Source organism: Theropithecus gelada, chromosome 17, assembly GCF_003255815.1.
Source record: "Theropithecus gelada isolate Dixy chromosome 17, Tgel_1.0, whole genome shotgun sequence".
NCBI classification, from domain to species: Eukaryota; Metazoa; Chordata; class Mammalia; order Primates; family Cercopithecidae; genus Theropithecus; species Theropithecus gelada.
In genome coordinates, this window is record NC_037685.1 from 16,139,653 (window position 1) to 16,211,741 (window position 72,089).

General features: G+C 40.8%; 3 protein-coding genes and 1 pseudogene across 4 annotated transcripts in view; 1 reads left to right on the top strand and 3 right to left on the bottom strand.

Moving 5' to 3' along the window:
- Positions 1-13,182: 13,182 nt before the first annotated feature.
- Positions 13,183-13,928, bottom strand: LOC112611035 (annotated as a pseudogene).
- A 3,777-nt stretch (positions 13,929-17,705) lies between these two features.
- On the top strand, positions 17,706-29,525 carry CLN5 (CLN5, intracellular trafficking protein). Its single transcript, XM_025364086.1, has 4 exons — positions 17,706-19,328; positions 22,164-22,329; positions 22,989-23,214; positions 27,460-29,525. Exons 1-4 carry the CDS (start codon positions 19,096-19,098, stop codon positions 27,969-27,971), a joined length of 1,137 nt encoding a protein of 378 aa, XP_025219871.1. The 5' UTR covers positions 17,706-19,095; the 3' UTR covers positions 27,972-29,525.
- A 2,690-nt stretch (positions 29,526-32,215) lies between these two features.
- On the bottom strand, positions 32,216-54,455 carry FBXL3 (F-box and leucine rich repeat protein 3). 2 transcript variants are annotated; one of them, XM_025364083.1, is made up of 5 exons: positions 54,084-54,455; positions 48,708-49,056; positions 45,825-45,947; positions 42,364-42,535; positions 32,216-34,745 (listed from the first exon to the last, which is right to left on the bottom strand). In XM_025364083.1, the coding sequence occupies exons 2-5, from the start codon at positions 49,053-49,055 to the stop codon at positions 34,102-34,104; spliced, it is 1,287 nt and encodes a 428-aa protein (XP_025219868.1). In that variant the 5' UTR covers position 49,056; positions 54,084-54,455; the 3' UTR covers positions 32,216-34,101. The 2 variants fall into 2 exon arrangements, with proteins under 2 accessions (XP_025219868.1, XP_025219870.1); XM_025364085.1 differs by having other exon boundaries at positions 54,363-54,452.
- A 17,323-nt stretch (positions 54,456-71,778) lies between these two features.
- MYCBP2 (MYC binding protein 2, E3 ubiquitin protein ligase) overlaps positions 71,779-72,089 on the bottom strand; it is a 282,706-nt gene continuing 282,395 nt past the window's right edge. The window contains exon 83 of the mRNA XM_025364179.1: positions 71,779-72,089. This exon is cut by the window's right edge and continues 514 nt beyond it. The gene's annotated coding sequence lies outside the window, so the exon portion shown is untranslated.

Sequence of the window (72,089 nt, forward strand, 5' to 3'; positions counted from 1 at the left end):
CATGCCAGCCACCTAGTCAGTTCTGATAACAGAACCTGGACACCTCAGTTGCTGGCACAGGATTCGCACGCTGTTATGGTTTCTGGGTTTTTTTTTTTTTTAAATACATATTACATTCTTTTTTTTTTTTTATACTTTAAGTTCTAGGGTACATGTGCATAACGTGCAGGTTTGTTACATATGTATACCTGTGCCATGTTGGCGTGCTGCACCCATCAACTTGTCAGCACCCATCAAAGCGTCATTTACATCAGGTATAACTCCCAGTGCAATCCCTCCCCCCTCTCCCCTCCCCATGCTGTTATGGTTTTTGATGGGAGCCTCCGACCTCTGTTCCATAGTTTCACATGGCTGGGGAGGCCTCACAATCATGGCAGAAGATGAAGACCAAAGGGACGTTTTACATGGCGGCAGGCAAAAGAGCTCTCATTCTTTCCATGGCTGCACAGTACTCCATAGTATATATGTACGACATTTTCTTTATCCAGTGTATCATTGATGAGCATTTAGGTTGATTCCATGTCTTTGCTATTGTGAGTAGTATTTCAGTGAACATATATGTGCATATGTCTTTATAATAGAATGATTTCTATTCCTTTGGGTATATACCCAGTAATGAGATTGCTGAGTCAAATGGTGTTTCTGTCTTCAGGTCTTTGAGGAATCACCACACTCTCTTCCACAATGCTTGAACTAATTTATACTCCCACCAACAGTGTATAAGCGTTCCTTTTTCTCCACAACCTCGCTGGCATCTGTTATTTATTTTTTAGTAACAGCCATTCTGACTGGTGTGAGATGGTATCTCATTGTGGTTTTGATTTGCATTTCTCTAATGAAGATCTGTGATGATTTTAACCCAGCTACTTATAATAAGAACATGTGAGTTTTAAAGGAATGTTTATAAATCATATTTTATAATAACTTCACTTGGAAGGTTTTATCTAAAAAACATCCTAGATAACTCCTGTGTGATAGGCCCCAGGGACCACCGTAAGTACTGTGATAGCTTGTATAAAGGAAACTCTTTGGGGGATGCTGGGTAAATAACAGGCTTTCATTCAACTTAACATGGGTGTATTGAGGGCTTACTATCTGCCAGGGGATAATCTTAGTGCAGGTAATAGAGCAATGAACAAAATAGGCAAAACCTCCTGTTCTCATGAGCTTACGATCTATTACAGGTGGTGAGACAATAAGCAAAATAATTAAATAAGATGAAGAAAGTGCTCTGTGCCTGCTCTGGGCAGCCTCTGCTTGCTTTGTCCCTCCCCTGGTAGGAACGTAAGCTTCTGGTGCTGAGTTAGGTTCAGGGACCAGAAGAGTCCAAAGAATGTGAGCCTCACTTTAATGGAATTAAAAGCTTCCAGTTCTTTCTGGGCCATGATATAACCTATGACTGCAAAAGACCAGTGGCACCGTACAAAGGTAGCTTCCTTGTCGATTCTGGCAAGACTTCCCTGCACAGAACAAAGCTATAGGAAAACAAGGCAGGGGGCAAAGGGGCAAAGTCATGACAAAATGTGCTGCTTTTCATTCCAGCGGAGTTGTGCAAGTATGTACATGTGTGTGCAGTATCTTCTCCCAGTACAAAATCTACCTGCACTACTTCACTTATTTCAAAAAATTATTCATTAGTAAAATTACTCATCCTCTGTTCTGACCATAAAAAAAAAAAATAGCACAGTAATAGTTCACAGAAAGTAATAATTCAAGACATCCAAAGCAGGTGAATATGTCATAGGCAACTACTCAGGCTCTTGCTTAAACCCTGGGTGCCCAGTAGTTTGCAGCTGTACGGCACATCAAAAGAATTTATGATACATGGTAACTTTTTTAAAGTTTCATGGCTCAGCTGGGAATGGGGGCTCATGCCTGTAATCCCAGCACTTTGGGAGGCTGTGGCAGGAGGACTACTTGAGCCCAGGGGTTCAAAAACAGCTTAGGCAATATAGGAAGAAGCTGTTTCTACAAAAAAGTAAAAAACTAACCAAGCATGATGGTGTGCACCTGTAACCCCAGCTTACTTGGGAGGCTGAGGTGGGAGGATCATTACAGACTGGGAGGCAGAGGTTGCAGAGAGCTGAGATCTCACCACTGCGCTCCAGCCTGTGCAACACAGCAAGACCCTGTCTCAAAAAAAGGAGGTGGGGGGGGTGTGTCATAGTTTTATTGGAATCATAAAGAACAGAATAGGCCGGGCACAGTGGCTCACACCTGTAATCCCAGCACTTTGGGAGGCTGAGGCGGGTGGATCACCTGAGGTCGGGAGTTCGAGACCAGCCTGACCAACATGGAGAAACCTTGTCTCTACTACAAATACAAAAATTAGCTGGGCTTGGTGGCGCATGCCCATAATCCCAGCTACTCGGGAGGCTGAGGCAGGAGAATCACTTGAACCTGGGAGGTGGAGGTTGTGGTGAGCCAAGATCGCACCACTGCACTCCAGCCTGGGCAACAAGAGCAAAACTCAGTCTCAAAAAAATAAAAAATAAAAAGAACAAAATAAACACCTTCCAAGAAATAAGGTGTTTATAGTAATAATAAAATTAGTTTAGTCTTCCAGCACAGTTGTAAATGCGGAATTCAACATTCAGATATTTCCATCTCACTTAAAAAGTTATCCTGGCTTTTTGTGTGGTTATTACAAACAAGTCAACCAACGCCAGTTACAGTTGGCACCTTGAAGGAGCCAACCTGGATTCAATAAAAACTTTAAAACAGCCCAATGCCCATCTTTCAGAAGCATGGAATGATAGTGTTGCTTCTGACTCTAAAAAATAAAAGATGTGCTTTTTTAGAAACCATGTATGTCAGTATAATTGCTCCTCAGTTGTGAGTCAAGATCATAATTAAAGTACCTACCATCAAGTCAAAGAGTATGTAATTCATCTGGTAGGAGCTCAACTATTTTTAACTGAACAAGTTCTTCTAAATATTATAGGTCAAGCACTTTATCTCAAGCCTGCTGTAAAACATGTCCTACCAGTTTTACTATTCCACCAGAAACAGCATGCAAAGAGCCAGGTGCAGTGGTGCGTGGCTATAGTCCCAGCTACTCGGGAGGCTGAGGCAGGAGGCTGGCTTAAGCCCAAAAGTTCAAGACTGTAGTGCACAATGATCACATCAGTGAATAGGCACTGTATTTCAGGCTGGGCAACATAGTGAGACCCTATTCCTTAAAAAAAACATGCAGAAGGGCCATGCCATGAATGCACATGTCGGTGCCATTTTGTTGATAACATCCCCATAGGATTTACTCACATCCATGTTTACAGCTAGGGCCCTGTACAGCAGTGGCTCTGTCATCACCAGAAAACATATCGTGAAGAGAAGATATAACTGAGTGGGGAAAAAAATGTTCCTTAGGCACCTGGCAGCATGACTGTGAAGAAGGCTAAAATCACTAGCTCACACTGACTTCTCAAACACTGCAAAGTTCAGAACAAAAGCTCACAGATATTATGCACATAAGAAATCTGTCCCAACATCAGGCTTCACTTAAATACCCAGTTAGTAAGAAAAGGGAAGGGTAAATGTACTAGGATCAATAGGGAATAATTAAAGCAAGCGCCACTTGATTCTTACAGCTGAATGATAACAGAAATGCCACATTGAATTTCTTTTTCTTTCAGAGTAAGCCAATGTATTAATAGTTTGAAAGAATATATCTTCCATATGATTCAAGCCATCTAGTCTTATCACCTTAAACCACAGCCCCTTATCACCTCCACCTCCACCCTAGTGCCAATCACCAAATGCTGCAGCCCCGTAATGAATGATAATTTGTCTAGCACTCTGGGAGGCCAAGGCCGAGGGATCACTTGAGCCCAGGTGTTCAAGACCGGCCTGGGCAAGATGGCAAAACCCCATCTCTACAAAATATACAAAATTCGCCAGGTGTGGTGGTGCACACCTGTGGTCCCAGCTACTCGAGAGGCTAAGGCGGGAGGGTTGCTTGATCCTAGGAGGTCGAGGTTGCAGTGAGTCATGATAACACCACTGCAGTGCACTGCACTGCCAGCCTAGGTGACAGAGCAAATAATAATAATAATAATTTGTCAAGCTATTAGAAAAGTGGTCATGTCTATATTCATCTGCAGGAAGGAAAATAGGTAAGTGCTGTAGGACCTGCTTACTCGGCAGACAGCTTTCTATCCTTTTCTTTCCCTCTGTCTACATTATTATCCTGACCTGCTGTGACTTCACCAGCAGGAAGGTTTCAGCTGCCAACCCAGGGGAAATGCAGCAGCAGCAGCGATGGGCTTCCTCCCACAGGGGAAGGCTTGAAGGGTCCTTCACAGAACTGCCGACAGAGCAGTCTTTCCCATCCAGGACAGCTCTGAGTTATTCCAAAGCCACCAGCAAAGATGACGACCCAGGATTAAGGCAGCTGACAAGAAGAATGGATGAACAAATCTTGGGCAAGAATGAGGGTATAGAAGAGCAACACATACCACATGTGGTTAGGATGTAAAAATAGTATTTCTTTAATGTCTTCTAGAGTTGATAGTGACTTTGAATTAATTCATTAACTTTGTTTTTTTCTTTTGCATTAACTTTTTTTTAAAAGGTCAGTACCGCAGCTGGGCGTGGTCAACTCACGCCTATAATCCCAGCACTTTGGGAGGCCAAGGTGGGAAGATCACGAGGACAGAAATTCTAGACCAGCCTGACCAATATGGTGAAACCCCGTCTCTACTAAACATACAAAAATTAGCTGGGCATGGTGGCGTGGGCCCTACTCGGGAGGCTGAGGCAGGAGAATCACCTGAAACCAGGAGGCAGAGGTTGCAGTGAGCCGAGATCGCACCGCTGCACTCCAGCCTGGGTGACAACAGCGAGGGTCTTTTAAAAAAAAAAAAAAAAAACAGACTCTCTCAGTATCACAACCTATAATCGTCAAGATACCTCAGAGATCTTTTTGTAAAAAACTGATGACAAATTCTAATACACACACAATCATTAGAGATGTTACATAGCTTCAACGTAGCCTTATAGCAAGTGGACTCAATAGACATAAAGGGCTTGTATTAACCTAATAATAATAAATAACCATTTTGCATCAAGAGTTTGAAATTCTGAAGATACAATCTGGGACACCTATCATGATGCTAATTTTTGCTAAATATTTCAAGTTTGGTACAAAGTAGAACTATAACTTTTAAAAAGCTTTTGAGATAACTCCGTACATTTTAAAAACAAAAACCTATTCTTATGTGCTAAAAGATTTTTTTAAGTAGCAATAATTTTGACATTAATTTGCTAACAATATTGCCTTAAATGTGAAAACACTAATATTAGCACCAGACCTCAGGAGCAATAACCTTTACAAACATCTCTCAGGATAACCTTATTAGCAGTTGAAGAAAAGAGTGAATTCTCAAAACACAACTCAAAATGAATCTCCCTCGTCCTTTCTCTCTCTGGGGTTTTGTAGATAGATCTAAACTTACATTTTATTCATAATGTATAGCATGTCTCCAAAGACAGTTACCCAATATCCATGCATCCTGGTATTTATGCCCTTTTGGGGTCCCCTCTCCTTGAATCGAATCTCACTTCTGATCCACTGAAAGCTTCAGAAGTGATGCAGAGACACTTCTTGGCTAGATCGTAAGAGGAAAGCCCAAGTCTTTTGTGCTAAAATTCTTAATTGGGAGGACATTAGGTTGAGAGGGCTCAGCACTTTGGGTTCCTACAAAAGCAACCTGAAACCCAACTCAGAATGAACGGTCACGGTCATAGCCCAGGAAAATGACACTTAAGCTTAACTAATCAGAAACCACCAACCAACCTCTAACTAGAGACTTTACCAATCAGAAATTGCCAATGAACCTCTAACTAGTGACTTTTCACTTTAACAACTCAAATTTTTTTTGTGGGGTTGTTGGGTTTTTTTTTTTGCCTTGCTTCCAAGAACATCTAGAGCTGCCCAATTCATGAGCTGTCTATTCAAATAAACTGGTTAAAATTTGAATGTGCCTAAGTTTATCTTTTCACACTTAGAATTCTTGTTCTGGGGAATGCCAAACTCGCATGGAAGAAGCCCAACCACCCTGAGGCCTACAAGGTATGCGGAAGCCCAGGATTGCCACAGGGAATGGTCACGTGGCTGCATGGCCAGCCTTCAGCTCTTCAGCCATCCCAGCCCAGGCACCAGACATGAGAGTGAAGACACTGTTGTGGACGTCCAGCCAAGCCAAGCCTTCAGATAGCTGCAGCCCCAGCCTCTACCTCACTGCAACATCATTAGACATCCCAAGCAAAGTCCAGCTATCCCAGCTAGTGTCGGGGCTCCTTTTTCTGCCTAAGATCCAGACGCACCAAAAGATTTCCACCCCCTCTAAGACCAAGAATGTCACCATACCTGATCAGACTCTTTCACAAGATAACGTGCAAGTTAATCTGTTCCCTGATCCATTCATTCATTGTCCCTAGAAATCCTCTCAATGGAATTCTTCCACCCCTTCCTATAACCTGTTTTGCCAGGATGATGTATAAGCTTTTGAACTCCCTTGGGGGATGGGTAATCACTCTGTGATTCGCCTGGTGTACACATTAATTAAATTTGTATGCCTTTTCTCCAATTAATCTGCCTTATGTGGGCTGATTTTTCCGAGAATCTTCAGAGGGCAAAGAGGAAGCTTTCCTTTGACCTCTACATTACTCAACCCACAGAACCAAGAAAGATAATAAATTATTGATTAAGCCATGAAATGTAAGCAATAAATGTCTGGAACACTATATATGTAAAATAGCAGTTAGCGACCTATTTGGTAGATATGTATAGATAGCAACAAGCAACACACACTCCTGATTCAACACAGTGGTTCCCAGTTCTCACTGTGGGACGTCTCCAAAGTGTCTCCAAAAACTTTAGAAACATTGTGAATGAACTGATACAATCTGACAATAAAACTAACTTCATTTAGTCTGAAAAAGATATATATAGGGCATACTATTCCTTATGATGGGAATTAAAAAGAAGTCAAAGAAAAATATCTGAGAAAATTGTACTCATAAATGAATCTTTTATTTAAGTAAATAAATCTTTTTTTTTTTTTTTTTTTTTTTTTTTTGTGAGGCGGAGTCTCAATCTGTTGCCCAGGCTGGAGTGCAGTTGCACAATCTTGGCTCATTGCAACCTCTGCCTCCTGGGCTCAAGAGATTCTCCTGCCTCAGCCTCCTGAGTAGCTGGGATTACAAGCACATGCCACCACACCCAGATAATATTTTGTATTTTTAGTAGAGATGGGGTTCCACCATGTTGGCCAGGTTGACCTCAAACTCCTGACCTCAAGTGATCCGCCCACCTCAGCCTCCCAAAGTGCTGAGATTACAGGTGTGAGCCACCATGCCCAGCCTAGCCTAGTAAATCAGTCTTTTATTTCAATTTATTTCAATAAAAGATTGATTTATGGTTTTACTGATCATAAGTCAAATAAAAGTCTAATTTTAAATCTTTTATTTGAAAAGGGAGTGTTACCAATCTAAAACTGATTTCTGCCCTGAAAAGCTCCAGAAACGGGCAAAACCTCTACTATAATTTTCAAAGTCTGAAGGCCTCAAAGGGTGATCTGCCTGCAACACCCCACCTGTTGCCTGTAAGCCGAATCAGAATCTGCATTGTAACAAGATCTCCAGGTGAGTCACGCGTCCACTGAAGTTGAAGAAGTACTGGCATAGAGCAGTAGTTCCCAAACTTGTCTGCACATGAGAATCATCTGGGAATCTTTTTAAAATTCTGAAATCCAGGCCATACCCTAGACCAACGAAATCACCATCTCTGGATGTGGGACACAGGGATTGATGGTTTTGTAGCCTACCAGGTGATTCCAATGTGCAGCCAACTTTGAGACCCACTAATCACCCTAGATAGGGCACTGGGAAATCACTTGGGGAGCATAAACACTAATACTGGTTTCCACCCCCAGAGAGTCTCATGTCGCTGGTCTCAGGTATGACCCATGCAACTGGAGTTTTTAAAAGCTCTAGGTAATTCTCATGTACAGCAGTTTGAGAACCACAGACCTGGATCCAGGCACAGAAGATTTCAAAATGGCAGCTGAGCCGGCACCACTTCTTGGGAAAGAAGGTTTTAGAGTCGTGAGCCTTAATTAAAACGAACAGTTGCCCTCACAGTTTTCAGCTAACTCACCAGGTAGAATGACAGCATCAAGCTCGCTCAAGTTCAGGTCTGCCAAGTCTCGGACGTCCCTCCGGGCTCTCCTGGCACTTTCTGCCAGCACATTGCTCCTCTTTCTGTTGGGCTCTCTTTCAAGTGAGTAACGATGAGCATCTGCTCAACATTAGGCGCAAATACCTTCAAAAATAGAAATGAAAACACATGATGTCATTGCCTCTATGAAAACAATCAAGCAACTCTATCTCAGAATCTAAACCAGAAAGCCAAGACCGAAAGCCACGAAGTGATTCTGTATGCCTTCAGGGCCAACATCAGCTACAAATATTATAGCTCAACCACAAAGAAGAAAGTGCAGGGGCCTTCTAGAGGGGGAAAAAAAGAACTATAAATTAGCTTCCAAAAGGAAGGGAGATCACACAGATCACAAAGAGGTGGATTTTCAGATAAATATATATATATATATTTCAGATAAAAATATATATATATTTTCTTTACATAGATGAAAGGGAACGAGAGGACATAATTTTATAGATAAGAACATATAGGACTCAAAAACATTGGAGGATTAAATCAGCCCTTGAGATCCTTCAAAGCAGTGCTTCTCAAGCTGGCTGCACATTAGAATCACCTGGTGAGCTTGGGCACCAACGAGGCGACTTCAGTGGAAATCTCTGGGAGTGAAGAGGCAGCCTGAGCCTTGCTCCAGCTTAAAATCTCCCCAGGTGATTCTGTTTGTCAGGGCTGGCAACCACTAATGTAAAGCAAATGGGAGATAAAACTCAGGACTGTGAGTTAAAACCCCAGAGGCTTCAATGCCAAGACCCTGAAGCAGGGCATCTGGTAGCTCTCGCTTGATTCACCTCCATGTATCCAGCCCCACCAAGCTCTGGGTCACCCCCACTGTTCATCCTCAGAAACACTTGAGAGGGGAGGACATCACTCCAGTTTCCCTATCCCTAACCCTGGGATCCTGCAGGGGCCCTGATCTGGAGAAACATGAGGACTTGGAGGCAAAGGAGGAAGCTCAGGGGAGACACCTGTATATCAGGGGTTGCCTTTGAGCCACACCTTCTTCACTGGCTTCTATTCCAACCTAAAACTCACAGGTCAGCTTCCCCAGGAAGTGCACGAGGCTGGTCTGAATCAAATGTCCCTTGACTCTCTGAAAGGGTGGCATTAGGGCCGGGAGGCATAAAATCAAGAGTCTCAGCCTCTTGTTACTAAACTTTGTATTTCACTAAAGTATATGCTAAGATTCTAAACATTCTTCATAGACTGTTTTACAAAATTGAATAATAGCTCCTATCTGACATACCATATATACATACATATATGTGCTTGGAATCTCATATATATACACACACACATATATATACACGTATATATACACACACACACACACACACATATATATATGAAAAGACTTTGAATATTCTGAAGGGCAAGAAAGATGCAGATACAGGCTGGGCATGGTGGCTCATACCTGTAATAGCAGCAGTTTGGGAGGCCAAGGTGGGAGGACTGCTTGAGGCCAGGAATTTGAGATGAGCCTGGGCAACATGAATATGTTCTGGGATGGACAGTGGAGATGGCTCCACAGCATTGTGAATGCACTTAATGCCAGTCGCTTGCACATTACTTAAACATGGTTAAAATGGTAAAGTTCATGTTATGTATGTTTTACTCCCTCCCCCTCCCCTCCAAAAATTCAAACTAAAAAATTAGCCAGGAATGGAGGTGTGTGCTGCAGTCCTAGCTACTGAGGAGGCAGAGGTGAGAGAATTGCTCGAGCTCAAGAGTTTGAAGTTACAATGAGCTTTGATCGTGCTACTGCACTCCAGTTTGAGTGATAGAGCAAGACCCCGTTTGTTTTAAAAAAAAAAAAAAAAAAAAAAAAAAGCTAAAAACATGGATTTGATTTTAAACAATTCTCCAAACAAGTTGGCCTTCAGTTGTTTCATGGAATAATCATATCAACATGCTCAAAAAAAAAAAAAATTGCTAAGAACCATGGATTTGATTTTAAAGAACTCTCCAAACAAATTGGCCTTCAGTTGTTTAACAGAATAATGAGATCAGCATGCTCAAGGAGTGAAACATGTTTTCGACATGTGCATGTCCCTTGGAACTGATAAGAAAGCAGTGAGGCATTTACTGGGTTGTAATCTAGACACAGTAAGTCCATGTACCTCTCCTGGTCTTCACCTCAAGTACAGAGACCTGAGTTCATTAAATACTCACAAACCCCAGCGTGTAAGACATCGCTCTTCACCTATTAGGAAATCAATAACTACTCATTGAAAGGATGAATGAATAACACCCACATTAATCTTAATACCCCTCAAGTGAAACAGGTGCTAGATATCTCCTTTCCTAAGTTTTAGAGAAAAGAGAATTGACTTCTAGGACTGACTTTGTCACTACCTAGTGATGACCTTAAAGAAGTCATTTTTCCTTCCAGGGAAACTCAGCCAGGAAATTGAACAGAGATGCCCTCCAGCTTCAAACTTCAAGTCCTGTAGACAAATAAATTAATGAACTGTATATTTTAACTTATTAAAAAGAAGGGTGCAGCGGCTGTGGTGGTTCCTCATGAAGTTGAGTACTACCATGATTCCACTTCTAGGTATATACACAAAAGAATTAAAAACAGGGACTCAAACAGGTATTTGTACACCCATGTTCATAGCAGCATTATTCACGACAGGCAACAACCCAAATGTCCATCAACAGATGAATGGTACACAAAATGTGGTGTTATACATACAAGGGAATACTATTCCGCCTTAAAAAGGAAGGAAATTTTGACACACGCTACCACACGGATGAACCCTAAGGACACAGGTCAAGTGAAATAAGCCAGTCACAAAATGACAAAGAGTATATGATTCCACTTGTAAACACCTAGAGTAGACGAAGTCTTAGAGATAGAAAGTAGAATGTAATAGAGGCTACCTGGAGCTGGGAGAAAGGAGAATGAGGAGTGAGTGTTTCACGCTTGCAGTTGCAGTTTGGGATGATGAATATGTTCTGGGGATGGACAGTGGAGATGGCTCCACAGTACTGTGAATGCACTTAATGCCAGTCGCTCACACACTACTTAAAAATGGTTAAAATGGTAAAGTTCATGTTATATATGTTTTACTCCCTACCCCTCCCCTCCAAAAAACAAAACACTGTTGGCAAAGGGGCAGCCGGTGAGGGGCGGGCTGGTCTGGACTGCGAACATCCCTGCTGCCCGTTTTTTGTCTGAAGCCCAGCTGGGTAGCTGGAGATCCAGAGGATTGTGAGGAGGGAGGCGTGTTGGATATGGTTTAAAAAATGAGAAGCCCCAGGCTGGGCCGGTGACTCAGGACTGTAAGTCGCCGCCCAACCCTTTGGGAGGCCGAGGCGGGTGGATCACTTGAGGTCAGGAGTTCGAGACAAGCCTGTCCAAATTGGTGAACGCCTGTTCAAAAAAAAAAAAAAAAAAAAAAAAATTAGCAGGGCGTGGTGGCGGGCGCCTGTAATCCCAGCTACTCGGGAGGCTGAGGCAGAAGACTCTCTTGAACCAGGGAGGCGGAGGTTGCAGTGAGCCCAGATCGTTCCAATGCACTCCAGCCTGGACGACAAGAGCGAGACTCCGTTTAAAAAAAATAAATAAATTACAAGCCCCTGGGGAGGGAGAGCTTTAGGACAAATACCTAAGGCATGTGGGGCTTAAAACCCAGATGATGGGTTGATGGGTGCAGCAAACCACCAGGGCACATGTATACATATATAACAAACCTGCACGTTCTGCACATGTATCCTGGAACTTAAAGATAACATAGCATAGCATAACATAGCATAGCATAGCATAACATAACAACATAACATAACATAACATAACATAACATAACATAACATAACATAACATAACATAACATAACATAACATAAAAATTAGAAGACTGAGAGAGGGAAAACAGCTTAGGGATGGGTTGCCCCCGCCACTCCGCAGGCTTCAGAGGAAAGAGAAAGCGCCCCCGTGGCGCCCCCAGGCCCGTGCAGCGCGGACCTAGCCCCGCGCAGCCGGGACCTAGCCGCGCAGCCCCGTATTATCACAGCACTTCCGAAGCTGCGTGTAGAGCCGCCAGCTCCCACCTTCGGCTGCGCCCGCGCGCCCCCTTGCGGCGGATCCCGCTCTGGCGCATAGCCCCACTGGAGTGCTGGCGTGTTGGCTATGGGGTCCCAGGTGGGAGAGAGATCTGTCCGCTGAACCTGCGCCTCGCGGGTCCCGCGGAAGCTGCAGAGAATCTGTCCTTTTTGTTGGGAGGGCAGAGAGAGGGCGCCAGGAAGCCATAAGCTAGATTTTTATTAATAGATAACTTTTATTTGAAAATTATCTTTAAACGAAAGAGCAAGGGGGAAAAAATGGATTCTATCCTTTGCTGGACTACTAAAAAGTAACTTCCATTCAACTTATTTCAACAGAGAATGTCGATTTTGATATGCAATATTTTAATTGTTTTAAAATATTTAATTGTGTGCAATAATTTTTTTAACCGCTCAGTTCCAAAGCTGGAAGTTGAAGTGATGTTTTTGACAGGGAAGACTAAAGAAAAGACCCCATTGCATCTTCATCGGAGCTGGAGGGCAAAAAAAATTCTTAGGACACTTAACATGGAGAGTCTGAGATCAGGATACAGCTGTGGGCTGTAACTAAGGGCAGTGGAAGCAGGCAACTTGGCTAGGATGCCGCTGCTCCTCATGACATTTTGTCTCACAAACTTAGCAAGTTCTTAGAAAGTCCAAAACGCCGTATGTGTTGCCTAGTTTTCTTATCTGATCAGAGGAAATAAATAGGAAAAATGCAGATAATTTGCATTTTATTTGATAATTTTTAAATAAAAGTTACCTGTTAATAAAATTTCAGGTAGGATGCTCCCTGGGTTTCTTCTGTACAACATCATTCATTGACCAGATATTTGAAGAAAAGTTATTCTGTGTTTTTTTGAGAGCAGGTACTGTTTATTAACTGACCAACTTAGAAAAATAATCATGGTAGACACCTTAGTTCATTCTTCTAATAAGCCTGTTGATCTGGTCCTCCCTGTTGCCAGCACCTCCACCTTCTACAAAATGGGTGGTCTTTTTCTTTAGTCTGCCTCATGGAGAAGATAATCTGAAGGACCACAGGAAGTTATTTGCTTCTTTGAAGCATTTTCTAACAGTATAGATCTCATGAATCAGATCTTCCATGCAGATGATGCCATATTTACCAAGAGATGGAGCAATCAAAGCGTTATCTGTCAAAGCAGTTCACTTCTTACTGATTTTGCCATAACCACGCTTGTAGATTAGTTTATTTACTGACTTCAGATTAGGATACCCCCTGAAATATATGGTTCTACAATCCTCAGCATGTTAATCGAATCCTTGTTAAGCTTCACAAACGTTCCACTGAAGATTTGACGAAGGCGAAGAAGCTGCAACAGTTTTTGGACCTTTGGACTCACACCACTGATACCTCTGATCCTGATGACAAACGCCAATTTGGGTTCTGCAGGTACATAGAAGTTGCCAGCTTTTCTTGCCATCCTTGCCATTCAAATTTCAGTTCTGTATATCTGCCTATATTCCTTGTGGTAGTGCTTTGCTTTTTCATAGATAAGCTTCCTCCTTGCCTTTCGAAGCATCTTTTGGGCAAACTTCTTTCTCAGGCATCTGATCTTCAGCTCTGTGAAATTCCTTTGCTTTTTCTTGAGGGTTTCTGGTACAGTAGGAACCTTCTTCTTCTTCTCTTTGACACTCTCCATGGTTCCAGCGGGAAACGAGGAACTATTCTTTTATTATTAAAAAGATGAAATCTGCAATCTCCAGCAAACACTACTTTCCCTACTGGATCTTTAAATTATTAGTCCCACATTCCTCCAATAAAAATTCACTAATCCTGAGTGCTGAATAAACCCTGCATCTGCTTTCAAGAAGAAACCTACCTTTCTTAACCTGGAGGTAGATTGCTGCTCATAAGTGACAGGTGGAGTACTGTAAATCCCTGAGGGTGATTCTAGCCCTTGACCCAGTAGGGTATTTACTGTCAGTGACTGACGCCCAGATTTAGAAAGAGGACGTAAACATGGTGTCGACACCAGACAGGGCAAAGAGCAACTGCTTGTGGGAAACACACATGCATCCATCATCACTGCGGATGAGGAGGAAAAGGAGGACAAGGTGTGAATTTGAAAAGCAGGATAACTTAGTGAGGGTCTGAGTGCTCAAGATCAAATCTCACTCCACCCTCACTGTCTTATGTGATCCCGAGAAGTTACTCAAAATATCTGTACCAACATTTCCTCAGTCTGAAGGTAGGAAGTAGCACCTTTTCATAGGGTTGTTGGAAAGATTAAAAATAGTATATGTCATCTGTGTCAAAACCTTGATACTAGTGTATTTCTGTTCACTGTTTGCACCACGTTAGTTTCCTTGATATACGTTGATTAAAAAAACAAAAACAAAATTTGACTTGGCCCCGTGGCTCACGCCTGTAATCCCAGCCCTTTGGGAGGCAGAGACAGGCAGATCACCTGAGGCCAGGCGTTTCAGACCAGCCTGGCTAACGTGGCGAAACCCCATCTCTACTAAAACTACAAAAATTATGTGGGCCTGGTGGCACATGCCTGTAATCCCAGCTACTCCGGAAGCTGAGGCAGGAGAATCACTTGGACCCGGGAGACAGAGGTTGCAGTGAGCTGAGATTGCACCACTGCACTCCAGCCTGGCCTACAGAGCAAGACTCTGTCTCAAAAAAAGAAAAAAAAAATTAATTAAAATGTCAAATTGGCTTTTATTAGTGACTCATAAAACAGGCAGTTGCTATTCAAAATAGAGGGAGCTTCAATGAGCCTGGCAGACCAGTTGGTTCTCCTAAGGTTACTTGAACAGAAATAGGGAAACCGAAATACAAAAAGTGAATTGGTTAACATCAGGTTACTTCAGGTTACTTTCCTTATAAAGGGTTACAGCAGAGGACTTCCTTATCATGCTGACTCAGGCTGACTGGGCCTTTTCTGATTGCTTGCTGTAAATCTCTTGTTTTTGGGAAAAGCCAGTCTATTTGGGAATTTTCTTGTTTACGTTTCAGCTTGATTACATGGCACTTAGCACAAGTGACCCCATTTTGGTTCAATCTGTTGCGACCTAATGCAGGAGCTCAGTCCAAAACCACGGCCTCTCATACATTTTATTTAACAACACAAAGAAAAGAGTTTTTGTTCTGAAGCCGATTTTCTTGAGGCTATTGATAAACCGATCACAACAGAACTAAAAAATATATTCAATAAACAAGTACAAGATTAAAGAATTGTCTAAAAAATGTAATGTAACAAGTGAAAGATTATAAATCCAAATCACTCGATTTAGGATTAGGGTGATGTATTCATTATGGCTCCACAGTTTGTTTTTAAGTGTCACCTAATGAGTAGATGTCACACTCCAATCTCTTCCTTAAGTGAATATTATAAATTTTAATTTTATTAAATTCACACTTAAATTATGCTTTTAAAATTATCTTTGGGTCGGGCATAGTGGCTCATGACTATAATTTCAACATTTTGGGAGGCTGTGGCAAGAGGATTACTTGAGCCCAGGAGCTTGAGACCAGCATGGGCAACAAAGTGAGACTGACTCTACCAAAAACATTTTATTTAATTAGCCAGGCATGGTAGCACAGGCCTGTAGTCCCAGCTACTCAGGAAGTGAGGTGGGAGGATCGCTGGGGCCTGAGAGGTCAAGGCTGCAGTGAGCCATGGTCATGTCACTGCACTCTAACCTGGACAAGAGAGCGAGACCCTGTCTCAAAATAAAAATGAAAATAAAATAAAATTATCTTTGAACTAAAATAAATTATGCTTTAGGCAAGTGAAATTGTCAAAACTCTGAAAATAGAACCTACATATAGTTGATGTATTTGTTTAGACCAGTTAATCATGTAAACAACAGGTAAGTATATCCAAGTTTCAGAAACACTTTGGAGGTTCGTTAATTTTTGGTTACCTTCAAGAGTTTCTTAACCTCTTATTTGTGTCAGGGCCAGGCTCATGCCTTTAATTCTAGCACTTTGGGAGGCCAAGGCAGGAGGATCGCTTGAGCCCAGGAATTAGAGACCAGCTTGGGAACATAGTGAGACTCCTTATTACTACAAAAAAATTTAAAATTATCTGGGCATGGTGGTACATTCCTGTAGTCCAGCTGCTATAGGGGCTGAGATGGGAGGATCACTTGAGGTAGGAGGCTGTGGCTGCAGTGACTGTGATTGCACTACTGCACTCCAACCTGGGTGGCAAAGTGAGACCCTGTCCTACAAACAAAAAGGAGTAGAAAATTAGTGTGTCTAAGGCCAGAGCTCTTAGGCAAACTGGTGAAGCTCCTTCTCAGAATAATGTTTTTAACGCCTAAGATAAAAAATGAGATTGTAAGTGAGAAACTAAAAATCAGCTCGGACTTTAATCTGCCCTGGTATTCATTAGCGTGGACTGATAAAACCAGCCTCAAAATTACCAGAAAACAATATTTCTCTCAAACCACAGCAAATCATAAAGTGTCATAACAACCTCCTTTCTTTTCTCCTTAAAATTTTTTATTTTTTATTTTTGCCGATTCCTTTATGCAAGTTGCTGTGTGTGTCTCTGTTGTCTCCGTGGAAGGCCAGAGCCACGTGGTCCTGAGTTGGGCACCAGGAAGCGTAGGCTGATCTGAAGAAGATACTTCAATCATGGGTGATGTTAAAAATTTTCTCTATGCCTGGCGTGGCAAAAGGAAGACGACCCCATCCTATGAAATTAGAGCATTGGGGAACAAAAATAGGCAGAAATTCATGTGTGAGGTTCAGGTGGAAGGGTATAACTACACTGGCATAGGAAATTCCACCAATAAAAAAGATGCACAGAGCAATGCTGGCAGAGACTTTGTTAACTATTTGGTTCGAATAAATGAAATAAAGAGTGAAGAAGTTCCAGCTTTTTGGGGTAGCATCTCTGGCCCCACTTACTGATACTCCTGACACTACAGTAAATGCTGAAGGAGGTTTACCAACAACCATGGGAGGGCCTCTTCCACCACATCTGGCTCTCAAAGCTGAAAATAATAGCCTCTGGCTATGGTGTTCCTGGGACCGAGGAGCCAACTTGAAGGTGAAGCACCGTCTCTAATAAATAAATAAATTACAAGTGGCACACACTTGTAATCCCAGCTACTAGGGAGGCTGAGGCACGAGAATTGCTTGAACCTGGGAAGTGGAGGTTGTGGTGAGCCGAGATGGCATCACTGCACTCTAGCCTCGGCGACAGAAGGAGACTCCGTCTCCAAAAAAATAAATAAATAAATCCAATACCAGGAAGTGCTTTCTTACCATGAGAGCTCCCTGCACACAGAGTGAGGAGACAGAGACAGCAGAAGCAGGACCAGAGGTCTCCACCACTGAACCAGGTCAACCTGAATTTGTTTTTGTAGCTCTGGGAAGTCTTGAACTGAATGGGAGGTTCTACTGTGGCCCTCTAGTGTATGGTTCCAGGATTTGTAAACACTCTAATTCTTGTTTTTTGTTTTGTTTTTAAGCTGTTCCTGCTAATTGCTTTTTAAGCCAGGCTCAAGTGTGGGTCCACAGGGAATACTTCAGGTACCCTTCAAATCAGATACTACATTTCAGCCCTCAGGGCTAGAATGCTTCCCGCTCTTACTTGGGCAGGTCTTTGAAGAAGCCAGTTTAGCCTTGGCAGTTTTGAATTTGGCCATAGTATAGGGAGGAGAGCTAGGTAGCTTTCAAAACGCTCAGACAGATGTGTGGGAAAATGCAGCCCGGTCTGAACCTGGCAGAAGCCTCGCACCTGGTGCAGCAAGTGGGCAAAGGAGTGTGTGTTCAGGGCAGGGTACTCAGTCCCATCTGTAATCAAGAGGTCTGGAGGGTCCGAGGAAGTCAGTGACACCCCCACAAGCCACACACCCTCCAATGGATTGTGGTGGTCATCCCTGGCTACCGAAGCCACCTTGCTTATTCCCATAGCCTTACAAACATTATGATGCTTCACACGAGTTGTGGGTGAAGTGAAAGAGTTGGAAAGTCCCGGTCTAAGGCTCTGCAAAACTGCTCTCTGGTAAAAAACAAGTGACTATGGCAAGGCCTTGAATGTACTACGTACAGACTTAAGTCAGTATTTGTGCCTAACAGCAAAGCAAGCCATGAGAGGCTCCTCAAAAGTCAGGTAATTGATGCCATTGTTTTCTCGACATGGTTGAAGAGTCAGAGAAGAGAAGGTGATGCAGAAGCTTCTTTCCAGTTAAGTGACAGATCCAAGCAAGGAACACCTGCCGGTGGCGGGAGCGGTAGGGGAGGGGGTGGATTCGGGAGCACTCGGGTAGTGGCAGGGACCACATATTGTCGGTGTTTAACCACTGTTATCACGCCCAGGTCGAGTGAGGACAAGTCATTTCCCCACTAAGCTCTTGGGGAGTGGCAGGGACCACATATTGTCAGTGTTAACCACTGTTATCACCGGCCCAGGTCGGGTGAGGACAAGCCATTTCTCCACTATTGTCTCTTCTTCCTTACTGCACCCCCAGCTCCGCACCCTCAGCCCCAAATACACATTCTCATTCACTCAACGTTTGTTGACACTTAGCGTGGGCCCTGTGTGATGGGGTAAAAGTTCGGTGTTGGGAGGAGCCCCAGTGACAGATTTTCGGTTTTGGTTTGGTTTTGGTGGCGGCTGCTGGGCAGGGAGAGGTCAGTTCATAAAAGAAGAGGCCCCAGGGCTGGATCGAATTCTCCTGGGAGCCAGACCAAAGCGCCTTCCTGGACTGAAAAGTGCGGCAGCCGCCGCGGTCAGGGTGCGGGGAGGCGTCACGCGCCGGAACCTGCGCTTGCTGCCAAGCTCTGGGCCTGACTCGCCGGGGTGGGGCGTCCCGCGTCCTGGGCTGGCGGCTCCGCGCATGCTCCTCCCTCAGGCGTCGCAGGCCTCCAGAGGATCCGGAAGCACTGGGTGCAGCCTGATGGCGCCGGAGTTAGACACCGCACAGGGCGCCAAGATGCGGCGGGGCGCGGGCGCGGCTCGGGGACGCGCTTCCTGGTGCCCGGCCGTGGCGCTGCTCTGGCTCGCGGCGGTTCCGGGCTGGCCCCGGGTCTCGGGCGTTCTCTCCCGGCGCCACTGGCCGGTGCCCTACAAGTGAGTGCGGCGGCACGCGCACTGTCGGGGTCGGGGTCGCAGTCGGCGTTGCCGATGGGGGACAGGGTGCTCGCGCGGGGAGCCCCGCGCACGGTGGTTTGTGTCGGATCACGAGACGGCGCGGGGGCAGCGCCGGGTGATGCTCGGAGCGCACTTGAGAGCAAAGTTGAGGACTGGGGAGTCGCAGCCGCTTGTTATGCACAGCCCTGGGACCTTTCCTCCCTCTGGCCACTTGCGGCAGACTCAGGACAGTCCCGAATCGTGGCAGCAGAAAAGGAGAGTAATGTTATTTAATGGAGGGATTTCTGGATACAAGTCGCTGATTTATTGAGTAGTTTAAAAACACTGTCTGTCGCATTTATTTATATCATGCACTGTCATTAGTTATTACTGCAGAACATTTGGTACAATTTACTGGGCGACCAACTCGCTCTGGTTTGAACCTGATCAGAACCCGATCCGAAGTCCTTATTGGAACTTCCCAGTTTTGCACTCAAAAGTCCCGCATCCCGGAATCTCCGTCTCCTGCAGTCCTGGTTAGACCGGGAAGATAGTCATCGCGTTTGTCCGGTCTTCAGCCTGGAGGTAGGACGCCGGTCCTAAGACGAGGACAGGGCCCGCACTCCTGGGAGGCCGATTCCAGCCTTTGACAGAGAAGACACACAGCCTCCGGCGGTCAGAGATAGCTAAACACAGAGAAAGAAAACATGATGTCAACATCAGGCAGGAGAACGACCAGCAGTTTCTGAAAACAGCTGTTGTTCTTTAAACCAAAAGCATCATTATTTTAATTCAATTTCTAATGGACATAATTTTAACATACCAGCATAAGTAATCAACAGCTAAAACTGCACACAACAAACCTGAAAAATAAAAACAGCTATTTTGCATGACAGTATGAGTGGGAAGGCAGGATTTCCTCTTTGTGAGGAGCGAGTTTTAGGTTCTGCCTGCTGCGGGTCAAATCTGGCTCCATCATGACCAGGGATCTTGGGAAAGTTACTCAGAATCTCTGTGCCCACATGCCCTGAGTCACACAATAGGAATACTGGTAGCACTTATCGGTTTGCTGGAAGGATTAAATCTAGCAGAATGCCAGCTGTTATCAAATCTAGATAGTGTGTTCTGCTCACTGAAAGGTTTGCAACACTTTTTTGTTTCGTGTGGTATACTACGTGGAAAGAGAAGTTTGTGGTTGAAGCTAGTTTTCTGGAAAATGTTAATAATAAACTGTAAGAAGTCAAAATTACTCAATAGAACAAGAATTGTAAATCCAAACGCTTTGATTTAACATTAGGGCAAGGTGTTGACCATAGCTTTTTAGTGGATTTTTTTTTTTAAGTCTCAGATATTAAGTACATGCCCCCATCTAATCCCCTCAATTGAATATAATATTTAAGTTTATTAAGTTCACATTTAAATTACCTTTGAACTAAAATAGACTTTGCTGTGGGTCAGTGCAATCTCTATGTGATTATGTATTTGTTTAAACCAGGTAAGTGCCTATAAAACACTGTACCCAAGTGGCAGAAGCTTTTGGGAGCGTTGTTAATGTTTTTGGTCAGCATAAAGATTTTAACTTCTTAAGTTAAAATAGAAATTTTTGTTGATTTGTTGGGATTGTAAAACAGTAGATCTGGGTTGGGGATCTAGGATTCTTAGATAGAAGCTCTTGTCGCCACCACTTCCTTCTTTCCCAGTGCCAGATTATGAGTGACCAGTGTGTCTGCTGAGCTGAATTCAACTGTGGTGCTCCTCGAGTCCTATTGCTATGGCCTTCTCTGGTCTTCTTTTCTTGCCTGCATTGTTGAGGTCACCTTCTAACTGATCTCTCATGTTTAATTTGGCCTCTCTCCCTACCCTCTTTTAATTCATGAAATAAGGTTTACTTTATAGCAAATTCAGTCCTATCAGATCTGCTACTTAACATCCTTTAAGCTTAGGCCCCCCCCAGTTGTAAGGCAGGGAATTCCATGCACATTCTCCTAGTGACAGAATGACAGCCCCTGCCAGTCTCTTCTGTCTCCACTCGTGCATTGAAGCCTGAATCCTAGTCTTCCGTACCTACCGGAGACCAAATGTGCCAGGCTTGTCTTATAATACTTAACATTTCCTCTGCCTTTCTGTCTTAACCTTCTAGCCAAGTACGTTAAAAACGTAGGCCCGGCCTTCATCTCTTTCTTTGCCCTCCCCACCCCATTCATCCCATACCTGGTTAACAATGATTTGTCCTTCCTTTGTGCCGGTAGAACCCAATTTCTTTAGTCTAGCACATCCCACACTCATTACTTGTTGAATGTCTTTGCAGCTCCCACCCACAGAGAAAAGCAACAGTGTTTTAATTTGTTTCCCTCCTTCTTCCTATAGTTCCCTATATACCTAGTAGAACTTCAATACATATTGGTTGAATGTTAATTCGTAAGTAAATATAAAATATATACTATTACTCATAATCATCTGAATAATCTTAATGTATGGATTGTTTGTAAAACTGAACACGTTGGAAAAATGTTCATTTAATCTGTAAACATTTGCAAATGTCTACTATGACCTGGAGCTATAAAAATTTTAAGACAGGATTCCTGTCTTCAAAATTTTCACAGTGGGATCAGGGAACAGGGAATCCTGGATTTATCAGAGTGCTTTGAGTTTATCATTTGCTATTAAAAAGATTATTGGAAGTTTGTTCACAAGATAACAAAATGTATGTTTATATTTATTAACTATGGTCTGACCTTTGAATGGTCCCCTAAAAATGTTACTGGATTCTAAAAGATGGGAGAAGAATCAAATTCCTGTTGGAATCTAAGTAGATGGTTTCTTTTTCTTTATTAGACGCTTTGACTCCCGTCCAAAACCTGATCCTTATTGTCAAGCTGAATATACTTTCTGTCCAACTGGCTCACCTATCCCAGTTATAGAGGGTGATGATGACATTGAAGTCTTTCGATTACAAGCCCCAGTATGGGAATTTAAATATGGAGACCTCCTGGGACACTTGGTAAGGATGCATCTTGGTCTTACAACTTTGGTTAATTCAATGATTTGGTTATTAAGTTGATTTTTAGGGAGTAATCACTACTTAGATGGCTGACTTTAGATCATGTTGGTGTTTCTCTTAGTACATTTAAAATGAGTAGTCAAAAATAGTTACTATTAGATTTTATAATCTTGACGACAAATGTAATCACCATTATCCGTTGTAATATTATGAATCTGAATCCAGCTCCTGTATCCAGCTCCTGGAAGATGAGAAGAGGCCCAGAAGGGGCAGGGTAGGCAGAAAGCACCTCTTGATTTCCAGACCCTGTTGTAGTCACTTTTCCAGGTTAACCCATCACCACGCGAGGTCTGTAGAGCTCCTTCCGGAGACCGGCAGGGTGCTCCGCACACTTATTCTAAGCTCTGAGGAAATTACGAGCTTGTCCACATAATATGCATGCCTCCTATTTGAAATGAGCTGTAGGGACCAAAGCCAGGGTGGAGGAGGGCCTGGAGATTGGGGCCACAGAGTGGATATGACAATAGCAGCATGGAAGAACAGCTGAACAGCTGTTCTACTTGATATGCATTTGTGATGTGCCACATTTTCTCCTATCAGGTTACCTGGACCCATGGTTATGTCTCAGTTGCTTTTATACGTGTATTGTGTTTACACAGAAAATTATGCATGATGCCATTGGATTCAGGAGTACATTAACTGGCAAGAACTACACAATGGAATGGTATGAACTCTTCCAACTTGGCAACTGTACATTTCCCCATCTCCGACCTGAAATGGATGCCCCTTTCTGGTGTAATCAAGGCGCTGCCTGCTTTTTTGAGGGAATTGATGATGTTCACTGGAAGGAAAATGGGACATTAGTTAAAGTAGCGACTATATCAGGTAAGTTTTGAAAACATAGCAATATTTGATAATTACATCAAAATCCAAATGAAAGAAATTGTAATACTTCTATGGAAACATTTCAGTAATGTTTTACTTAGAGGTCATTTGTAAAATGTACTTCTGGAACCACTAAACTTTGGGAATTTTTTTCATCTCTTGTATTTTTTATTTATTTTATTTCAATAGGTTTGTGGGGAACAGGTTATGTTTGGTTACATGAATGAGTTCTTCAATGGTGATTTCTGAGATTTTGGCACACCCATTACCTGAGTAGTGTACACTGTACCCAATGTGTAGTCTTTTATCCCTCACCCCTCTCCACCCTTTCCCCCAAATTCCCAAAGTTCATCATTCTTATGCCTTTGCATCCTCGTAGCTTAGTTCCCACTTATGAGTAAGAACATACAATGTTTGGTTTTCCATTCCTGAAGAGTTACTTCACTTGGATGGAATTGGAGACCATTATTCCAAGTTGCTGCAAATGCCATTATTTAATTCCTTTTTATGGCTGAGTCGTATTCCTTGGTATATATACACCACATTTTCTTTATCCACTCATTGATTGATGGGTGTTTGGGCTGGTCCCATATTTTTGCAATTGCAAATTGTGCTGTGCTTCTATAAACATGCATGGGCAAGTATCTTTTTCGTATAATGAGTTCTTTTCCTCACTGGGTAGATACCCAGTAGTGGGATTGCTGGATCAAATGGCAGTTCTACTTTTAGTTCTTCAAGGAATTTCCACACTGTTTTCCATAGTTGTTGTACTAATTTACATTTCCACCAGCAGTGTAGAAGTGTTCCCTTTCCACTACATCCCGCCAATATCTATTTTTTTTTATGTTTTGATTACAGCTATTCTTGCAGGAGTGAGGTGGTATCACATTGTGGTTTTGATTTGCATTTCCCTGATCATTGCATTGCATTTTCCTGAGCATTTTTTCATGTTTGTCGGCCATTTATGTATCTTATTTTGAGAATTGTCTATTTGTGTCCTTAGCAACCCTCCACCCTTTTGTTTTTTTTGTTTTTTTTTTAAGGTGTTTTGTTCTTGTCGCTCACGCTGGAATGCAATGGCATGATCTCGGCTCACTGCAAGCTCCACCTCCTGGGTTCAAGCGATTCTCCTGCCTCAGCCTCCCAAGTAGCTGGGATTACAGGTGCCCGCCACCATGCCAAGCTAATTTTTGTATTTTTAGTAGAGATTGGTTTTTGCCATGTTGGCCAGGCTGGTCTCAAACTCCTGACCTCAAGTCATCCGCCCACCTCGGCCTCCCAAAGAGCTGGGTTTAAAGGAGTGAAGCACCACTCCCCAGCCATTAACCCACTTTTTGATGGGATTGTTTTTTCTTGCTGATTTGAGTTCCTTGTAGATTCTGGATATTAGTCCTTTGTCAGATGTGTAGATTGCAAAGATTTTCTCCCACTCTGTGGGTTGTCTGTTTTTTTCTCCCACTCTGTGGGTTGTCTGTTTACTCTGCTGATTGTTCCTTTTGCTGTGCAGAAGCTTTTTAGTTGAATTAAGTCTCATCTGTTCATCTTTGTTTATGTTGCATTTGCTTTTGGTGGAACCGCTAAACTCTGACCCAAACTATTACTCATGCAGAACTTCACCTGTAGGTGATGAGTAGTGTATCTCTGATCTTTGCATTTCTCCCTAAAAATGCTCTTTTCCTATCATAAAAATGAATAAAATGATAAAACATTTTGTACAATTAAATTGGACTTTCTAAACGAAATAGTAAGAGAAATCCATAAAATGCCTGATTAAAGGATATGTTAACTATATCTGAAAAAATTTTAGTGATATTTTTATGATGAAAAATAATAGCTACTACTCATATAGACTGGTTCTGGCACTGTTCTGAGTACTGTACATATATCACATCATTCATCATCACAACTTCTGCAGGTAGTTACTATTATTTTGCCCATTTTACAGATGGAGAAACTGAGGCATAGAGTGGTTACACAGCTTAGTAAGTGGGACTCTAGCCCTGGCAGTTACGCCCCATTGCCCATTCTCCTAACTACTTTGATACATTGCCTCCCAAAATGTGTATGATCTTATATTTGAGGCCCTCTTGAGCAGTTTAAATATTTTATCTTTGAGATTTTTTTCTTCTTTTGGATGTATTGGAAAGTTGCTGAAAGTTAGAATTTTGTTGCACATGCTGCATTGTTGGTTAGTAATGAAAAGAGTTCAGCAACTCTTCCATTGGTAACTCCTTATGTGACTTGGGTCACATTTTTTTGTTTGTTTGTTTTGTTTTATTATACTTTAAGTTCTAGGGTACATGTGCACAACGTGCAGGTTTATTACATATGTATACTTGTGCCATGTTGGTGTGCTGCACCCATCAACTTGTCAGCACCCATCAACTCATCATTTATATCAGGTATAACTCCCAATGCCATCCCTCCCCTCCCCCCTCCCGATAATAGGCCCCGGTGTGTGATGTTCCCCTTCCAGAGTCCAAGTGATCTCATTGTTCAATTCCCACCTATGAGTGAGAACATACGGTGTTTGGTTTTCTGTTCTTGCGATAGTTTGCTGAGAATGATGGTTTCCAGCTGCATCCATGTCCCTACAAAAAATACAAACTCATCCTTTTATATGGCTGCATAGTATTCCATGGTATATATGTGCCACATTTTCTTAATCCAGTCTGTCACTGATGGACATTTGGGTTGATTCCAAGTCTTTGCTATTGTGAATAGTGCTGCAATAAACATACATGTGCATGTGTCTTTATAGCAGCATGATTTATAATCCTTTGGGTATATACCCAGTAATGGGATGGCTGGGTCATATGGTATTTCTAGTTCTAGATCCTTGAGGAATCACCATACTGTTTTCCACAATGGTTGGACCAGTTTACAATCCCACCAACAGTGTAAAAGTGTTCCTATTTCTCCACATCCTCTCCAGCACTTGTTGTTTCCTGACTTTTTAATGATTGCCATTCTAACTGGTGTGAGATGGTTATCTCATTGTGGTTTCGATTTGCATTTCTCTGATGGCCAGTGATGGTGAGCATTTTTTCATATGTCTGTTGACTGTATGAATGTCTTCTTTTGAGAAATGTGTGTTCATATCTTTTGCCCACTTTTTGATGGGGTTTTTTTGTTGTTGTTATAAATTTGTTTGAGTTCTTTGTAGGTTCTGGATATTAGCCCTTTGTCAGATGAGTAGATTGCAAAAATTTTCTCCCATTCTGTAGGTTGCCTATTCACTCTGATGGTAGTTTCTTTTGCTGTGCAGAAGCTCTTTGGTTTAATTAGATCCCATTTGTCAATTTTGGCTTTTGTTGCCGTTGCTTTTGGTGTTTTAGACATGAAATCCTTGCCCATGCCTATGTCCTGAATGGTATTACCTAGGTTTTCTTGTAGGGTTTTTATGGTTTTAGGTCTAACATTTAAGTCTCTAATCCATCTTGAATTAATTCTTGTATAAGGTGTAACGAAGGGATCCAGTTTCAGCTTTCTACTTATGGCTAGCCAGTTTTCCCAGCACCATTTATTAAATAGGGAATCCTTATCCCCATTTCTTGTTTTTGTCAGGTTTGTCAAAGGTCAGATGGTTGTAGATGTGTGGTATTATTTCTGAGGGCTCTGTTCTGTTCCATTGGTCTATATCTCTGTTTGGGTACCAGTACCATGCTGTTTTGGTTACTGTAGCCTTGTAGTATAGTTTGAAGTCAGGTAGTGTGATGCCTCCAGCTTTGTTCTTTTGGCTTAGGACTGTCTTGGCAATGCGGACTCTTTTTTGGTTTCATAGGTGTGGAAATCCAAAACCATTGTTTACTCACATGCATCCATAGTCTTAATCAAGTTAGAACATTTTACTTAAAATTAATATGATTAGGCCAGGCATGGTAGCTCACACCTATAATCCCAGTGCTTTAGAAGACTGAAGCAGGAGGATCACTTGAGGCTGAGAGTTTGAGACCAGCCTGGGCAGTACAGCAAGACCCTGTGTTGCCCAGGCTGTTCTCAAATAAAAAAAAAAAAGTAAAAAATTAGTTGGCTTTGGTGGCCCGCACCTGTAGTCCCAGCTAGTCAGGAGGCTGAGGTGGGAGGATCACTTAAGCCTGGGAGGTCAAGGCTGCAGTGAGCTGTGATTGTACCACCGTACTCTAGCTTTGGCAACAGAGGAGATCTGACTCAAAAAAAAAAAAAAAAAAATTAACATGATTAGCTTCGTTCACTAGGTGACTTTGTTTTGTTTTTTTGAACTAGGAAACATGTTCAATCAAATGGCAAAGTGGGTGAAACAGGACAATGAAACAGGAATTTATTACGAGACATGGAATGTAAAAGCCAGCCCAGAAAAAGGGGCAGAGACATGGTTTGATTCCTACGACTGTTCCCAGTTTGTGTTAAGGACCTTTAGCAAGTTGGCTGAATTTGGAGCAGAGTTCAAGAACATAGAAACGAACTATACAAGAATATTTCTTTACAGTGGAGAACCTACTTATCTGGGAAATGAAACATCTGTTTTTGGGCCAACAGGAAACAAGACTCTTGGTTTAGCCATAAAAAGATTTTATTACCCCTTCAAACCACATTTGTCAACTAAAGAATTTCTGTTGAATCTCTTGCAAATTTTTGATGCAGTGATTGTGCACAGAGAGTTCTATTTGTTTTATAATTTTGAATATTGGTTTTTACCTATGAAATTCCCTTTTATCAAAATAACATATGAAGAAATCCCTTTACCTAACAAAAACAAAACACTCTCTGGTTTATAAAACACCTTAATTCTACTGCTCTTTTTTCGCCAATCACCAGCATCTGTTTTTCAGGGGCTGATTTTACTTTTGTGAATTTCTTAGCTTTTCTTCCTTGGTGCAGGAAGTTAAAATGCACATCAGCAGAACTGCTGCATATTAACATCTCAGGACTTTTCTCTCGGAAAGAAACTGAAATTCATACTATATTGGCCAAAGTGAGCAAGTTAAGTGATCTTGGTTTCAATTTCCGAGCCTTTGTTAATACAGAGAATTATGGTTCATATCAGTTATGTAGGACCTTTAGACCCAAGGTCCCACAGATAGGTATGATGTGCCGAGATTTTTAAAATACCTTCAAAAATAAAAAAAATACCTTCAGTGACATTTTCATGATGGGAGCTCTTTTTTCTGGTATGGCAGTTATACTTTTTCACTCAAGTGCTTTAGTTTAGACTGACTTTACAACTTTTATAACTTCTGAAACCAAGTTTAGTATAGTCTGATTACAGTCCATTCACATAACTTTAGAGATTCGTTTAGAAACCGTAACTGGAGTGGTTGTGCTTCTAGATGTGGCAAATCCAGTGTTAACACACATTTCTGGCTGGCATTTTGGAACTAGCTAGTAACTGGCTTGTGTTATTTAAGCAACCTAACATCACTAAATCCTAGGATTTAGGATTGCTGTAAAGATGGAAGTTGTATATGTTTGGCAGGTCACAGTGAATGGCAGTGATAATATCAAAGAACAAATTGTCATCCTTGATCTTGCCTCATGTAGTTTATGTGCCAGACCTTCCTGGGTTTTGTAGTCACCTAGACTTTAAGCTGATGGCATAGTGCTTCCGCAGTTCTTCCAGCCGGGGTGTGCAGGTATATGGCTGCAGACATGTTTGCGTAAACAGGCAGCGTCTGACTTCTTCACTGTTTCCTGTAGTTCTCCCTCTTCCCACAAAGCTGTCAGCGCAGTGGAAGAGGTTGCACATCTCCGAGAGAGGACAGGTTTCGGTCCGAGTTCAGCTGTGCTTTCATTAGAGCCAGACAAGCTTTCAAGGTCCTTTAAGTATTTGATGATCAACTGAACACGTTTCTATTCAAGGATAAAACACCAGTCAGTAAGAAGATGGAGTGGATGTCCGAGAAAACAATTCACATTTAATATGTAAATGTACCAATTATGTGATTCAGTTTCAGCTGATATTCAAGTGCTTCCTGAGAGGTTAGTACATTATTACTGAGCGTTCATAGAAAGCTTAATCATAGATGTAATTAGCCTGATCCAAATGAGTAAATTGGACCTTAGAAAGGCTAAGTGATCTTTCTCTGGCTACCCAGCTAGTAGTAATGAAGTCAGGTCTTGAACCCAGGTTCTGCTGACTGAATTGGATGCACTATAGTACAGGCTTTTTAGCACCAAAGTGTGGTCCTCAGACCAGTGCCTGCCAACCAGATGTTACTAGTCTGTGAGGAAAAAAGTACAGATACTGACAGGAAGCTTTTATAAACTTTTAAAGCAATTTGTTGGAGTGTTTTTGTTTCTGTTGGGTCTAATTAAAAAAATTGGAGCTTGTATTTTATGTGTCTTTGGTCTTGTCTAGGAATTCATTTTTACTGTTGTTTTTTTTTTTTAACTGTAGTTCCACAACAGTCTGAAAATAACCCAGTCACCAGGTATCTTCCTCAAATACAGAGGGAGAACTTTCTTTCACACCTCCTATTTAGCCTGTCTACTCCTGATAATAATGCCTAAACATTCCAAATTAATACTGCCTCTTTAATCTGCTAATTGTCTTTACAATGTCACAAGAAAACTTGGATCTGTGCATTATCACCATCTAGTGGCTAAACTCAGGCAACACCAACGTCTGCCAAACTCTTAGGAAAATTGCTCTGGAAAAACAGTTCAGGATTTTGGATTTCCAGAACTGCCTTGAAGAGACAAAGATTCTTGTACCAAGTTTTGGTCAGCTGCAAATCAAAGAACTTGGTTATGTAGGAAAAACAAATGAGGACATCTGCACCTGGAATTTTTAAACAACATTCTAATAGTTATGTGAAAAAAGCATTCAAGATTTTTGGGTAGGCGCAGTGGCTTATGCCTGGAATCCCATCATTTTGGGAAACTGAAGTGGGAGGATCGCTGAAGGTCAAGACCAGCCTGGCCAATGTGGTGAAACCCCGTTTCTCCTAAAATTACCAAAAAAAAAAAAATTAATAAAAGCTGGGCGTGGCGGCCCGTGCCTGTAATCCCAGCTACACGTGAGGCTAAGGCAGAAGAATCACTTGAACCCAGGAGGCAGAGGTTGCAGTGAGCTGAGATGGCACCAGTGCACTCCACCCTGGGCAACAGAGCGAGACTCCGTCTCAAAAAAAACCATGATTTTTCATTGTTCCTAAGAATCTTAATTAAATGAAGACAGAAAGCACCATAGATTCAGGTAACTACAGCACAGACAGCATTAACATTTACAAAAGTATTTCTTAAGAATTAAACCTGTCAACTCTACTTACAAGATGTAGAGCTTTCAGATAAAGATGATTCAAGAACATGCTTTCAAAATAGTAGTTGAGAAACCAAAACACAGCCACGCAGAAATCTGCCAATTAAGTTTTGCTGCCCTTTGAACAATATGATGTAATGTGATTTACTTTAATTATAACTTAAGTACAACTTAAATGCAGTTTCTATTTTGCTGTTGTAGGCTGGGCACGGTGGCTCACGCCTGTAATCCTAACACTTTGGGAGGCCAAGGTGGACAGATCACTTGAGGTCAGGAATTTGAGAACAGCCTGGCCAACATGGTGAAACCTCGTCTCTACTAAAAATACAAATATTAGCTGGTCGTGATGGCGCATGCCTGTAGTCCCATCTACTTGGGAGGCTAAGGCAGGAGAATCACTTGAATCCAGGAGGTGGAGGTTGCAACGAGCCGGGATCGTACCACTGCACTCCAGCCTGGCAAAAGAGTGAGACTGTCTCAAAAAAATGTTGTAGATGTTAAAATTTATGTATTTTTTGTCTGACTGGGGCTTTACAGTGAGTATATCCTCTCACTAATCTGGCTCAAAATTAGGTAAGTATACCCACAAAGTGTCATCTAATATATTGTTGCAGGTAGAGGAAAACGGACGGTGAAAAAATCTACTAAACTTTATTTGGAACCCTCGATATTGGCGGCTCCTTAAAAATTCAAGAAAAAAATCAGGTCTTAGGAAGTCTTATCCAGTTTTATGGTCTGCTGTGGTGGCACTTACTGAATTACCTGGGATTACAGTTCCTGTAAGATTTGTTTTAAATAAATTGTTGGCAGGCTATACAAAGAGTGATGTTCCAAAACTACACACATGCTTTTTCCCTGTTCACAAACAGGCTGGCCAGTGTTTCTAGCATCCTCGTCATTATTTACCCTTTATCATCCAAGTAGTTTCCTGCTCTTCAAACCTTCCTTTCAAAATTTTCTCTCCTATTTAAAACAAGTTAGGATTATTTATCCTTTTATTGGACTGATTATTCTAAGGATAAGCTCTTATTTCACTTTTGGAGTAAAAGGCTTTGTGCCCTTTTTAAAGTTGGGTGTCAGCAAGCAGCTGGAATTTTCCTGCCTGGTAAAAATTAAAACCAGCCCCACAAACTGGGGTTGGAGTCTGTGAAAAGATTATCATCTATGTGTGGGGTAGAAATTAACTATAGTGTGTTAAAGGACATAGTGGAGGCTTGAACCTTCTTCACACAAACTCCTTCCTTTCAGCCTAAACTTTCCCAAAAATACAAAAAGGTTCTTTAAATGCACTGAATTGACTTAATCTTCAATCATACCTATTTTTTCTGATATGGTAAATTACCAAATTGAAAGCCAGTAAGACAATGAAAATAATTTCAGTAGTTGAAAACTATTCTAATTTATATAAAGACATTTATCTCTAAAAAGACTGGTTGGGTTCTAGGACCCTTAAAGACTAATTCTTTGTCTAAATAATGTGTTTTATAAGTTCTCATTCTGAATGCAGAAATAATCCATTCCTTATTTTCTGTATAAACATTTAAAAATTTGTATTTCATGGTAGGTTTTAAATTTCCTATTTCTTTAGGCATCAGACTTTATTTCAAGAATAGGTTCCATGAGCCTAACCTCGTATCTTCAAAACAGCAAGTCTATCATAAACATTGTTTAATATTAAATATTATATCCATCAAATATGGATTTGAAACATTTTTAAGTTTAAAGTCAAATATGTGTAGTTTTTAAAAAGTAAAATACAACAGCATTAGTAACTTTTTATTCTCAAAGTGATAAAAGCATTTAACATATACTTTACAGTATAAACAAATTAAGTACTATGCATTTTGCTTATAAAGTGAATTAAAGTATTTTAAGCATTATATAATTCAATTTGTACAAAAAGTAAATTTCCAAATACAAGCTTTGGTTAGAACTGATTATGTACTGTCAAATCCATTTTTCCAAAGTTGTTCAAGGAAAAAAAACTTGACTAGCACAGGTAATTCTTGTACAATCAGAGCTTTTTACTATTTAGGAGGAGGGGAAATATTACTATAATTGCTTTTAATTTTCGAATCTAGATAAGCCTTTTTTCTTCTCACTTATATGTTGCTGCAGGAGAGCATATCACTTTTGGAAAGCATAAATTATGTAGAAAATCACCTTTTGCTTTATTCTTAAGAAGGTCATCCATTTTAAAAGATCTAAGACTGTTAGCTTCCTTAACTACTGAGATATTTTCTAAAAGTCACACTACTGAAAGGAGCCACTTCGAGAATTAATGTATTCCATTGGGGGTAAATCACTTCTGATTTCCCTCAGAAGGGCAGTAATATCTACTAGCACTAGTGCCCAGAATCAAAGTTTATATCATCTAAAAAAACGCAACATTTTTAGGCTCTACAATGCATGGATTACCTTTATTCATATGAAAGTAATATAAAATGTTACCTAACTTAAATAATATAAAATATCAGTTTAACCAAATTAACAATCACAAAACTGCAGACATTTTTCTATTAAAGTTTTCCAGTTCACTGAGCAATATTTACTGAAAAATGATTATGAACTTAAATATATCCTCTTTAAAATTTGCTTTTTATGCTAGACTGTACAATGGTGCTCCCTTTATGAGTTTCAAAAATTCTACTTATATAACTATGTAATTCCAAAACGGAAAAATGAGTGAGCCATCACTAAAATTTACTGGAAACTAATATTCTTTCATGGAAACAACTGATAAACATTTTAAAGTTCTATATTTATTTAAATTTGGCTTTTTAAAATAGATAAGCTTTTCATTTCAATTATTGTTTAATACTTCAAAGCTAGTTTAAACAAAGATAAAACAAAGGAGAACTAGTAAAGCATTCCTTACTTTACATACAGTGCCTCAAGTGCCACATACATGGTAACATATCACAAAAGAATGTATATGGTTTAGCAGATTACAGAGCAAACCTAAAAGTTTATACAAAGCTAAACATTGCCTCCCTTCTGTTCCATTTATTGTCTTTTAATTTGATCTTGGCTCTGTATTATCCTTCTATAATACCACTGTGTGACATTTATCAGTTTTCTAAGTGTTCCGATTACTTATATATACCTTTTTAACAGCTTTGTAACATTTGAGAACATTCATCCAATCTTTCTCATTAGATACAATAAATTCATTTTTCTCACAAAATGCTCACTTTCCTGAGCTATATTAAACACCTTATAACAGGTGTATGTATAACTGAAGACCCTAAAATGTCAAGTTTACATTTTTTTTAAATGCATAGAGAATATAACATTTCAGAAAACCTATTAGTACTTCTTGGATATTATAACATACAGGTTTTGTTTCCTTTAGACTGTAAACTGTTTAACATGTATAACTGGTTATTACTTTTACATCTGAACCACATTTAAAAAAATTCGGAGATATGATTGCTATTACCCTAAGGAAACAAATGGAGTTTTCTGACCAAAACTCATTCATGGGTCTTCCAATAAACAATCTTTACATATACTGACTGAAGATATCAAATTTCTGTGCCACAAAATAGTAGAATTATATCAGAACTACAGCAAATAAAACTTTTATTATAATACATTTGCTTGAAGTTAAGGTGCTATTCATCATGCCCTACATCATGCGGTTTTTACCAAGTGGGCATCATGTCGGGAAACCACACCCTACCAAGATGCTTGGACACTTCCCAGTGAATCTGCTCCAAACTATACTTTTGGTCAGGAATTAGTACTTCTTCCATAATGGATAATTGAGATAGGCGGCCACCACACATCTTCACAAACTCAACAAAGGCACTACATGAGACTTCACATTCCCCTAGTCCAATAGCTGACAAATTTTTGCAACGTTCTGCAATGCGAATTAACTCTTCGTCAAGTGGCCGTAATCCATTTGCACACACTACTAGTTCAACTAGTCTAGGGCATGTCATTCCCACACGGCCAAGCACATCTTTGCTTACTGATCTCCCAAAATACAGATGGGTGGCAGGTATTTCATAGCGAAAGAATGGGTCAAATTCTTCTTCATATAAAAAAAAATACATCACTAAGTTCACTTTGGGTGAATGTCTGATGAAGGCATCCCAGCTGCTCTTCTGAATAGTATGGAAGTGTGTCTGTCCAGGATTCTCACTGACTACATCAATGCGCAAATGTTCTAATCGAACATGTTTTTCAGAAGACAAAGCAAGTAACAACTCATCACTCAATAAGTGGTAGTTCAGGGCTAGTTCTCTCAAGCCATGACACTGATCAGCCACACAAAGGATACCTTGAAAGAAAAAAAACAAAAACAAAAAAAAATTATTTGCAAGTTTTTGTAAAAGTTTATCTGTTCAAAAATTCAATCAAGTACATGTCCCACAGATGTCTGTCACAGTTCCCTTACCACAAAACTATGTAACTTAAAATCTGTATAGCTGAATTGGAAGGGAAGTCACACACATTTAAAATCTATTACTAATTTTGTCTATAAGAAAATGAAACCAATTCTAAATCCCATCTATGAAAAAGAAATAAAACTCAATTAATTAACTCTGTCATTAAAAAAATACACCATCACTAAGGTTAGGGCATTCCAGTAATGCACAGACAGTGCCATATTTTAAAAAAATTATTACTAACACTAAACTTATAGGTTAGGTAATTACATGATCACTGCAACAGAAGCCAAAGGACATTTTTTGAAGTTCAAAACCTAATCCTAATACAAACAGAGTAAGATAGAACCACATAAAACTATGAATTAGGTAATGAAATAAAATATTTACAAACTAAAGATTTCTATCAAATGATCAACAGTCTCATTGCTAATAGTGTACAGGCAGCTTATCAAATTTATAAGAAAAAATACCAAGATATCACTAAATAAGCATGTCAAAGTAACTACTCAATTCACATTAATGGAAATATACATTATGAGTTTTGAAGCTCTAACACACCCAGAAAGCAGCTCCCTTAGATGATTCCCTATACTTAGGGTGCTATGCTTTATAACTTACCAAAACTATTATCCTAGCAATAGATGACATTTTAAAGGTCAATATTTGATCTCTCTATAAGAGTTCTGGTTTTTTTTTGTTTTTTTTTGTTTTTTGAGTCAGTCTTACTCTGTAGCCCAGGCTGGAGTGCAGTGGTGTGATCTCAGCTCACTGCAGCCTCTGCCTCCCGGGTTCAAGTGATTCTCCTGCCTCAGGCTCCTGAGTAGCTGGGACCACAAGCGTGTGCCACCATGCCTGGCTAATTTTTGTATTTTTGGTGGAGACAGGGTTTCACCATGTTGGCCAGGATAGTATTGAACTCCTGATCTCAAGTGATCCACCTGCCCTGGCCTCCCAAAGTGCTGGGATTACAGACGTGAGCCACTGTGCCCGGCCTAGTATAAGAATTCTACCCCAAAGAGGCACCTTATAATACCTGGTAAGTAACCCACTCAATCCATTTCTTCCTTATGTTTAGAAACAAGGACAGGAACAAAACATACATCGTATTTTCATCTACTATTGTTACAAGTATGATATGCCAGGTACTAGAGGTTATGCCACAAATAATTTTAAAAATCTGGAAAAGTATTATTTCTATTTTGAAGTGGAGACAGCTAGCTAAAAATAGCAAAGCTGCAATACAAACACAGGCTAAGTAACTCTTATGTCCATGCACTTAACTACTGCTTAAGAAGTGACAAGACAGAGGCCACCAATAAGCCATAGCTTTATAACAGTGGGAAAAGAGAGGCATTAGAATTATCAGAAAAGATGAACTGAATTGCCAGAATAAGTCACCAGAAAACAGAGTAATGTCTCAGTATTCAGCAACCACAAAGTTTCTGTTTTCTGCAGGTAGGTATATACTTTATTTTTATTTTGAGATGGAGTCTCGCTCTGCCACACAGGATGGAGTACGGGGGTGCGATCTTGGCTCACTGCAACCTCCGCCTCCCAGGTTTAAGCGGTTCTCCTGCCTCAGCCTCCCAAGTAGCTGGGATTACAGGCACATGCCACCATGCCTGGCTATTTTATATACTTTGAAATATACCCTGATTACTCAAGGTAACCTTAAGCACATCTCTGTTCTGATACCATCTTACGCCAGTTAGAATGGCGATCATTAAAAAGTCAGCAAACAACATGCTGGAGAGGATGTGGAGAAATAGGAATGCTATTACACTGCTGGGAGTGTAACTTAGTTCAACCATTGTGGAAGACAGTGTGGCAATTCCTCAAGGATCTAGAACTAAAAATACCATTTGACCCAGCAATCCTATTACTGGGTATATACCCAAAGGATTACAAATCATTCCACTATAAAGACACACGCACACGTATGTTTACTGTGGCACTGTTCACAATAGCAAAGACTTGGAACCAACCCAAATGCCCATCGGTGACAGACTAAAGAAAGAAAATGTGGCACATATGCACCATGGAATACTATGCAGCCATAAAAAAGGATGAGTTCATTATGCCCTTTGCAGGGACATGGATGAAGCTGGAAACCAACATTCTCAGCCAACTAACACAAGAACAGAAAACCAACCACCATATGTTCTCACTCATAAGCGGGAGATGAACAATGAGAACACATGGACACAGGGAAGGGAACATCACACATTGGGGCCTGTTGGGAGTTGGGGGGCTAGGGGAGGGATAGTATGAGGAGAAATACCTAATGTAGATGACAGGTTGATGGGTGCAGCAAACCACCATGGCACATGTATATCTATGTAACAAACCTGCACGTTCTGCACATGTACTCCAGAACTTAAAGTGTAATAATAATTTAAAATACACACACACACACACACACACACACACGGGAAGTGGTAACCAACAATGCAAATAAAAGAAACTTTGGAGTATCATTTAATAACTACAAAGCAGTTGTGGCAGGCATAATGCTCAAAACGGCCTCCAAGATCCCATACCCTAATGCCTAGCATCCGTGAATTCCATAAGATATGCCCATGATTATGATATATGGTTCAGCTGACCATATAAAAGAGATTATCTGGATGGTCCTAGTCTAATCACATGAGCCCCTTTTAAAGCAGTTTTCTCTGCTTGCAGAAGTAGTCAGAGAGATTCAAAATGCAAAGGACTCAACGTGTTATTGCTGGCTCTAAGCTAGAGGGGGCCAAAAAAGAAAAATCACAACCAGTCTCTTAAGAGCAGAAAGACCCCCTAACAGCCTCTTGCTGACAGCCAATAAGGAAACTGGATGTCAGTCTGACAATCACAAGGAACTACATTCAGCCAATAACTTGAATGAGTGTGGAAGTGGATTCTTCTGCAGAGCCTCCAAGTAAGAGCCCAGTCTTCCTGACATTTTCCTCTCAGCCTTTTAAGACTCTAAGCAGAGAAGCCACTTGAGCTCTACCTACAGCTCTAATGTACAGAACAGTGCAGCCAATAAATGTGTGCTGATTTAAGCTGCTTTGTGTAGAGCTGTCAGTTATGCACCAGTAAGAAAACTAATACATAGTTCCAAGTATTTAAAAACATAACAGTGGCAAAAGTAAAATAAAAGTAGGGCACTATTACAACTCAATAAATTAAGACAACCCAAATTAGAAAATAGGCAAAGGGGCCAGGGGCAGTGGCTTACGCCTGTAATCCCGGCACTTTGGGAGGCTGAGGCAGACCAATCGCCTGATGTCAGGAGTTCGACACCAGCCTGGCCAACATGGTGAAACTCTGTCTCTACTAAAAATAAAAAACTAGCCGGATGTGGTGGCAGGCGCCTGTAATCCCAGCTACTCAGGAGGCTGAGGCAGGAGAATCACCTGAACCCGGAAGGTGGAGGTTGTGGTGAGCCGAGACCACGCCACCGCACTCTCCAGCCTGGGCAACAAGGAGACTTTGTCTCAAAAAAAAAGAAAAATAGGCAAAGAATCTGAATAGACATTTCTCCAAAGAAGATATACAAATGTCCAACAAACACATGAAAAGATATTCAAGGCCAGGCACAGTGGCTCTCGCCTATAATCCCAGCACTTGGGAAGCTGAGGTGGGAGGGACACTTGAGCCCATGAGTTCGAGACTAGCCTAGGCAACAAGGCAAAACCCCATCTCTACAAAAAATACAAAATATTAGCTGGGCATGATGGCGTGTGCCTATGGTCCCAGCTACTTGGGAGGCTGAGGTGAGAAGATCGCTTGAGCCCAGGAGGTCCAGACTGCAGTGAGCCAGGATCACGCCACTCCACTCCAGCTTGGGCGACAGTGAGGCCCTGTCTCAAACAAAAAAAAAGATATTCAACATCATTAGTCAACAAGAAAATGTAAATCAAAACCACGATGAGTTTACACCCCGTAGGATGGCTATAATCAAAAAGACAAGTAAGTGTTAGAAGACACTGCTAGTGGATATGTGAAGTGGTACACAGCAGCTTTGGAAAACAGCCTGGCATTTCCTCGAATGGGGAGTTACTATATGATCACTAGGTATATACGTAAAGAGAAATTAAATCGTATGTCCACACAAGCAGCATTATTCATAAGTCAAAAGGTAGATTTCCATTTATATGAAATGTCCAGAACAGACAAATCTATAGACACAGAAAATAGATTAGTGGTTGCGTACGGATGGCTGGGATAGAGGTTTTGGGGGCAACAGCTAAGAGGTATGTGGTTTCTTTTTAGAATAATAAAAACGTTCTAAAATTGTGGGGATGCATGCACTACTCTATCAATATACTACAAGTCAATAAATTGTACATTTTAAATGAGAATTGTGAATTATATACCAATAAAGCTGTTACAAAGCTGGTGATTGGTGGTGGTAAACTCATACAACTCATTTGGGGAAAAAAAAAAACAACATGGCAAAAAGCACAAAAACACAAAGACCCTTTGTCCTAGGACTTCTACTTCTTAAGAACGTACCCTAAGTAAGAAATTAATACAAGCAAACTGCTATAATCCAATTTTTTTTTAATCACAGCAAAAAAGGTAAAAACAAGTGTCCAGCCTTAGAACTATAATGCAACGTTGGCTTATCAACAAGGAAACTAAGTAACTAAATGTTCATTAGTTCAACCTGATAATTAATATTAAGAAAGCAACAGGCATACTACCCTAGAGGTCCAGTTACAGACAATTATAACAACTATACGAAATGGAAAAAAATTGATTAAATGTTCAGTGAGGAAAGTAGAATACAGTCCCTAATTTCAACTCAGAAAAACTGTCCACATATGCAAAATATAGATAGAAAATATGTAAATATGAAATTTCAGCTGAAATCTTATGCAGTTATACTCTTCAAATAAAAAGTATTGCAAGTATTCTTTCTTTTTTTTGAGACAGAGTCTTGCTCTGTTGCCAGGTGGGAGTACAGTGATACAACCTCGGCTCACCGCAACCTCCGCCTCCCGAGTTCAATGATTCTCCTGCCTCAGCCTTCCAAGTAGCTGGGACTATGGGCGCACGCCACCACGCCCAGCTAATTTTTGTATTTTTAGTAGAGATGTGGTTTCACCATGTTGGCCAGGACGGTCTGGATCTCTTGATCTCGTGATCTGCCTGCCTCAGCCTCCCAAAGTGCTGGGATTAACAGACGTGAGCCAACGTGCCCAGTAGTATTAAAAAGTATTCTTTCTCTTCCCTTCCTTTCCTGAAGTACTAGTCCAAAGGTCACTATGAAACCAACTTTGCAAAATTATGACCATGAAAGAAATCAGACCTAACCGACCCTATCTTGCTTCTAACCCTTAAGCTGCCCTTGTTCATTCCTGGGAATAGGCTGAGCTAACTTTGGGAAGGAATTCAGTTCATGGTTTGACTCTGAAACAAAACTGGTAACAGCCCTTTCATGAAAAGACCCCTCCTTCTTGTGTGGGGTCCAGTATGCCTTTGCAGGACTTCCAAACTAGCTGCAAGATTAGAAACTACAATGTGGGGGTCATGAAGCCTCTGGCTCCAAGAATGTGAACCTCCCCAAATTGCTCCTGGCAATAACATCATTATTGTAAAACCTAAGAACAGTGCTTGACATATTTTGTAAACCCTGTACTAGATGAATCAGCTGACACCATCCAGACTGGTAATCTGGCCCAACCAGTTCTGCCATGGCACCTAGGAACAGAAAACATTAAGAAAACCTAACTTTGACCCTTTATGATTCCAACTCCAAACTGACCAATCAGCACTTCCCAAGCCCCTACCTGCCAAATTATCTTTAACAATTCTGATCCCCAAATGCTCAGGGAGACTGATTTGAGTAATAACAAAACTCCAGTCTCCTGCACAGCCGGCTCTGTGTGAATTACTCTTTCTCCATTGCAATTCCCATCTTGATAAATCAGTTCTGTCTGGACAACCGGCAAGGTGAACTCATTGGGCAGTTACAATTAAGTGGTATCAGGTAAGCTTATACTATACTATCAGAACTGTTGTGTATATTTAATAAAAATGAATGAACACAGGATATACCAGAATAAAGAGAACTATGAACTCTCAGTTTTATAGAGAAATCAGAGACATAAAGACTCATACAATGTGGTAAATGTTAGCAAAAACGTTCAGAGTGTTCTGGAAATACACAGGTGGGAAATCTCAACCAGAAAGGAGAAGTTCCCTTCTTCTCCTATGTTGACAGGCGGGTCAACACAGATCACATCTAAGCTGAACTCTGAAGCCTGGGCTGGCTGCAGTTAGCAAGGTGAAGTTAAAACATTTGAGCAAGTGTTCCACAGGGTAAAGTGTAATGAGCAACCACAAACAAAGGTACAAACAAAAATCTGTAGTTCCACAGGACCCAAGTAAAAGCTCCACATGAGTGACCAGCAAGAGACAGATGGAGATCAAGATACAAAGGACCTTGTACACTATGAAGCCAGGAAGCACAGACTTTATTCCGAGAGCAGAGCTATACAGTAAATAAAAAAAAAATGTAATAAAGGTCATATAAGAACTGCCAAAGCCTATTCTTAACTTCTGGTTTATAATAGCTTCAGTGGTAATCTGTAAGTGGCAGAGACAGCTAAGAAAATACAACCACAGACCTAGCCATTCTCATCACCAGGAGCCTCCTGTGGGAGAAAAGAGAATGAGCAAGAAGACTTGGGAGAATGAGCAAGCAATCTCCATCTAAAATGGAATCATTTCTTGGGAGAAGGCTGACCTTTACCGATGGCAAGACGGTTGGAAGTGTTTTGTAAAGATCAAAGATTTGACACTATCCCTTAAAGAACAGGTTTCCGAAATAACACAGCTAAAGGATCAGCAAACATGTCAATAGTGGGAGGAGTCAGGAATGAAGCAGCAGATAGCAGTATATATAATATAGTAGTAGGATTTACACTCTCTTTTCAATACAAACCACCTGGAATTTAAATAATCTCAAACTGAATAATTCAGTAATGCTCAGAAAATCCTATATAAGAGAAACTGGAAAGAGCTTTTATAATGCTCTTCTCCCATTTGATGGGTTCTTGGCTCCAAAATTCAACTTAGAGAAAAACACCATCTTGCAAAATGTAAGGCCACCACTTAGTACAACTCTTTTCCCTCTACATAGTGAGAAGAAAAGCAATTATGTGACTGCTCTGACTCAAAACTTACCCTATTAGCTCAACTACAATGAGAAAAAATTCTACTGTACTTAATGGGACACCTCAGGCTGACCTCATACTGTCCTTTCCTCTTTTTCTCCTGTCCACTTTCTAGCATGTGCTATTCATAAATTTACCAAATAAGATTGGAAAATAAGCTGAAAGCCAGTGTCTAGGCTAGTAACTTATGCTATTCTATTACTATATTAAAAATATTTTAAAGAGATGAAGCAGTCGTATCAATCCACCTTTAAGGTTAATGATCATAGTTTTTTCTAATTTGATGAACATACCAATGCATTTTACGAAAATGTGTCTAGCAAAAAACACAACATACCTGCTGGAGAGACATGAGGACAGCTGCTCATTTTCAACAGCTTGAGTGTATCACTGTTGTTGGCCACTAGTACTTTGAGAGATGGATCATCTACTGGAGTATCATCTATCTTAAGCGAAGACAGGGATTTGGAGTTTACAAACACAACTGTCAGTGCAGAGATAAAGTGAGACTGAAAAGCAAAAAAAAAATTATTTCAATTTTTAGGAATGAGAATTGAGGGGTTTCCTAGTACTACACTTTATCTGAGTCACAATGACATTAATATTTTGTAAATGTTTTAGGGGTGGCACCCCTTCACTCTGTTATTGGGAGTATGGCAAAAGAGGTGACTATCTGTTATCTTTGAGAAGAGCCTATTTATGTGTAGGGGAAAAAAACATTTCAAGCCTCAGAATAAGTGTCTCTAAATTGGAGAAACCACTGGTAAGTAAAAAGAGGAATTCTGGAACCAGGGATGAGAATCTCTCTCAGATACTTCACTTTGCCGTATCTGGAAACCCTAGTGTTTTATAACACTAAACTGCATTTCTTTTCTGTTTGATAGGTATGCCCACTAAACAGTAACTATTAACACCATCATTAAAAATTAATATAATAATCTATTTAAAATCTGAGACTCATTTGAGATATGAAAACTCATAGAAATTTTGATTCTAAAACAATCAAAATCATACTTAAAATTCCAAGTTTAAAATTCCTTCAAATGTTATCTACAATATTTTCAAGTCTTCTATTTTAATGTATTTTGATCCACAAAAGCACCAATGAAATCATTCATCATGTATCATATATATGTATATATGTACGTACATATGTGTGTATAAACACATACACACGTATGTATCTGTTGGACAGAATATGACCTAAAGGAATCAATGTAGGCAAACAGGAATTAAAGCATTCTCAAAGTATGCAGCTCTCAGTCGGAGCTAAGATATGAGTTGAAACCATTAGGCAAAGAATCTAGGAGAGTAAAGGCAGGCTAATACATGGTCCAACATATTCCTCTCTACAAAACCAACTTCATGCTCCAGTTTACAAATTCTCTACAGGAGTGAAAAAGGATGAGGGCAGGCTAAGAGCCAAGAAAGTATAATGAAACATTACTTTTTTTTTTTTTTTTTTGAGACAGAGTATTGTTCTTGTCACGCAGGCTGGAATGCAGTGGCACCTCCTTAGCTCATTACAACCTTGAAATCCTGAACTTAAGCAATCCTGTTTCATCCTCCCTGGTAGCTAGGACTACAGGTGTGAGCCACCACGCACAGCTAACTTTTTTTTTTGGTAGAGATGGGTCTTGCTATGCTGCCCAGGCTGATCTCAAACTCTTGGCCACAACGGAACCTCCTGCCTTGGCTTCCCAAAGTGCTCAGATTATAGCTGTGAGCCACCACACCCAACCAAAACACTGTCTTCTTGGTCATAATTCCCTAATTTACTTTTTCCCTACTGTGATTAAACAACTGGTTAACTACTTAGATTTTGATTAAGTAACTACTTAAATGTTAACATCTTTCTCCTAATATTTTCATATCAAACTCAATTATATCTTGTACAAACATATTGCATTTGCAGTCTAATGACTGCATCACTGACGTCTTTTTCCATTTCCCCAATTTAGCTCTGGTCAAAAACATTTCTTCTATGTTGTCTTCAGTTCTCTCAAGATTTCCAAAATATTGCAATGCCCTATTTCAATCTTCTACCAAAGCCATAAAAGGAAAAAAAAAAAAAAAAAGAAAAACAGTATTAAGTATCCTAGACTCACTTAATAAGGAAAGAACCATTCTTTCCATTAGCTCCATTCATGGTTCCCAAATTAGTACTAGATATAAGCATAATGGTAAGAAAAAAAAAAGAAAAATTATGTTCAACATATCTTTTAATATGGTATTTTTAAATATACCATATGAGTCAGTAGGTACATTTGTATTTTAGCTATGGTAGGTACACTAAAAATCAATTCAGATTGTTTCATTTCCCATTTGAAGCTTGAAGGTGGCGCTATACCATGTAACCCGTATTCTTAGAGTGAGTTTCCTTAACCATCTTAATCAGAATCACCTGGACTGCTCACAGGAAGAGGAGACTTAGAATCACCCCGAATTTGAAAAAGGGATACAAATCCAAAATTTAGGAGGCTATTCAGAAGATTTTTACACATTAAGTCGGAGTACCATGCTGATCTAACTTCTGTACTTAGGATCTTAAAATATTAAGATAATTAGGGCCAGGCGCGGTGGCTCAAGCCTGTAATCCCAGCACTTTGGGAGGCCGAGATGGGCGGATCACGAGGTCAGGAGATCGAGACCATCCTGGCTAACACGGTGGAACCCCGTCTCTACTAAAAAAATACAAAAAACTAGCCGGGCGAGGTGGCGGGCGCCTGTAGTCCCAGCTACTCAGGAGGCTGAGGCAGGAGAATGGCGTAAACCCGGGAGGCGGAGCTTGCAGTGAGCTGAGATCTGGCCACTGCACTCCAGCCTAGGCAACAGAGCAAGACTCAGTCTCAAAAAAAAAAAAAAAAATTAGATTCTCCTGCCCATTTCCCTTATTTTATACATGAAGAAAAACATTTTATCTCAAAATATACATATGTAATGAAAATATTTCAAAATCAATTAAGACTTTGACATCAACTGGTGATTTATTTGGTACAGACATTCTACTGAAACAACCACTTGGGTTATATATTCAATTCAGTTATATTCCCTCCTCAATCATCCCAGTATATTACCAGGTACCTAAAAGGATGTCTGTATTTTAGTTTTCAGTGTCTTCTGGGGAAAAAACTATCAATTATTGTTGGAGACTAACCTACTAACCATTAGCTAACATACTCAGACACCTTTACCACCTTTCTAAAAATGTACCCTTATTTTTGTATTTTAAGAGAATAGTTGTGAGAGAGACACGATCTCTGATTATGTGCAGGATCACGTTAGAATATATATATGAATATATGTTAACTTTTCCCCCAAATAAAGGATGTCTTTAAGTCTGTAAATTAATCTAAACTGTGCTGATACTAACCTTGGTCAAGATTAAATCTTTACAGAACATTTGCCAAAAGATTTTATAAGTTAGACCTGCTCTCAATACTGGCACTCTCTACTTTTGATTCTAACTTCACCAATCTGCTCTGGAAGCCCCAAAATGAGTATCTATGTGTCCCTTTTTTTCTAATATGGTTGACTCTGTTTTACTTACTGAATTTCTTTGAGTACTTCCTATAGACGCCTGTCTAAATTTCTTTAAGCATACCAATTTAGAAGTACGGTGATTTTAAAAAAAAAGCTTAAAAAATACTATTTCTTTTCATTGTAAATAGTAACTGATTTTCCATTATGTATATATATTACTTTCCTTATACTCACACTGTCAATACAAAAAAAAAAAAAGGTTAGACTTTCACCGGATTTCTCAGTAATAGAAAATAAAACAAGAAGACCAGATACCTTTGGTAAATCCATAAAGCTTGGTCGAGCAGTTGAAATAAGTCCAAGTGTTTTTAAAGAGCAATTCACAAGTTGCGATAGTATATCACAAGCTGCTTCAGCTGATTCCTTGCTGCTGTCCACCTTAGAAAAGAAACACCATTACTCATGTACATTATATTGTCTTTTTACTTTTTTCCCCAAATACCCAGACTTCAAGATTACTCATGTATATATTTATATTTCTCTGTACACATATTCATTTCATAGAAGTATCATTACTAGTTTATTGCATTATAACTTAAAGAACATTCTTTCAATCATCCACCCTCCACCCTCACCTCCAACTTTAGCCTTTTCTGAGTCTCTCTGAAAAAGTAGAAGGGCAATTGTCAAGACAAGACCTAGCTTTCATTATAAGAGACATATTTAATGTTGGCTTTTACACTGATTTATTCCAAAGTGACTATATAAACTAATGGAGTAAATCAATTTATAGTCTTTAAAAAATAATTATATATTTGGTAGTGGATCACATAATAGATGTAAATACAGGCTCTATGGTATGCACTAGAAACTGAGTATTTACTCAAAATGTACATGTGTATCACAACCTGGGATTCATCATTAATGTTATCAATGGAAAGATGAATGTGAAGTAAAATGAGTGTACTGGACCAGTCAGGCATGAAAATCTAAACTAAATAAGAGAGAGCTATTCTCACACATACTTCTGCAAAGACATTTCCTAAGGGAAGGATAATAGGGCCAAAAAATCCCTCAAGGATGTAAAAAGGAGTTCATCCATCAAAAAGTTAGTTGTTTCCTGGGAAGCACCTTAAAACAATAGTTAAAAGGATATTATTAATTTCCAGATTCAGACACAGTACTTTATCCCCAAAATGTTGAGTGGATGGTAAAACTAATGTGCTAATTATATTAGTTTCAGAGCTACTTATAGATAATATGTGGTCCCTGGACCAGCAGAATCAACATCACCTGGGAACTTGAATGGGAACAAATGTTGATATCCAACCCAGACCATCTGAATCAGAAACTGTTGGGGGGGGGCGGGTCAAGCCCTCCAGGTGATTTTGATGCACATAAAGTTAGAGAACCTCTCTTCTAGACTAAATATTCTAACTATAAGCCTCCTTGGTCTACAATCTGGTGAAGACTATCAGGAGAGCCCAGAAGAATCCTGTGATGTGACTCTTTTTTGTAAATCAGAAATTATTTCCTCAGGGGGAAAAAAAAAAACCCTAATAAAAATGTTAAACTTTTGCACAAATGATTTTATGAGGGTTATACTAGATACACCTGAATTATATCACAGGGCTGTAAAAGAATAAAAATGACCCAGCAAATCTACTAGGTGGAACTGGACTTTAAGACCTATCAGAGGAATGTATTATACGCATCTTTGTATGTGATTTACCATTAGAACACTCTTGGACAACTCAAAGATAACTAAAACCAAACAGAAACCTCTTCAGCCTTCTTCCCTGGGGGTATGGGGATGAGTCCTGAATTTTTGTTTGATCCCCCTACCCTTACCCCCAGGTAGGATCGCAAGATAATATACTAGACATCCAATTAAATTTCAGGTAAACAGCAGATTTTTTTTTAGTATTAAAGATGTCCCAAACATTAAACGGGATGTAACTATACTAAAAATTATTGATTATCTGAAATTCAAATTTAAATACTCATCTTACATTTTTATTTGTAAAACCTGGCAATCAGTGGCCTAAGTGCCTTTGTGCGTTTTTCTGGGAAAAAAGGTGAAAACATATCCAACCATTCCCATCACCAATTCTCTCCTCCTCCTTGGACACACATGGGAGAATAAGCAGGTAATCTCCATCTAAGAGGAAATCACCTTCTTCAAGGGAAGACAAGATTTTAGTTACGGCCAGAAGCTCTGGGTTAAGAACTATTGTTTTGCCTAGGTTTAGCCTGGACTGTTCAGCAATTGCTACATCCAGGTAAATCAAGTATTCATGCATTGTTTTTTTTCAATAAGTTATTTATCACCACAAAATCTGGTGTTTAAAGATTCAGTAAACATGCCCATATTTCATTATTCATTACCCAAACAAAACATGACAAGCCTCACACAAACCACTGTAATTTTTAATTTTAAACAGAGACAAGGTCTCGCTCTGTCACCAAGGCTGGAGTACAGCCGCACAATCATAGTTCACCGCAACCTCAAACTCCTGGGCTCATGCAATCTTTCCGCCTCAGCCTCCTGAGAAGGTGGGACTATCGGACTACAAGTGCGCACATCCAGCTATGATATCTTAAATTATTCTGGATATCTCAAAAAGCCACTCACTTCATTTATCTCATCACTGCATGATTTCCAATACCTTCCTTCCAGCAACAAAAAGAAATAAACAGTTCCCTTTGGCATTCTTCCATGTACCTTTTTCTATTTCTCTCTAAAATATATTCATCTAAATCTTCTACATAAAGTTGCTAAGCTTCCTTTTCATTTGAAGATCCCATTTCAAAAAGTCATCAGTAACACTAAGTTCCTGTTAGACAGAAATAGCAATTAAGTTCTACTCAATTATAATCGCGCAATTTTTATTTTATATTTCTTTTTCCTCAAAATTGTTCACAGTAATTCAATGTAATTCACAGCTTTATCAATGACTTATGCTTATTTAGTGGCTGCTTTTGCTGTTTTAAGAAATGATTAATAATTAACAGAGTAATTTAGCTCCATCAAATATAATAATTTTGTGACAGCTTCTAAGGTATACAATAATTCTAAATTTTTAAGCATTTTCCCTGAAAAAGCAAATATTTTAAAGGCATGAGAAGATGTACTGGTTTAGGAAACAAAAGCCACTAAAAATACTTATTTTTTAAAAGAAGGATTTAAAATATTACCTTGAAGCTGACATATTGTAGATGGTTTGAATGTCTTTTAATAATCTGTTTGATCAGCTCTGGATGGGTAGCTTTCAAGTAAGATGTAGCTGGCTGATTCAGTTCAAATTCAAAACATCTCCACAAGTCAGGCATGTGAAATACCTGGTTCCAGTTGCGGCAAACTTGTGAAGCATGAGCCCGGTCAAGAAGAGGCAAATACTTAAATACTTGGAGAATAATGTCCTGAAGGAGATTACCCCAATCACAAGTCTGAGAATGCTCATTTGTAGTCCTCAGTTTCTTGGATTTCTCTGTAGTTCCTTCTTCTGATGAATTACGGTCACTATCTCTTCCTCCTCGTTTCATCCTATTCCGAAAAATGCATCAGTTTTTTTCCTACTCAACTTTTGAATAGAAATAAACTCAAAATTCATTCTTCTGTCACTGAGATGTGTGTTTATATACACAAACACAAATATGCAGGAAAAACTGGATCAGTAATTCAAGACTACCAAAACAAACTATTTTGAAAAATGCCAATGAAAGCCAACAATGGTTTATAAATTTTATACTTTTTTGGCATATGTTTTTAAACATTTACATTTATCAGTATAATATACAGTATAATATACTACATGGGAGAAAGATTATTATGGTTTTGAAACTACGCTAACAATTTATATTTCGAAAGTTGTGGTCAACTTAACTAAATGAATATAAAAGGGAACCTACAGTGATACTTTGTAAAGGTTTCTTAAAAGTCATCTAAGGATATTCATTCTTGAATTTGAGGCCGACCAGGGTCTCAAGAACCTCCAGAGAGGATGTTAATTAAGTAGCCAACAGATGTTCCACATTTAATAGTCTATACAGGGGTCCTGTGGTTCTGGTCCGAGGACCAGAACTGGGCCCCATAGCAGGAAGTGATCAAGCTTTACAGCCTGAACTCCTCCTGTCGGATCAGCAGCTACATTAGATTCTCATAGAAGTGCGAACCTTATTGTGAACTGTCCATGTGAGGGATCTAGGTTGTGTGCTCCTTATGAGACTCTTAATGCCTGATGATCTGAGGTGGAACAGTTTCTTCCTGAAACCACCCCCTACCACAGACAGGCACTGGGCTATGTGTTACCTGCCAGACATTTCTAACTCTGCCTAAAATAAGCAAAACCACCCCAGCTATGAATTGTTTGGTTTGGAATGTAGCTGCTTCTTCAAACACATCACTTACTATTGCACTGTTTTCCCCAAGTTGTGTTTCTGAATTATACCTATTTGTTTATTCTATGTATTCTTAGCACTTTCATTCCATTAGTTTCTTTGAAAGATAGTTTTTTCATGGCAAAACAGTTTTATGGTTAAAGAGAATAGGCTCTGGAACCAAGCTCCTTGGGTTTGAATTCTGGCTGTACCTCTCACTGGCTATGTGGCTTTGAGCAAATTAATGATATTCCAGTGCTTCAATTTGCAAAATGAGTTTAATAAAACATAGGGTTTCTGTGAGAAATGCAATATTATTAAGGTTTTTCAAAGGGGAGATATGACTGTTGTATAGGAAAGCAGTCCAGCATTAACAACATTAAAGTATACAACACGCTAAAAACCGGGGTTACCACCCAGAAGGCAGAGAATGATTCGTTCATTCATTCATTGTGTTCACTCATTCATTCAAGATGGGGTCTCGCTCTGTCACCCAGGCTGGAGTGCAGTGGCACAATCATGGCTCACTGAGATCAAGCCCTCCTGAGATCAAGCAATCCTTCCACCTCAGCCTCCAGAGTATCTGCATGCACCACCACACCCGACTCTATTTTTGCTTTAAAATCAAGAGAGGGAGAGGAAGAGAAGGGGGGGGAGAGCGAGAGATAGTGTGTGTGTGTGTGTGTGTGTGTATGTGAGAGAGAGAGAGAGAGAGAAAGAGAGAGCGGGAGAGAGAGAGCAAGCAAGCTTGTGTACCAGAAAACAGAGAAGGGGGGGGAGAGCGAGAGATAGTGTGTGTGTGAGAGAGAGAGAAAGAGCGAGAGAGAGAGCAAGCAAGCTTGTGTACCAGAAAACACACCCTGGAAGCAGACTCACTGAATTATTATAGTAACTAACAGTAGATGGCAGATCACAGGTAATTATTTTTCTTGCAAACATCTTTTCCCTTTTTATGTTTTACACATTTCTTTTCCTATCAATGCATTACTGTGTAATTGGATTTTTTAAAAGGTCTTGTTTTGATTTGTTTGTTGGAAACGTGCAGCAGGCTCTAAACTAAATGGCTGCAGACCACTCACTGGTAGTTATTTAGTTTACAGCCTGTAATACTTTTGTTTCTAGAGAACAGTTCCGGCAGGGTAGTGGTTTTGACCCAAACTTGGGGTGACAACCTTTCAGAAAGATGGCTTGTTGTTCCAACACTCTTCTGGCCTATCAGCATAAAAGAATTTCTCATTCCTGTGTGAGATGAAGGATATGCATATGCATTACTGTGAAAGAGATGTTTCTGCAGACTTTCTCCATCCAGTACCTCGAAAAACTTGTGAAAGAGGATTGAGGGCTGGAGAGTAAAAAGAGAATGGCAGAGGCCTCTGACCTTAATGCCATGAAAGTCAGTCTAAGACGTCTTAGCATATGTGCAATCAACTGCCCATTCTTCACTGCTCCTATTCCCAACTATGTAAATAAAATATATTACACATACCCCACTGATCAGGGAGAGAACAAGAACACAGAATGACAGAGGTGACAGCAAGAAGGTAGTTTGATGGAAGACTGGAAATTATGTGTAACTCTGAGAATAGATTTTATTTATAAGTTTAGAGAAAAGTGTATAATCTACATTGTAATCTTTAATATTGTCTCTCCTAATAATAATCCCTCACTAGAGGTTGAGATAACACTGTCATTATGACCCATTTTTCTGCTTTAACTTACCCTGAAGGCTTATTTTAATTTTAGTATATAAAATTTGGGTCAAAGAACAAAGTGTTTGCTATCCAGAGCTTATAATTTCTCTTCTGACCACCTAAAACTACTCACAATTTTGAGATACAGAGATTCAAAAAAGAATGACAGTCTTCGTGATTTCTACACCTTATTATAGAATACTGATTGCCTGTTTCCAGAGAACAATCTTCTAAAACCAGAACTAGACAACTTAAAGACGGAATGATTCATTTTACTTGAGAGTATATGGATATATACATGTAAAAAAAGGTAGCCTTATTCACATAATAATCTTTGCTAATAAATACCTTGCTGGTCCTAAAAATAGAAACTTTCTTTTGTCTATTATAGTACTGTTTTAAATAAAATGTACTTAAATACCTTTCCAAGTTCAGGTTAAAGAAGTTGACAAAAATTTTTTTAACAGTATGCAACACTAAGGGACAGTATCTCTTGATCTAGATATAAAAACACTATATGATCACCAAAGCATATTTTAAGCACTTACCAGTTTACAAATAGCTGAATTAAGTCTGTAAATTGTCATATGTAATATGTTTATGTCACAATTACAGTGCAATAAGCAATGGAAAAAAAATCTAAGGCCAAATTCCAATAAAAACAGCCTCTGGACTATCCTCATTTTTGCATGAAAATAACAGGAGTGGACATTAATAAAAATTTTACATGTCAATTTTCCAAGTTGGTTTCCTTTATGTATGAAAAACTTTACACTACTTTAATAGTATCTTATTAAATCTATTTACACATGAAACTCTGCTATACAGAAAATTAAACATCTCAGAGCATCTTCCAGCCTGCAAATAATTTACATCAATGGACCCTATAATTCCTATTTTTGTCAAAGTGAAAACACCTCTTATCTTTCAACAGAAGTGTGGAGGACCAAGCTGTACTATAAAACGTCAATGAGACTTTCTAGATTCTAGAAATCTAGAGCACCAAAACTAGGCCTCTTCAGGACTCTGGCAGTTTAATTTCCTGCAAAGTTTCTAGGCCCCAAATAATGCAACTTAGGCTACCAGAGCTTTTGGTGAGGGATTGATACGACTACAAATTGCTAAATAGCAAACTATTGAGGAAAGACCACAGGCTAGCTGAGCAGCACAAGGAGTTAGTGAGCTAACTCTATGTTCCATAAACTTTGAGGTGGGCACCGTGGGCCACGCCTGTAATCCCAGCACTGTGGGAGGAGAAGGCAGGCGGATCGCTTGAGCTCTGCAGTTCGAGACCAGCATGGGCAACACGATGAAACCCGTCTCTACAAAAAATACAAAAATTAGCAGGGCATGCTGGCCCACGCCTGAAGTCTCAGTTACTAGGGAGCTTGGGGTGGGAGAATCGCTAGAGCCAAGATCGCGCCATTGCACTCCAGCCTGGGTGACAAAGTGAGTCCCTGTCTTAAATGAAGACCGCCAAGTGAACAGCCAGCTGTGTCCATCATTGTATTAGGCACTTTTACACTGGCCATGCAGTAATTTTAAATGCCCATTTGTAGTTAACTCTAAAAAGCCTATTTTGGCATCACAGTTCCTTTCTGTTCTGCTTTCACTAATATCAAACTACTATGCATTCTTCGGCTGAAATACAATAAAACACTATAAAGAGGTTAACTCACAACTAAATGGTTAGAGAGCACACAGTGGCGAAAATGTGTCCACAGGTCATAGAGATAAACTGATAGTTGATGGTACTTTTATAAATATTTCAGAGATAACAGAAACTAAGTTACTTTTTTTTCAAGTTAGAAAAGGAGGATTCTAATTAAAACATCTGGGTCACTCAACTGGACATTAGCAACGACGAAATAAAAATGATCTCTCCCACCTCTCAGCTTGGAGATACTCGGCTGCTTCCTGATCCCCGTCTGCAACTCCACCTAAAGGACTGCCCACGCCAAAGGCAGGCGCGCAGCCGCTCAAGTTGACCAAGTTTTTCGCCTGGCTAAGCGGCGGGGGCGTCCCCTCCTCCCTGCGCCACCTCCCGATTGGCTTCCCCTGACATTTCTCCTGCGCCCCACCCTGGGCACTTTGACATTTCAGTGCCTCATTGCTCAAGCTCCCAACACCGGCGTAGCCGACGCCGGGAGAGCCCCACACAGTGCAAGTTCCACGGTGCCTGTCCCCAGCCCGCGCCAAGGGTCATAAAGCCAGGCAGGAGCCGCGGCTAGCCCCGGAGCGGCGGCGTCGCGGGCACGCTGCAGGCGGCCGCCGCACACGCACCACGCCTTGTTGACATGTTTGGAAGCAAGCACGGCAGGGAAACGCCCCCAAGCAAGCTCCAAGGTCTGGGTGCCGCGCCCCGCGCCACGCCCGGCACTCCTGAGGAGCTGCCAGCGCGCGCCCCGGCCCCCGCGCCCCCTCGGCCAGCCCACAGACGGTCCGCGGTCCCTCCCCGGCCCCGCCGTCGCAGCGGGGCTCGGCCCTGTCCCTCCGCCGTTACCTGCTGCCGGGGGCGGCTTCCCCCACACACCACCCCGTGCTCCGGGGACGGCGGCGGCCGCAGGTCCCGCGGCTCTCACATGAGGCGCCCCTGGCCCCCCGCTTCGCGCTCCCGCGGCCGCGGCCCCCCGCGCTTCGCCCGCATCCGAGGCGCTGGTCCCGCGGAGGGCGCCAACGCGGCTCCACCTTTGCGGCTCTGGCTGCCCAGAGAGAAGCCTTCCTTCCCAGTCCCACGCTGTCTGCGCCTTGTTCAGGGACCCCCGGCGCCGCGACAGACTACCTCAGCGAGCGGCTGCCACCGCGTATGCTTCCTGCGCCTCTGCTACAGACAGTGAGTCTAAAATGGCGCCCAGGGCTCGCGGCCGCGCGCTTCACCGGCGCGTCCCGGCCCGAGGGGGCGGGGAGGGGGCGGGGCGGGGCGGAGCCCGGCGGGAGTGGGGCCGCGCCCAAGCGGGAGCGCGCGCTGCGGCCTCCCCTGCCTCCCCGCTGTGGGACGGCCCTCTGCTTATCTGCCATAGATGTGACTCCCGCTTGAAGGGGATTTTTTTTGTTGTTTTGAGACCGAATGTGGGAGGGCTGGAGCTAGCTTTATGTGGAAGAGACTGTCTGTGGCTGAAACTGGAAGGTTTAGGGAGGTGGAGCAGAAAAAAGAAAGGAAGGAGTCTCCCCGGAGCCTGCTAGGGACCGCGGCCCGTGGGTGGCCGCCCCGATGCCTGAAACCGAGGGGTTACAGTCTCTGAAGACCCGCGCATCGGTGTGCATAAGTGGTGCTTAAAAGATGCCAAGGAATTGTACCAGAATAGTGACAGTATTAACGCTGGGATTGCAGATGATTTTTATTTTTCAAATATTTGTATTTCCCAATATATTTGTAAAGTGACTTTTATCATTAGAGTTATTACATTTTAAAAACGACATTTGCTTTATGAAATAGAGTCCTGAAATTTGTAAATAGCTTTTGAAACACAGTGGGGAAAGTAAAGGATTACAAAGCTGCTGAAAAGAAAACCTCTGGTGAATCCTTTTGTAAATCAAGGCATCTTTGTGTGTAACTGCTACCTAGCTGACTTATTTTAAAGTTTGGATTTTTTGATACTGGGTTTTCTTAAAGTTAGAAATATTCTTAGGTACAATATCATAAGTTGAATCATGCGCCATTCCTCTCTACACCTCCAAAAAAAAGAGAGAAAGTAATTTTCCATTCAAAGATGTCTTAGAACACTCAGACCCATGTGTAAAAGACTGAAAAGCAGTGGTGCCCAGGGAGCTCTCCGTTCTTCCCATTTTCCCAAGAAATTGAGCTGGGGAAGCCATGTATAAAGTTACATCGAAGTTCATTGTGAGGCCAGGAGTGGTACAGACTTATATCTGTAATCCCAATATTTTGGGAGGCCAAGACAGAAGGATTGCTTGTGGTCAAGAATTGGAGACCAGCCTGGGCAATATGTCCAGACTGTCTCTACAAAGAAATAAAAGAGTAATAATTTAAAAAATTTAGACAGGCTTGGTGTAATCCCGGCTACTACTCAGGAGGCTGAATCGGGAGGATGGCTGGAGCCCAGGAGTAGGACGTTACAGTGACCTATGATGTCACCACTGCACTCCAGTCTGGATGAGAGTGAGATTCTGTTTCTATAATAAAATGAATTCAATGTGGGGAAATGCCAGTGTTGTTTGTTTGGTATTTCTTAAGGGCATGCCAGCTGTCAGATCACTGAATCAAACTGTACAGAGTCTCTACTAGCATAAGAATGTGGATTTACCTGAACTACAACATTTTTTTAGGTCTTTCAGTGACTAGATGATGAGGAACAATAGGAAGTTCTAAGAAAGACAGTGATAATTATCAAAGAAAAACAAGTAAGTCAAATACAGGCCCATTTATTTAAAGTTGGGTGAACGGTATAAATGATCAGCAAAATACATTAAACCAATTCAGTAAACATGATGAGCATGGGTTGTGTTACGTTAATATTGTATCACATTAGTTATGTCACATTCCGATCATAGTTCTTTTTTTTCACCAGTATGATCTATTCTCCTCCTAAACAAGACAAGGACCTTGGCACACTTGACCTATTGAATACCCCTTTTCTTCCCTGTTATTAGCAAAGATTTTATTTCACTTTTCTTTTTTTGAAAAAAGAAACGTGTTTTGTTTTAAATCAGTCAGTACTTATTTACATTTATCAATTGTATCATCAAGATTAGTGGCATGGTGGGTGGGAGAAAGGATGAGCGTGAAGCACATTGATCCAACAGGGAAAAATAATTTATTACTGACCCTGTTTGGAATTGCCAATGCATGTAGTAGTAAAAAGCAGATGAACAATTAGTCTCTTTATTATTGTTTTCAATTATCCACAGACAATGTACCCCTTCACCATGTAGAATGGTGTAGACTATTCCCACACCACCCCAGCCTTGGTACACCAATAATCAGGATAGATTAGATTATGTTGCAGTAGTTCCTTAAATACCATCTTGTAATTCCTTGTTTTTAACGACCTTTACAGTTTTTAGGAGTACTGCTTTAGTATTTTGTAGAATGTCCCTCAATTGGGGTTTGTCTTAGGTTTTTTTCTCATAATTACATAGGGACTGTGGATGTTTTAGAAGGAAAACCACAGAGGTATAAAGTATCGTTCTCATCACATCATATCAAAGCTACATCTATTAATACGACTTATCCTTGTTGATGTCAACATTAATCAAAGGTTGAGATCAAGTTGTTCTACTTAAAGTTACTTTTTTCCCTCTCTTTTTGTACTGGAAGAAAGTCACTATGTGCAGCCAACACTGAAGAATGTGGATTTACCTGAACTGCAACTTTTCCTTGAGGGGGGAATGTCTATATAAATTATTGAAATTTTTCTGCCTTGGGAGGTGTATCTACATATCTCTTAATTTTATATGTTTACTTTTCTGTCTGTAATTTCTGTATATCTGTCTTCCAAGTCACTAATTTAGTCTATTTAGTCTTTGCTAAGACTACCTTTGCCTGTGTTTTTCATTTCTAAAAGTTTTTTTTGGTTATTTTTCATATGTGCCTGATCTTTCTTGATATTCTTTTCACTTTGTAATTTCTTTTTTTCTTAAATCATTTTAATCATATGAAATAATTGGGGGTCTAATGATATGTGTCAATGTTTGCTCATGGTGGGTTGTTCCTCATGTATTTTGTAATTTTGGATTGTGAGTTCATCTTCTGTACAACTTTAGCTGTAGGAATTTTGCACAACAGGCAGAAGCTGGAAGGGAAGGAGATTGTTAGTGAGTGCTGGAAAGACAATAAGGAATTGTTAATGGAGTCCAGAGAAATCAGGATATTTTTGGATATCTTTCATGTAATGATGGCAAACCCAGTGAAACATTTGTCTATGGCAACATGGAAAATAGAGAAATGCATTTATTTAATTGTTGGACTTGGCTAAAGAAATTTCTGAGCAGGCTGGGTATGGTGGTTCACGCCTCTAATCCCAGCACTTTGGGAAGCCAAAGTAGGCAGATTGCTTGAGCTCAGGAGTTCAAGACCAGCCTGGGCAACATGGCAAAACCTTGTCTCTATGAAAATTACAAACAAATAGCCGGGCGTGGTGGCATGCACCTGTAGTCCCAGCTACTCAGGAGGCTGAGTTAGGAGGATCACTTGAGCTTGGGGATGGAGGCTGCAATGAGCCGAGATTGCGCCACTGCACTGTAACTCTAGCCTGGGTGGCTGAGTGAGACCCTGTCAAAAAAAAAAAAAAAAAAAGGAAAGAAATCAACAGGCGTATCTGCTGGTTTCTTTTGGTTGCATATGAAAAAGTTCAGATACCCAGCACTTTGGGAGGCTAAGGCGGTTGGATTACTTAAACTTAGGAGTTTGAGGGAGGGCAACATGGGAAAACCCTGTCTTTACCAAAAATACAAAAATTAGCCAGGTGTGGTGGTGCATGCCTGTGGTCCCAGCTACTCAGGAGGTTGAGGTGGGAGGATCGCTTGGGACCTGGGAAATCCAGCCTGCAGCGCAGTGAGCCGTGATCATTGTGCCGCACTCTAGCCTAGCCTAAGTAACAGAGGAAGACCCAATCTCAAAAAAAAAAAAAAAAAAAAAAAAAAAGAAAGAAAGAAAAAGAAAAGTAAAAGTTCAGATAGAGAGAACTTAATTACAGAAGTAACTGTTTAGTTTTTGAGTAGAATTTAGAGGAAAGATAGAGGGCCTGCAACAGTCTTTCCTTCCATCAAAAGATTCACAAAATTTAAAAAGACCTTTAGGGAAATGATAAATGCCTGGGTACTACCAGTAAGACATGGCCTCAGAGTAAGGTTCAGATCAAGAGTCCACCTATTGGACGTTAGAACAATTTCAGGTGGTACCTCTTAGACCATCTTAGCTAGTTAAGAGATCTTTTAAGGATTTTATGTGTATGCTCCCTAGACTTCTAAGAATTTTAAAAGCATTGAACCATAGCATCTTGAATCTCAGCCCTACCAGAGAGGAATATATCTCAAGGAGATTTATGGGTGTGACTTTTTTCTGAAGAAGTGAACCAAGGTAAGAGTCATAGGAAACATACAATATGTTTAAGAAAATTGTATTAACAGAAACACTGTGAATTTGAATAAAAGATACAGAGACAGTTGAAAATGAAGAGTCCTTGGGGCTCCCATCTTCTGTCATTTAAATATAGGTCCATAAAACAACTTATCAGCAATCACAGACCATTTCTTATAAAGAAGGAATGGTGACTCAGAGTGCAGAGAAAGGACCCAGAGGGCAGAGCCAAGAGCTACTGAAAGTCACTTCCAGGAAGCAGGACTGGGCCGTAATTAAGAAACTAGTTACATGTTTCCAGGTAGATTTCAGAATCACCATGGACAAGTGACTGCTATTGTTTCCTCTTCTCCCCTTTATAAATGGGAGAATTTACTATGGTATGCCTATTTCACCATTGTATATTGGTTCCATATGAGTAGATCACGTGTCTCTTTAGTTCACAAGTCTTTAAGAGGAAATGCACTTGAACATGGCTGGACTTTGTGATTTGCTCCATCATGAGAATGTAAAGGAAGTAACATTCTAGGACTTCCAAGGCTAACTTATGAAAAGCCTTGCAGTTTTTGTCTGGATGTCTGCATCTCTTGGCATGTTTCTTCCTTAGCGACTCCCTCTTGGAACCCAGTTGCCATGCTAATAAGAAGTCCAAGTCACATAAAGAAGTGTGCTGGTTTACAGCCCCCGCTGAGCTCCCAGCCAGCAGTCAGCATCAACTGCCAGCCATGTGGGTGAGCCTTCTTGAGCATCTGTCCTAGTTAAGCATCCAGATGACTCCAGCTCGGCTGCTATCTATTTGCAAACACAAATCCAAACTGAGAATCCACCAGCAAAGCTCGGTGAACCTACAGAACCCTGAGAGACAATAATGAAATACTGTTTTAATCCATTAAGTGTGGAATGCTTTGTTATACAGTAGTAGATAACTGGAAGATAGTTAAATTCTAAAGACAAGAGAAAGAATCAGTAAGATAGGAAAAATAAATAGAGGAATTAGCAAAAACAAAAACTGGTTTATGCAAAAGGCAAATGAGGTAGACACATGTCTGGTCAAATTGATTAGTAAAAGAAGAGAAGTTGGAAATTAACAAAGTACAGAAATTTTAAAAAGGGGAACTAATATAGCTGCTGTAGAGATTTAAAATACTAAAAATATGTTATGAATAATTATTAACTAATAAAATAAAGAGCCTAAATAAAATGAATAAATTCTTTAAAAAATAACAGGTCAAAATTAGTAACAAGGAGTAGGGAATTTGAATTCATTATAAACATTGAAGTAATTATCAAAGCCTTTTCCTCCCAAATAACCCTAAGCCCACATGGAATTAGAGATGAGCCTTATCAGATTTCTAAGAGTTTAATCCTTTCTTTCTTTTCTTTTTCTTTTATTTCTTTAATTTTGTTTTTCTTCAGACAAGGCTATGTTGCTCTGTTGCTCAGGCTGACCTCAAACTCCTGGCCTCAAGCAATCCACCTGCCTCAGCCTCGTAGCTGGGATTATAGGAGTGTGCCACCATGCACAGCATGACCTAATCCCTTCTTATACAGTTGAGAAAAAAGATAAAGAAATAAAGTGGTCCAAGTCATCTTAATGAAGCTAGTGTAATCATGATTCCCCAACCAAATAAGAAAGGAAAACCATAGCCCCATGGCCCACAATGAAAATAAATGCAAAAATGCTAAAATAAATACAGGTTGAGCATCTTTAATCCAAAAATCTGAAATCTGTAATGCTCCAAAATCCAAAATTTTTTGATTGCTGACATGACTCCACAAGTGGAAAATTCCACACCTGACCACAGTAAAAATGCAGTCAAGACTTTATTTCATGCACAAAATCATTTAAAATAGTGCCTAAAATTACCTTCTGGCTAAGTGTATAAAATGTCTGTGTAACATAAATGAATTTCATGTTTAGGTTTGGGGCCTATTCCCGAGATATCTCATTATGTATATGCAGATATTCCAAAATCTGAAAAAAATCTGAAATCCAAAAGACTTCTGGTTCCAAGCATTTCAGGTAAGAGATACTCAACTTTTATTAGTTAATCAAATACAACAGTGTAACAAAACCAAGAAATAAATAAAACCAAAACAGTGCTAATAACATGCCTGATCCTCTTTGTCCTCTTTTTCTTTTCCCACAGCATATATCACTTCCTAGCTTATTAGGAATTGTACGTCAGTTGTTTAGTATCCATCTCCCACCTGGAATATAAGCATGGCAAAAACAGGAATCTGGCCAGGTGCAGTGGCTCCTGCCTGTAATCCCAGCACTTTGGGAGGCTGAGGTGGGCGGATCACCTGAGGTTAGCAGTTTAAGGCCAGCCTGGCCAACAAGGAGAAACCTCATCTCTACTAAAAATACGAAAACTAACTGGGTGTAGTAGCAGGCACCTGTAATCCTAGCTACTTGGGAAGCTGAGGCAGGAGAATTGTTTGAACCCGGGAGGCAGAGGTTGCAATGAGCTGAGATTGAGCCACTGCACTCCAGCCTGGGTGACAGAGCGAGACTCCGTCTCAAAAAAACAAAACAAAATGAAACAAACAAACAAACAAAAAACATGAATCTTAGTCTGCTTGGTTCACCAATCCTAGGCTCCTAAAACAGTCTGTAAATGTTTCTTCCAAGCAGGAAAGAATGTGGCAAAACAGGACTTACATTTTATTACATAGTGTAGTTACCTAGACTTAACCCAAAATAAATCAGTCCTGAGGAATAGATAGGGACTTAGATGTCGCAGAGGAGGGAAGAATCTTAAGAGGCGAATGGGAAGATGATGAGTGGACACAGTCATAAGTAAGTTTATGAGTCAGAGGATCCATATAATACAAAGAACCCTGTTCTTTTGTGATTCACCAATTTCTCATGTTCCACAGTGAATGGTAAACCTCTTTATAGAAACAGGGGCCATCCAAGCTGGGACAGTCTTTCTGCTGGGAATTTGGAATTAATACCGGCAGAAAGAAAGTAGTCTGTTCCTTGGGTGCTTAGACTTGTAACACATCAACCCAGGAGCTATAGGTAATCTTTTTACCACATGGCCTGCAAAGCAGAGAAAGGTGCCCTGCACTGAGAAAGAAGAAGAGAAAACAGATACATAGAGAGGAACTTGAGGAGAGATGGAGCTGGAGCCACCAGCCCTGGTTCTGCTCTATTCCCACAGACTGGAAGAGGTAGTTCAGCTCTCACATATTTTTTTCTTGCTTTTCAAAGTTCTTTCGACTTTGTTTTCTTTTGCTTGCAATCAAGACTCCTTACCATTGCAAACTTGATCTGGAAAGGCTGCTCCTTGGATCTCAAATGATGTTGCTTTTCACTGAAAGGTGATCATGGAATTTGGTCTTGCTGTGTCTTGTGTCCGGGAGTGGGGCCTTGCATCCTCTCCACAGCTGCCCTTTGACCAAAGATGATTCTGCCTGGTCCTAAAGGGGTGCTGGTGGCTGTGGATGGCCCTGTCTTGGATGGAGCCCCAGAAGTCACTGGGCATGACTACTGCCCCTTTTGAAAGATTTCCTGTTTTCCAAGTTGACAGATCAACCACAGGGGCTGGAGGCAGGGAACCGAAGACCGATTTATGCCGACTTCCTAGAACGAAATCAAACTTAAAGACATCACTAGAAGAAAGATGCATGCAATTCTTTCCTGAGGGGCTGATAAATCTCTAAAGAGCAGTTAAGTTGGGGAGGAACAGAGCTTTTCACCCAAATTTAGTCATTCCTTTGAGTCATACAAGGCAAGGGCCTTATGGACTCAGGGTTTTATGAGGAGAATGCTCCACATGTACTTTTCCACTCTCTGATCTCTTTTTCCTGAAGCTCTCTTCTTTCAGGTCCTTTAGTGTGGTGTCACCTAGGCGTCTTCTCAGGCTTTGAAATTTTGAAAGCCTCAAGCCTCCACTGCTCAGTCAAAGCTGCTCCAGAGTGGGATAGAGAAGATGTGGATTGGGTTGGAGCTCAGGTTTTGAGTCTCATTCTGCCATTTACAGGATACGCAAGCTTGGACAGGTTACTTAACTTCTTCATGTTTCAGCTTCCTCGTCTATAAAATGGGAATAAGGCTGCTCACGGTGGCTCACACCTCTAATCCCAGCACTTTGGGAGGCTGAGGTGAGAGGATTGCTTGAGCCCAGGAGTGCAAGGTGGCAGTGAGCTAAGAAAGTGCCACTGCCCTCCAGCCTGGGTGACAGAGTGAGACCCCATCTCTAAAATAATAAAATAAAGTTAAATGGAATAATAATAATATATACCACATAGCGTTATTGTGAAAATTAAATGTGTCAACATCCATAGAAAAAAAAGGTCAGTAGCAGGCGCACAGTAAATCCCCAGTAAATGCTGGCTATATTATTATTGTTACTATTGTTACCAGTAGAGGGTGTCCAGGTTCTTGGCTTCTGGAACAAAGAATTGGACAAAACACACAAAGCAAGGAAAGAATGAAGCAACAAAAATGGAGATTTAATGAAAACAAAAGTACACTCCACAGAGTGGGAGTGGGCTTGAGCAAATGGCTCAAGAGCCTGGTTACATAATTTTCTGGCGTTTAAATACCCTCTACAGGTTTTTCCCATTGGTTACTTGGTGTACACCCCATGTCAATGAAGTAGTGGTCTGTGATCAGTCTGATTGATTGTGGGAGGGGACCAATCAGAGGCTGAAGGGAAGTTACAAAGTTACATTTTATGCAAATGTCTGAGTGGTTGTGGAAAGTGACCAATCAGAGGCTGAAGTTACAAAGTTATACTCCCATACAAATGAGGCCTTGGTCCATGGCCAGCCTGATTGGTTGTGGGAGGGGACCAATCAGAGGTACTTTCAAGTTTTCATTTGCCACGCAGAAACGGGGGTTGCAAAGGGAGTAGCCTTTGTTCCTTCTGTTACTTAGGTGTGGAAAGTTGGGGGTTTCCTTTTGATTTAGTTCTAGGAAGTCAGCATGAATTGGCCTTGGGTTCCCTGCCTCAGGACCCTATTCTCCTGTCCCACTATTACTTTTGGCCCTAACTCTACAAGTGAGGACAGCAGTGGCTGTTTCAATCTAGGCCTTCACAGCCACAAGAGCTGTAATGTTTTCTCTCTCATTGGCTTAAGCAGCAGGAACACCACCAAAGGGGCACTAACAGCCTATGTGAAAAGTGTTTTTCTTGCCAGGACTGGCTTTGTCCTTGAAAAGCCGTAACCTAGGCAAGCGCTAAAATGCTCTTGACTATTTTCTGGACCTGGCATGCATTTCAAGAAACAGCACACTAGCTGAAAATGGTTCTCTTTCAGCCTTGCAGATGGAAAAAAGATTCTGTTAAATTTCAAATTGCTCCCTCTACTCCCTTCCAATAGAGGATGGTTTCCCATTCATTCTACCATTGTAATACAGCATCCCTGACAGATGTCTATCAGCCTAGCCTCTGTTTGAATAGCTCCCGTGATGGGCTCACTAGTTACCAATAATATTTGTTTCACTGCCAAGGATATGTGTTCCACAGGGCTTCATTAGAATATTTTTTTGTAGGTGTAACCAAAAGGGATTTCTTTGTTATTTTCACCCCTGGCTTTTACTTTTGCCTTTAAAGTAAAAGATATTAAGCCATGCTCCCTTTTTAGGCATGTGGCATTTTTCCTATATGACATTCAGGTTTAAGGACCTCAGCTCCTGTCGTGTCCACTTTGTCAATCAGTTCCATTCTTGTTGGTTAAAACTAAATCCAGAAGAGCAAAAATCTCTTTCACTGCCTGTTTTTCAAATGTACCCCATATTACTTCACAATGACACAGATACGATTACTTTTGATCAGGCCCCAAATTGTGCATAGGTGTTGAATGTCCATTTGCACACAGTTTACTTACTAAAAGGCATGGACATTGATACAGTTTGGTTTTGTGTTCCTGCCCAAATCTCATGTCGAACTGTAATCCCAGAGTACTGGATCATAGGAGTGGTTTCTGATGGTTTAGCGCCAACCCCCTAGTGGTTCTAACGGTTTAGCACCATCCCCCCAGTATTGGCTGTTTAAAAGTGTGTAGCACCTACCTCTCCCACCCCACTTAGTCTCTCTCTCCTGCTGGCCATTGAAGATGCCCTTGGTTCCCCTTTGTCTTCCATTATGATTGCAAGTTTCCTGAGGCCTCCTCAGAAGCAGAAGCCTGTACAGCCCACAGAAATATGAGCTGATTAAACCTCTTTTCTTTATGAATTACCCAGTCTCAGGTAGCTCTTTATAGCAGTGCAAGAACAGACTAATACAGACATCTTGAGCTTCAGCTGGAGTTATTCTTTCCAGGTGGGCACTTTCACACAGCTCATTAATTGACCCCCAATTGACCTTCTTCTACAATTCCATCAGATTTTCTTATTTCCTGTTCACATCCTCCATGTGGACATTTAGGAATTAAACACCATACACACTTGCAGCATTGTTTCGTGCTGCCCCTTCTACTTGTCTGATAGATACGACTCTTTGAGACAAAGTGCACTTTCTAATTAAAGTACTTTAGTGCTTGATTCTTTCATGTAATATCTTGGATATAACCGTGAGATTGTACTTCTTTGTGTTAAAATGTCCAGGTTCTTAATACCCCTTGCAGTGGGACACCAACATTGGACCCATTTTTCCATTAGTGTACTTGGGAATTACCGGACCCCTTCTCTTCTGGGCCTTTGCATGAGGTCCCTCATTCTGTGTGTGAAGCCAGTGAATCTCCTGCTAAATCCCCTTTCTAGGCACTAGGAACATATTTCTTCTCTTTCTAGGAACTCAGCATTCTGGTATTATGTGCTGTGCTCCATTAAATTAAAGGTTTTGTATTGACGCTACCTTTATTTGTCACCAAACACCAAGTCATTTGTTCCCACTTCAATAATTGAGGGAAGTAACTGATGTATTTGCTGGGCCTTGGAAGGCTGGTCAGTGTTGTTCATCTTCATAAAGCACGGATTGCAATTATTCCTCTTGTTCAAAAGCATTCAGTGCTTCCCTCTTTGCAAGGTTGAAGGGAAATTCTTAGGCCTGCCATTATAAACTAATGTATAATCTGGTCTGTATCCAAGTCATCTTCTATGACATTATTTTTTTTTTTTTGCTGAGGTATAATTTATTAATTTTTTTGAGACGGAGTATCGTCTTGGTGCCCAGGCTGGAATGCAATAGCATGATTTCAGCTCACCGCAACCTCTGCCTCCCAGGTTCCAGCAATTCTCCTGCCTCAGCCTCCCAAGTAGCTGGGATTATAGGCGACTGCCACCAGGCCTGGCTAATTTTTGGTATTTTTAGTAGAGACAGGGTTTCACCATGTTGGCCAGGCTGGTCTTGAACTCCTGACCTCAGGTGATCCACCTGCCTCAGCCTCCCAAACTGCTGGGATTACAGGCATGAGCCACCATGCCCTGCCGAGGTATAATTTATAAATGGCGAAGTACACAAATCTTAAGTGTTCGGTGTGATGAATTGCTACACTGTCCGTGCCTGAGTAACCACCATCCTGATTAAGACAAAAAATACTCCAGTAACCCAGTGATCCCTCATGCACCCTCCTAGTCAATGCCCTCTCAAAGGTAACCACTATTCTGAATTCTATCATCATACATTTTTGCCTGTTTTTAGAACTTTACATAAATGGAATCATACAGCATGTGCTCTGCAAGTCAGCTTAACTAAACCCTTTTCATTGTAAGCCACCTCTTTGTGTGTTAGCTCTATCTAGGATTCGATTGCAAACTCTTCAAAGGAAGGAAGTGTGTTTTGTAACTCTGATTATAGCCTTTATCAATTCTTTCCGAGATTACAGCCATAACTTCCTAACTGGTCTTATCCAGGGGTGTTGTTTTTCAAACCACCTTCTGACCTGCTTCCTGCCTCATCTTCCTAGAGCACACATTCGTGCATGCCTCTTGCTTAAAAAAAAAAAAAATTCCAAAGATGGATGATAAAATCAAACTGTTGAGAATGAGATTCTAGGCCAGCACTGTTCATGACAAATGCGTGCAAGCCTCATATGTATTTTATGTTTTTCTAGAAGCCACTAAAAAAAGGAACAGGTGAAATGAATTTTAATATTTTATTTAACCCAGTATAGCCAAAATATTGTTTCTCTGTGTAATCAACATGAAAAATTATTGAAATACTTTCCATTCTTTTTCTTGGTGAGACTCAGTGGCCTCATCTGTAAAAAGATAATATTTTGTAGGTTTGTGGAAGATTAACACATCATGATGCTTGTGAAGCCCGTTGTATTCCTTTCCTATTGCTGCTATAACAAATTGCAACAGACCCGGCGGCTTAAAACAGCACATTTACAATTGTATAGTTCCGGAGATCAGAATTTTGAAATGTACTAACAGCAGAGTGTCAGCAGAGCTGCATTCCCTGTGGAGCCTCCAGGGGAGAACCTGTGTTCGCCTTTGCCAGCTCCCAGAGGCTGCCTGCATTCCTCGGTGCTTGGCCCCTTCCTCCATCTTCAAAGCCGACAGTGTAGCATCTTCAAGTCTCTATCTCTGGTCTCTGCGTCTATCCTCACATCTCCTTCTCTGACCGAGACCCTCTTGCCTCTTTCTTTCCCATATTAGGACTCTTGTGATTACATTGAGTCCATGGGGTCAATCCAGTGTACTCTTCCCATCACAAGGTCTGTACCCTTAATCACATCTGCAGAGTCCACTTGCCATGTAAGGCAGCAACTTCACACACCCCAAGGGCTCAGACGCGGACAGATTTCGGGGATGGTTATTCTACCTGTCATGCCTGTGCTGGGCCACCGTAAGCCCTCAATAAATGCTTTGCCTTATGGTTATAAAACCTGGATTAAGGTCCTTAATAACATTGCATTTACAGGATTCTGTATTTGTGTTCCATGGCTGTCTTAGTCTAGCACCTGGCAGAGTGCGCCGCACACCTTGACAGACTCTCATGCAGTTCATTCATCAAGCACCTTCTCTGTAGAAGTCATGGTTACTAACCCCCTCATGAGAGTGTACCGTCAAGTGTGGACCTAGACCAGGTGTTCAAATATTTATTAAATTAACAAAGCAAAACAGCTTACCTGATGCTTCTGAGGAACACGTTAATGCCTCAGTTCTCACCATCATCTCTCCCTGGAATGCCTTTTCCCATTTGACTTTTTCTTTCATAATTTTTCTTCACTGTAACTCCCTCCAGTATATATTTTTTTATAGTCTTGTTATTTTTTTCTAAGCCACCCTAAGACATTTGAGAAATGAGGCGATAAGTCAGTCATTTAAAATGTATTACCCTCCTGTGTCAGGCAGGTCCTCTAGGAAGCAGATGCCAAGATTAAGTGAGAAGTGCAGAAAATCTGTTGGGGGTAATGCCTATGAAAGATGAAGTGGTGAGGGAGCAGGAGTGGGCAGGGAGAGCCGTTAGACTGTGATGCAGGTCTGGCATCTAGGAAAGAAGAGAAGGAAAGATTGGGGAGGAAAAGCCTCCGACTGCAGGGCAGCTCTAAGGCAGTCTCAGTCAGCCTGAGTTCTGATGCGAGACTGCCCACGCAGGAGTGCCGCTTGCGCAGAAATGGCCAGGCCCGAGAACCCCAGCTGAACTCTATCACAGGCTGGGGCTGCCCTGGAGGAGTGTGGCATTGGGTCATATGTGGGGGTGATTAAAGCTGGAGGCTGTCAGCTAACTGGACTCCTTGAGGTGGGGCCTCCTCTGAAGGGACATCTGGGTGGTGGTACCTCCCGACGACACTGAACACTCCTGGAGGCACATGCTGTCTTGTCCCCTGTGCAGCCTTGGCCAGACAACAAATGTCCTGTTACTACAGGTTGAGCATCCCAAATTCGAAAACCTGAAATTTAAAACTTTGAGTACCGTCACACATGACACCCAAATAAAATGCTCACTGGAGCACAGATTCGGTATGCTCAACTGGTAATGCAAATGTTCCCAAACCTGAAAAAACCCCAAATCAGAAACACTTCCCAAGCATTTTGGGTAAGAGATTCTCAACCTGTATTTCATAAATTAGTATTTCTTTTCATAGAACTAGCAGTAATGTAACAATAACTGCATGATGTGATAGAGCTTGGTCTTTAAATCTAGAAAGCTGTGAATTCACATCTCAGGATTTTTTTCTGAAGCTAAGCTACAGCTGGAATCTAGTGCAAATAATTTCTTTAAACAGCCAAAATGGGATTAATAATGTTTTACTCTCAGAGTTGCTGGGAGGATTAAATAAAATGCCTAAATTCAGTGCCTGCCCTTTAGGAGGTATTGAATAAATGTCCTCGCCTGTGCTCTCTCTTGAATAGTTCATTGTGGGATAAAGCACTTTTGTATATACTTTCTCATTTGATTTAGATTTGGCATAATTTCTAATAAATTGAGATTTTAAAAGGTATGGGCTGACTCAAGGCCACCCAGGCAAAAACAAGGCAGAGCCAAGGCTTGAATTCAAAGCTGCTGGTTTCCATCCCAGCAGTCTATGCACTATCGGCAGCTTTCAGGAAAATGAGCCGCAGTGTTCCATCATACAGCCAATAGCAGAAACACGTGATGATGTATAGGTAGAATATGGTGACACAGTGGGCAGGGAGATATAATGGGCTGAAAATCTGAAAAACAATACAAATTACTAAACATTCTGAATGAGAAGTGAATAAAGGAAGTATTGCATTTATTTTATCAAATAAACTTGTTGAGACTGGGTGCAGTGGCTCACACCTGTAACCTCAGCACTTTGGGAGGCTGAGGCAGGTAGATCGCTTCAGCTCAGGAGTTTGAGACCAGCCTGGCCAACATGGTGAAACCCTGTTTCAATTACAAAAATTAGCCAGGCATGGTGGCTCGTGCCTGTACTCCCAGCTACTTGGGGCTGGGGTGGGAGGATCACTTAAGCCCAAAAGGCGGAGGTTGCAGTGAGCCGAGATAACGCCACTGCACTCCAGCTGGGGTGACAGAGAGAGACCCCGTCTCAAAACAAACAAACAAACGAACAAACAAAAAAACCTCAAAAAACCAAAAACAAAACCAAATAAGCTTATTGATAGAATAGGGAGATTTTAGGCCTAAACAATCTAGCCATAATACTAAGGAAAATGTCTTTTCCTAGGCTTGAAAATAGAACAGAAAAACAATTTCTTTCCAGAAAGATTCACTGACATCTACCATTGTGATTCTGTTTTCTGCAGGAGACAGAAACACGCAGTGTTTGAAGGATGGTCCTTGTGTGTAGGATGCTTGAGCTAAAAATGCCTGCCAAAGCCACCCCTTCCTGTGCTTTGTCATAATTTATTCCTAAGATGTTTATGTTCTCCGGTTTTAAGGTGCTAGAGATCCTGACTAAAAGTGGCTTCCTCATAAATGAAGATAAGTTAAAGTCATTGTGAGTATACACTACAGGGCTTTGTTGCTTTTATCCGTTTCATAACTTGAGATGGCTTTTTTAGCTAAGCTATCTCAATAGTTTGTTTCTTTTCCTCTACAATTTACCAACTGAGCTGACTGGTTTGCCAGCAAAGTTAACTGATACAAGATGGTACTCTTCACAGTTGTTAAGCGTCCACAAAGTCTCTTATCTGTGTGGCATTCTGAAGGTTAGTTCCATTCCTGTGGCCTGTAAGTTTAAGTCAAATATACTGACAGTGGCCTCACTGCATTCTCCCCTCCAGTTTTCTTGGGGGTGCACCTAGGAACAGCTTTAGTCTACCTGCTTTGTGTTTTCTGGAAACATCTGCAGTCAATCCTAAGTCTGAACACTCATACTTACTGTTCTTCGATCATATTCTAGATTTTCCTACTTAGGTATTTCTCATGCCTTTCTCCACATCTCTGCTCCTTGAAATGCTACTTTTTCTTCAAAATGCAGCTTAAATGGCCTCTTAGTTACACTCTCAATAACAACAAAGCAATAATGATTTTTCCTAAATCCTGAAGAATTTGGCTTGGATATTTTTATGAAACTTACTAGAACATTCTATAAAATAGTTACCTGTGCTTAGATCTGATCTTTGTTTTATATTTTAAGTTCCTTCAAGGCAAAGACTGATTTAAATTTCTCATAAATGCTTAACACAAATGTCATTAAATTTGTCAGTAATTTCTATATTGACAAATTAAGTTCTATATTTCCCACAGTTGGAATTTAGAACAAAATGTGATTAAAACTTTTGCTAGTCTTGGCCAGGTGTGGTGGCTCACGCCTGTAATACCAGAACTTTGGGAGGCCGAGGCGAGCGGATCACCTGAGGTCGGAGTTCAAGACCAGCCTGGTGAAATACCATCCCTACTAAAAATACAAAAATTAGCTGGGTGAGGTGGCGCACGCCTGTAGTCCCAGCTATTGGGGAGGCTGAGGCAGGAGAATCGCTTGAACCTGGGAGGCGGAGGTTGCAGTGAGCCGAGATGGTGCCGCTGCACTCCAGCGTGGGCGGCAGAGTGAGACTGTCTCAAAAACAATAACAACAACAACAAAAACTTTTGCTAATCTGATGTATGATGAGTCAACAATCAATAATTTGGCAATTTCGTGACTCAAGTGTCAAAAAGATGTACTTAAACACACCGTTGTCTATAGAAAATGAATAAAAATTATTGATTTTATTACTTCATATACAGTTCAAAAAGGGCTGGGTGCAGTGGCTCACGCCTGTAATCCTAGCACTTTGGGAGGCTGAAACAGTGGGGATTGCTTGATCCTAGGAGTTTGAGACCAGCCACAGCAACGTGGCGAAACCCCATCGCTACAAAAAATACAAAATTAGCTGGGCATGGTGCTGGTGCATGCCTGTAGTCCCAGCTACTCAGGGGGCTGAAGCTGGAGGATCGCTTGAGCCCAGGTGGGGGCTGCAGTGAGCTGAGATCACGCCACTGTACTCCAGTCTGGGAGACAGTGTAAGCCCCTGTCTCATAAATAAATAAATAAAAGTTAAAAATGCTGCTAGTTAAAATAGAAGTTGATTAATTTCCTAAATGTTTTTTTTCTGTCTTTGGTATGAATACATCTACCTATGAATATATATATGATCATCTGCTTAGGGTTCAAGATTCCAACATTGCACTTCATTACTATTCTTATTTTTCCTAACAGTTGTGAAATTTTTGATTGTGTTGTGTTAGTAAATTTCTTTCTGAAGAAAACTAGACTTTTAGACCTTAAAGGTGTTTAAATTTTGTTTCTCAAACAACACCTCCCACAGTGGTAGACTTTATCACTGTATAAAAATGTACAGTGGCTTTATTGACATGTACATTCCAATATGTTTACAGCTGCAAGATAATGAGGCACACTCAGTATTGCACTTCATTAAAATTTCAGGCTCAAACTTAACCTAGAAGTTTAAATGAAATTGCATTTGTAATTTAGTAATTCTTATACAGGACAAACATTGATATCTTTATATACAGTGTGATACTTATTACATTTATATGCTGTCCTAACACAATTTTTTTTTTTTTAAATAACAGTCTAGGAAATAAACCAGAATATTCCTCTTTTTATCCCCACCCGTGATGCAATTGT

Bases quoted from the DNA above. Each gene is read 5' to 3' on its own strand.
- CLN5 (XM_025364086.1), top strand. From the start codon at position 19,096: ATGCTCCTCCCTCAGGCGTCGCAGGCCTCCAGAGGATCCGGAAGCACT. The intron at 19,329-22,163 runs GTGAGTGCGGCG...TTTCTTTATTAG, and splicing joins CACTGGCCGGTGCCCTACAA to ACGCTTTGACTCCCGTCCAA. The intron at 23,215-27,459 runs GTAAGTTTTGAA...TTTTTGAACTAG, and splicing joins TAAAGTAGCGACTATATCAG to GAAACATGTTCAATCAAATG.
- FBXL3 (XM_025364083.1), bottom strand. From the start codon at position 49,055: ATGAAACGAGGAGGAAGAGATAGTGACCGTAATTCATCAGAAGAAGGA. The intron at 45,948-48,707 runs GTAATATTTTAA...TTCTTTTCTAAG, and splicing joins TACAATATGTCAGCTTCAAG to GTGGACAGCAGCAAGGAATC. The intron at 42,536-45,824 runs GTATCTGGTCTT...TTTGCTTTTCAG, and splicing joins GCTTTATGGATTTACCAAAG to TCTCACTTTATCTCTGCACT.